At 44.4% G+C, this 72,089-nt stretch overlaps 2 protein-coding genes across 2 annotated transcripts in view; one reads left to right on the top strand and one right to left on the bottom strand.

Moving 5' to 3' along the window:
- Positions 1–5,870, bottom strand: part of RPS27L (ribosomal protein S27 like) — a 31,487-nt gene extending 25,617 nt beyond the window's left edge. Inside the window, exon 1 of the mRNA XM_069765580.1 lies at positions 5,773–5,870. Within this exon, the coding sequence (XP_069621681.1) occupies positions 5,773–5,778 (6 nt within the window). The 5' untranslated portion in view covers positions 5,779–5,870. The remainder of the gene's footprint in view (positions 1–5,772) is intronic.
- An 11,616-nt stretch (positions 5,871–17,486) lies between these two features.
- On the top strand, positions 17,487–69,817 carry RAB8B (RAB8B, member RAS oncogene family). Its single transcript, XM_069765578.1, has 8 exons — positions 17,487–17,678; positions 31,768–31,828; positions 34,809–34,869; positions 37,422–37,499; positions 42,786–42,875; positions 42,972–43,037; positions 44,860–44,910; positions 64,019–69,817. The coding sequence occupies exons 1-8, from the start codon at positions 17,555–17,557 to the stop codon at positions 64,109–64,111; spliced, it is 624 nt and encodes a 207-aa protein (XP_069621679.1). The 5' UTR covers positions 17,487–17,554; the 3' UTR covers positions 64,112–69,817.
- The last annotated feature ends 2,272 nt before the right edge of the window (positions 69,818–72,089 follow it).

The following is a 72,089-nucleotide window of genomic DNA, read 5'->3' as shown; positions in this document are numbered from 1 at the left end:
CTTTTCTTACCCGCTGGCTGCATGCTGGCCGCAATATTGAAGTTCATTCTCTGTCCTCCGTAGTACACGCCTGCGCAAGGTTCAGGGAGCACTTCAGATCTATCCGGACGGGTAAGGGTGTGCCTAGGTTGATCGAGCACATCAGAGATGCACATCTAGGTGATCTGAAGGTCCTCAGTTTTGCGGGGGTGGAGAGGGTGGTCTTACCTGCACAAGGGGGTGATTTACATAAGTTGCTGTTAAGGAAGCCAGGTGGATCATGCGCATGCGCGCGATGGGTCCAGCTGCCTTGAACAACAGGATTGACATGTTCATCTTCCTGTAGTTCCCCCCGGGAGTAGTTTCCTACTTATGCGTTGATAGACTACCACCTTTTCTGTGTGAGCACAACCCCGTGACATGAGTATGTAAGAGGTCTGTGAGAGGTCATAGATAGGTGCGTTCAGCACGCTGCGCATGGAGTGGGTGAGTTCTCCCTTAAATTGATGTATTTTTACCGGATCCTTGTGGTGTGCAGGGAGCTTGTACAAGGCGGGGTATATATTCCGGGTTTGTCCCCGGATTTTATGTATTTTAATGTATTTTATGTTTAGCACATGTGTATTTCGTCTGGAGGGGCCGGATGTAAGGGGCGTGGGCAAGGAGGGAGGGAGGTTTCTCTCCCACTCACCTATTTATATCCACGTCACTCCCCTGCACCTCAGACCCGTTGAAGCGCTGACGTAGGCGCGAAACGGCCGTCGTCGCATCCTGCTCACCCCCTTTCATGTTTCATCACCCCAGGCCGTGAACAAGACGGTTTTGTTTTAATGCTTCAATAAAGAATTTGAACCACACCTGGACCGGTGAGTGTTGCCGTATTGCTCTTCATATTTCTTGTTAGTATACTTTTTTCTTACGAGCACCTCTACCGTGGCATCAGGCTCACGTTAATAAGTGGACGGACCACAGTCAGTTTCTGATCCTGTTTAAGCAGCTGTGCGGTCGTGCTTTTTTGCTTTGGACAGGCCGTCACTAAGCCGAGACTCCTCATTGCCTCTCTTATAGAGGAAGGGTTCCCTCTGAACCGATGTATGCTCTCGATTAAGGTCACCTGTCTTTCTTCTGGCAGAAAAGTTGTTCTAGTCTGGGAATCTAATATGACCCCCCAAAATTTTATTCTGGAATATGGGACCAAGTTTGATTTCTCCCAATTCACAATCCACCCCAGCTCTTGTAGAATGGAGAGTGTGAAATTGCAATCCATCATGAGAAGTATCTCAGGAATTTCTGGTAGGAAGCGTGGATTGGGACATAGTAGTATGCACACTTTAGATCTAAGGTGCACATCACCATGTCTTTGTCTATCAGAGGTATTGTGGACTTTATAGACTATCCTGAATCTCCTGTATCTTATCCACCTGTTCAGGGGTTTGAGATTTATAATCGTCCGGGAGTCTCCCGATGTTTTTTTTTTTATTGAAAAGAGGTTTGAATAATGGCCCTTGCCTTTCTCTGGGATGGGTACTGGGACAATTGCCGCTACTTTTAATAACTCCTGGATGTCTGGCCACATAGGGGAGTTTAAGAGGGGATAGGTACGAAAGGGCTGGTATTTTTTCATATTTTCCTCAGGGAACCCTTTCTTTTTGTCTGAGGCTTTTTCTAATATGTTGTCTAGAATTGGCCTAAACACTTTACCCCCTGAGAACAGGATCCCACAAAGTTTATTCTTTGATTGCATATCCCCCGACCAAGTTTTTAGCCAGATAGCTCTTCTGGCTGCATTGGACAAAGACTGGCTTCTGGCGGCGAATCACACAGACTGAAGCGTCCGCCATGAATCCTGTTGCGAGCTTTGGTAATGGTAAGGATTTGAGGATGACATCTCTGGAGGTTTTAGCCTTGAGATGTTCCTCCAAATCGTCCATCCATAGATGCATGGACTGGGCTACATAGATGGATCTGACGGATTTTTCTGCCCATCTGAAAATCTGGTCTGCTAGGTGCTGTAGAGATGGATGTCTCGAGCCTCCCTGATGCCTTAGAAACGCCACTCCTGTCCACTGGATTAAAAGGCAAACGGACTCTAAAGTCTCTAGGACCTGGTTGATCCTGCCCTCCTCACCGCGTTCCATGCGGCTTGACCGTGCTGAAAAGTCTCTCCTGAGGTCAGCGCTGCCGCTGGGATCTGCCCACCGGCAGACATCCGATCAGTGCGCCCGTCGCGGCCGGAAGTGACGCGGCCGCTGCACACAACCCAGCAGATTGGCGCCGGGCCGAAAGCCCCCAGCACAGAGGAAGCGGACCCGACCCCAGGAGCAGCGCTACATTGGGAAGGCTGAGGGACCCCCCCATCGCAGGTATCAGCAGATGTCTTGCGGTGGGGAAGGGAAAGGCTGGGCCCCCGGATAACCACCATCTGCACAGCACCGTTGGAGGACACGCTTGCTGTTCCTATCCACAGTGGGACAGGAAAAACACTGGTGGGTGGTAAGGGGATGGTCCTTTTAACCGCTTGTTGTTCCTGTCCCACTGAAGGTAAGAAAGACGTCCTCCAATGGTGCTGTCAGGTGGTGAACTGGAAAGAGGCCTTAAAAGACAGTACTCCCACAAGAGGGGGGTGCAGAGTACACACAGCAGCTTCAAGGAAAGTACTCCCACAGGCAGGGGATGCAGAGTACACACAGCGGCTTGAGGGATAGTACTCCCACAGAGGGTAGAGTGCAGAGTACACACAGCAGCTTCATAGAAAGTACTCCCACAGGTGGGGGGTGCAAAGTACACACAGCAGCTTAAAGGACAGTACTCCCAGTGGCTTTTACCACAGAAATAGCACATATAGGGGTTGCAGAGTACACACAGCGTTGTGTTTGCAGAATGTGCAGTATGAATCTGTCCCTCACTCCAAATGTGTCCTATCCATACATTAACGAGAACATAATGGCGGCAGCACTCGTGATCCGGCCTTTATACAGGCAGGGTCACGTGCTGCGCCAGCCAATCACAGACATGACGATACTTGGTAAGGCTTTGAATGGTCCAAAAGTAACCCACAGTCTAAAAGCTTGTTGATTGGCTGTGCTGCAGCCTTTCAACAAGATTTATTAGACTGGCAAACCTAAATAGTAAACCATACATACCATAAAATGTCCATATTCTGTAGCAGACCCTAGGTGTCTGCTATGAACTTTCCGATTCGGGTTTGCTCATCCCTACTTATTTTATTTATATATACAGTTGTCTAAAGTCCATTTCCGTCTATTTGTCTGTAACGGAAATCCCACATCGCTGATTGGTCACACCCGGCCGGCCGCGACCTATCAGCGACAGGCTTTACTATTGATGCTGTCTATGCTTTACGAAATGACCCCAGATGACGTAGGATCACGCGAGACTGCTACATCATCATGGGTTATTGCCGCAAAGCATCACTGGGAACGGACCTGGCGAGAGCATTGCTAACTCCTGGGCTGGATCTGGGGGCCGCCAGAAGGTGAGTATATAACTATTTTTTATTTTAATTATTTTTTTTAACCGGGATATGGTGCCCACACTGCTATATACTACATGGGCTGGGCTATATACTACGTGGGCAGTGTTATATACTCCGTGGCTGTGCTATATACTCCGTGGCTGCTATATACTACGTGGGCTGTGCCTGTGCTATATACTACATGGCTGTGCTATATACTACGAGGATTGTACTATATACTATGTGGATTGTACTATATACTACGTGGGCTGTTGTATACTACGTGGACTGTACTATATACTACGTGGATTGTGCTATATACTACGTGGACTGTTATATGCTACGTGGGCTGTGCTATATGCTACGTGGGCTGTGCTATATGCTACGTGGGCTGTGCTATATGCTACGTGGGCTGTGCTACATGCTACGTGGCTGTTATATACTACATGGCTGTGCTATATGCTACATGGCTGTGCTGTATGCTACGTGGGCTGTGCTGTATGCTACGTTTACTGAACAAGTTCTGTCATACATATTCTAGAATACCAGAAGCGTTAGAATCGGACCACCATCTAATTAAACATAATGGAGACATTCAAAAGGAGTTGTGCAGTTGTAGACAATGCTAACTCTTTTACGCATAAAGTAAAAGGATTTTCCAAGATATTTCATCCAGAGTGACTCCTCCAATAAATATATACACACACAGCAGTACTGCCACCTAGTACACACAACAGTCCCCTCCACTGTATATTCCCACCCATCGGCTCTACACTCTTATGTAACAACATCTAGTACAGGTTCCCCCATTTCTACCCTTAAGTGTAATGACTTCTATGAGTTCTCTCAATATGCCGCTTTGGTATAGATATTGCAGTAGGTTTCCCCAATTTTCCCCTTCATATCTACAGACTTCTGCAATTCTCTTCAATATAGTGACATAAATATTCTCCCCTTTGGTATAATTACATCTACTCCATACAAAAGAGCGGCCACGCCGTGCCCTACTCCATGCAGAAGAGCGGCCACGCCGAGCCCTACTCCATGCAGAAGAGCGGCCACGCCGTGCCCTACTCCATGCAGAAGAGCGGCCACGCCGTGCCCTACTCCATGCAGAAGAGCGGCCACGCCGTGCCCTACTCCATGCAGAAGAGCGGCCACGCCGTGCCCTACTCCATGCAGAAGAGCGGCCACGCCGTGCCCTACTCCATGCAGAAGAGCGGCCACGCCGTGCCCTACTCCATGCAGAAGAGCGGCCACGCCGTGCCCTACTCCATGCAGAAGAGCGGCCACGCCGTACCTTACTCCATGCAGAAGAGCGGCCACGCCGTGCCCTACTCCATGCAGAAGAGCGGCCACGCCGTGCCCTACTCCATGCAGAAGAGCGGCCACGCCGTGCCCTACTCCATGCAGAAGAGCGGCCACGCCGTGCCCTACTCCATGCAGAAGAGCGGCCACGCCGTACCTTACTCCATGCAGAAGAGCGGCCACGCCGTGCCCTACTCCATGCAGAAGAGCGGCCACGCCGTGCCCTACTCCATGCAGAAGAGCGGCCACGCCGTGCCCTACTCCATGCAGAAGAGCGGCCACGCCGTGCCCTACTCCATGCAGAAGAGCGGCCACGCCGTACCTTACTCCATGCAGAAGAGCGGCCACGCCGTGCCCTACTCCATGCAGAAGAGCGGCCACGCCGACAGGTTCCTTTTAACTACTTGGCGTCGGCACTATAAATGTGCAGCAGATGGCACCGAGGATATAAACGCACAGCACTTCTAGAGAAGATATTGGAGGTAGATGCGAGTAAAAAAAAGTAAGACTCTGATTTTTTCTTAATGCAGCTCAAATGTATGGCGCAATCAGCTTCACTAGTCTATACAAATAAGAATAAAAAAATAAAAAAACCCGCAGACATCACGTGCAATTCTTAACACTTTGCGCCAATGGCGCAGTGAGGGTGCTCTGTAGCGCCTGTGCTGAGCGCTGCCACGTTGGTGCAGAGAGCCCGCCCCGCAGTAATAAAGGTGCCACTAGGGGGCGGTGTCACACAGCAGGACACGTGCTCCGGGTGCACGTCACGTGAGCGCACCATATGCTCATTACTGCGCCTTGTCTCGCGCCTGCTGCTGCAGCTTCTACACATATGACGCAGTCACACTGGAGCTTTGTCAGCGTAATAACGTGCGCCACATTACCAGACCATTACACAGCTCACTGTGACCGGCGGCCGCACAGGCCACTACTCGCCGCCTGCCACACGTCTCCTCACAGCAGTGCAGGACTGGCCGCCCGTATCACCGGCCCCGGTAGCTGTCACTTACAGGCATGACCGTCCCGTGTGCGCATCCACAACACACTCCACGCAGCACAGCTTCCAGTTCCAGGCAAAGGGGCGGGGCGTGCCAGCGGAAGCGCTTCACTGAAGAGCTCGGCGGCGGCCATACTGGTTTTGGGCAACTACCATTGCCTCAGCTTCAGCAGGAATGGTTGCTAGTTCCCATAGCATGGCTGCCACCAGCCAGCAGTGTTACGTCTGACCACAGACCAGACCTGAACAGCCATTACTATTAGACATAACGCATAATTTCACCATATAACAAGAAATGGTGGCGGTGCATAAGCAGGCCTGCCAGGGCGCGGGTGGGAGAGTTGGGCTACGTCTTCTGGTTGTCCATGGCAACTAATCTCCTGACTAAAGATACTTCCTGTGCTGTGTGCTATTCTGTAGCCTGAAGTCTCACACATTCGAACCAGTCACTCAATGGATCTTTTATGATTACAAGCGGTGCCCGGGTCTCATCGTCTTCTTTTAGTCTCAGCTGGGCATGGGACCTCTGCGGCCAGTCTGGTCACATTGGCGAACAATGCGTCTCCACTGAAGCCAGTGATTGGCTGCAGGGGTCTCTTGCTGGCCCGTCTTTGTAAATCCTGTTCCAGCTGTACCGACATTTTTAGACTATACTCAGTCGCTTTTAATCATACAGGCAGCGTCGGACTGGAGCACCTTGGGCCCACCAGAAAAAATCATTCTTGGGGCCCACTATACAGCTGCATAGAAATAAATACAAGACCACCAATTGTGCAGTAAATGCGCTAATATCGGGGTATTATATAAGGCAGTACACGTCTTAATATGTAGCAGGGGTTGGGGTAGACCCCTCATAGAATATACAGTAGCCCCCTTCATAGAATATAATGTAGCCCCCTCATAGAATATGATGCAGCACCCCACAAAATATAATGCAACCCCTCACAGGGTATAATGCAGCCCTCCATATAGTATAATGCAGCCCCACCACAGAATATAAGAACCCCCATCATTGCCCATTTCACCACCTCCATCATTGCCTCTCCCACAACCCCCATTGTCCTTTCTCTCTCCATCACCCACATCATTGCCAGTCTCCAATACAAACAGCACCACTGTCACACACACACAAAGCACCGCATACACACGCACGCAGACAGACACACAGCACCACTCACCTCTCCAAAGGTTCCCCGCAGCCCTTTCGTCGCCAGCAGCTTTCTGTCTGAAACAGCCGCTGGCTGAATGATGATGTCATCCAGCTGCGCTGTGTCAGACAGGAAGTGACGGGCAGGACAGCATCAGATCCCTGCAGCTCTGCTGCCAAGCTGCAGGGATCGCGCCCTGCCCGCCAATTGCCCTCAGGATTAGCCAATCTGCAGGGGCTCACCTCTGGGGCCCCGATGCAGCCGCAGCGGTTTTACATGCGGGCAGTGTTAGCCTCAGCCTGTGACTTAAGTTACTTTCACACTAGCGTCGTGTGACGGACGTTGCAATGCGTCGTTTTGGAGAAAAAACATCCTGCAAAGTTGCCTGCAGGATGCATTTTTTCTCCATAGACTTGCATTAGCGATGCATTGCCACACATCGCATCCGTCGTGCGACAGATGCATCTTGTTTTGGCGGACCATCAGCCCAAAAAAAGTTACATGTAACTTTTTTTCTGCGTCGATTCCACCATTTCCGACTGCGCATGTGTGGCCAGAACTCCGCCCCTTCCTCCCCGGACCTTACAATGGGGCAGCGGATGCGTTGTAAAACGGCATCCACTGCCCCCGTTGTTAATTTTTTTTCTCAGTTTGCGTTGGTACGTTGGGCCGACGCATGGCGACGATCCCGTACCGACGCTAGTGTGAAAGTAGCCTAACATTGCCCACTATTAAAGTGAAATTAATGTTCACTCCTCTCCACGCCCATGGGGGGCATGGGGAAGCGTGAATATTAATTTCTCTTTAGCAGCGGGGACAGGCTCCTGTCTTCAGCTGCTGCTCCGCTGGCACTGGGCGGGCACCCTTTACTTAGGGGCCCCATAGCTGCTGGGTGTGCTGCTATTAGGCTAGGTTCACATTTGCGTTGTGCGCCGCTGCGTCGGCAACGCACAACGCAAATAAAAACGCACGCAAAAACGCTGCGTTTTGCGACGCATGCGTTGTTTTTTGCCGTAATTTGGACGCAAGAAAAATGCAACTTGTTGCGTTTTCTTGGTCCGACGCTTGCGGCAAAAAAGACGCATGCATCGCACAACGCAACAAACAAAAACGCATGCGTCCCCCATGTTAAATATAGGGGCGCATGACGCATGCGTCGCCGCTGCGTCGCCCGACGCAAACCCGACGCAAACTAGAATAACGCTAGTGTGAACGTAGCCTTAGCGACATGTCACTTTATGGGGGAACCTGGAGCAGTGGGGACCCTAGGCAGCTGCTGGACAGTATGCCAGCAGGTGTTAGTGCCTGGGCCAGTCTGACCCTGCATAGAGGGACGGACAATCCTAAGAACATTCACCAGATTTTCATGTGCCATAGATGCCGGCTGCGGCGACTCCCAGGGATCGCTTTAACCATTTAAGAAAACTGAAATTCACCATCCTCTGTCTATTTCTGCAGTCTGCCTTCCATTGGAAGCATCACAACACAGCAATATCCTTGCACCATCTGCATCAGAGCATTGATGTCGCCTCGCAGGCAGCAAGCATAAGGCTATGCCCACACTCATTACTGCAGCTTTTTTGTTTAGTTTCTTTTTGCAGAAAAGCTGCATTTTACAGTACCAGCTAAAGCTATAAGATCTCAGAAATCTCGTGCACATGCTTGTGGTTTTTTTTTTCCTGACTGAATTTAGGAACTGCATCGTGTTTGAAACCTGCAGCATGTTACTTCTCATTTAAAACAATGGGAAAGTGAAAAAAAATGCAAATGTTTTTGCAGCATTTTTGGTGAATAAAAATTACTTTATTAAACATGTACTGGAGACAAATCACACATGTAATTCTTTGTTTTCTAATGGATCACCATTATGAGGATGTGTATACAGTTCTAGTGGAATCCCAGGCATGTACCCTGTATACTAGTGCTAGTAATGCCATTGGCAAGCCCAGTCAACACCCCTTGCCCGCGCCTCGAGCCTGGTTGTGTTTGCACCCCCTGCTACCATAGTCATTATGCCATTGCTTATTGGAGGGGCAGCGGTACCAATCTCACTTATGCTCTGGGGCCAGTGAGGGCTAAAATGCCCATCTGCTGATTTGAAACACACCACTTACATAGGGGATTTTCCATAGGGGACCAGGAGCATTTTTGATACAATTTCATCAAAGTGTTTCTATTCCTGCTGTCTCAGCTCTGATGTATAAGAGATGAATGACAATGTACGCTGTGTACATAATGTGCCCCCTGCTGGATTTCCAGGAATGTTCTATGAACAATGATGTTATTCACAAATACTTGTCCAGAGTTCACAATATTAACCTCTAGATTAAAGGCCTTGCCAGACTGTGGGCCAAAAATACCCCTGTGTGAACACAAGGATATGAATGCTAAACTGAATTTCCTCTGCAAGCTACAGCGTTATGTGATGATGATCGTCCTGAAGAAGCCATAATCTGAAAGGTTTCAGATGCAATAACCCTTGTACTCCCACCCATCCAGCGGCAGGCTGATGCATGAATCGGAATACATGCATCCGCACGCTCCGCTCCTCATTGCCGGGTATTGACGTGCAAGACTCATCCGAGTCTCGCGCAAGTGAGTATGAGCCCTTACAGTGATACATGGACATCTGAATGTGGCCTTAGGGTAAAGTCAAATGGTGCTGGGACATTGTGTTCGATGCTTCGCCCAGACGCAGCAGTGCAATGGCTGAACAATTGTCCCATCATGTTTAGAGAAAGATCATCTAAACCCTAGGGACGGAGAACCCCCATCCTCCCTAACTAAGATAAAGTGATATAATAAAATCACAATTCACTGGCAGCAAAGGGAGCCAGACCTCATCATATTTCCAAGCACACTTCTGCAAGTACTAGCCCTCACAGACTGGCTCTGGTAGAGCTGGATGGTCACTCTAGACCCCCAAGCACAATACAGGTGCTTCTCACAAAATTAGAATATCATCAAAAATGAAATTTTTTTTCAGTTCTTCAATACAAGAAGTGAAACTCAAATATTATATAGAGTGATCTATTTCAAGTGTTTATTTCTGTTAATGTTGATGATTATGGCTTACAGCCAATGAAAACCCAAAATTCATTATCTCAGTAAATTAGAATACTTTATAACACCAGCTTGAAAAATGATTTTAAAATCCAAAATGTTGGCCTACTGCAATGTATGTTCAGTAAATGCACTCAATACTTGGTCGGGGCTCCTTTTGCATCAATTACTGCATCAATGATGCAGTAATTGATGCAAAAGGAGCATGGACATTTATTTATTTTTCTCTGTATACAAGAAAATTAAGTGGCTGGTCATGGTCCTCCTAGATTGTAAGCTTGTGAGCACGGCCCTCGTCCTGATACTATTGAATTATGTGTTATTCTGTAATGTCTTCATTGTCAGTATAAGTCCCTGCTCAATTGTTAAAGGAAATTTGTCACCCCCTGGGACGTTTTTAAGCTATTACTATGGGCATACAGGTGATAGAATTGTTAAAATTGTCCCACCTGTATGTCTCATTGCTGGTTTGTTGCTGACATACAGTTGTAGCGCTGGAATCCTGCACCTGCACTTGCACAATTCTGTGAACCTTTTCTGCCCTTCCATGGGCTGTGTCTCCATCGTTCTGTCCAGGCGCCGGCAAGTAGCATGGCAGTGACTTGCCTACGCAGAGGAACGTTGAAGACACTGCCGATTGAGGGCCAGAAAATGTTCACAGAATTGTGCAAGTGCAAGGCACAAGTGTGATATTCCGGCACCACAACTGCATGTCACATAGCGTGCATGGGAAGGGGGTGGTACGTAAATTAACAACGGAGGCAGAGTTTTCTTCCAGGCAGTGCACATCCCAGAGCCTGGAAGACTACATAAAGGATTAAAAGATGATTTCTAAGCAACATGACAGCAGCTAGAAGGCATACAGGTAGGACATTTCTATCACCTGTATGCAGGGTCATACTGGCCCACCGGAGAACCGGAGGATTCTCCTGTGGGCCCAGGCACTGACACCTGCTGGAATATTGGCCAGCAGCTTCCCCCACTGCTCCAGGGGCCCCCCAGCCAGTGGTGTGTAGCTAGTAGCGGCACACCCAGCTGCTATAGGGCCCAAGTCAAGGTGGGCCCTCCTGGTGCCAGAGAGTAGCAGCTGGAGACAGGAGCCTGTCCCCACCGCTAAAGAGAAATGAATATTCACGCTTCCCCATGCCTCCATGGGCATGGAGAGGAGTGAATACCATTTCACTTTAATAGCGGGGCAGCGTTAGCCACAGGCTGAGACTAACACTGCCCGCCGATGCTGCTGAATGGGGCCCGGAGGTGGGCCTCTAAGGGGCGGTGAACCCTGATTGCGATCTCTGCAGCTTGGGACCGGAGCGGAGCTGTAGGGATCCGACGCCATCCTCCTTCCTGCCCTGCACTTCCTGCCTGACTCTGGCTCAGCGCGGCTGGATGACGTCATCATTCAGCGCTGCTGTTTCAGAGAGGAAGCTGCTGGGATGTGCCGCGGCTGCTGGGAACGTGCGGTGAGGTGAGCAGGTGAGTGTGTGTCTGCCTGCCTATGTGCGGCTTTGTGTGTGTGAGAGAGAGTGGTGCGGTGCTGTCTGTGTGTGGTGCTGTATGTGTGATAGTGGTGTTGTGTGTGTGTGTATTGGAGATTGGCAATGATGGGGGTGAAGGAAACAATAAAACCCAATGTAGCATCCCAGAGAAATATAATTAAAATGATATAAATATATAATAATGTAATAATAAGACAAAATATACTAAAATGATACAATAAAAATGCCTTTATTACATATTATCTGGCAAAGGGTAGCACTAGTGCAATGTGCCCGTACTTGGAAATAACAGCAAGACAATAATACCGTATTTTCCGGCGTATAAGACGACTGGGCGTATAAGACGACCCCCCAACTTTTCCAGTTAAAATATAAAATCTTCTTAAAAGTCGGGGGTGGTCTTATACGCTGTATGTCGTCTTATAGGGCCGGTGACTAATGTGCCTTTTTAGGGGGGGAGTGGTCCCGATGACGGAGGGGGAGTCTCACAGGAAAGTGTGAGTGGAGTATGCCCCATTACCTCACATTGTAGCTGCAGCCAGCGTCAGCGTGGGGTGCGGCGGCGGCTGCTCCTCTTTGTGCCGCGTGGGTGCTGTGGGGCGGCGGTTCCTCTTCGTGCAGTGTCGGGGCTCTGTGCTGTGGGGCGGCAACGGCGGCGTATCTTCCCGCAGAGTCAGTCGGGGCTCCTCCGGCATCTCCTGAAAGCCCGGAGGCGCCGGCAGCTCCATTGCTGCGATGCGGTGGCCTCCGGGAAAATGGCCGCTGGGGGCGGTGCATGCTCAGATTTAGATCTCGTCTCCCGAGATCTCGGGACGAGATCTGAATCTGAGCATGCGCCGCCCCCAGCGGCCATTTTCCCGGAGGCCACCGCATCGCAGCAATGGAGCTGCCGGCGCCTCCGGGCTTTCAGGAGATGCCGGAGGAGCCCCGACTGACTCTGCGGGAAGATACGCCGCCGTTGCCGCCCCACAGCACAGAGCCCCGACGCTGCACGAAGAGGAACCGCCGCCCCACAGCACCCACGCGGCAGAAAGAGGAGCAGCCACCGCCGCTCCCCAGCACCCCACGCTGACGCTGGCTGCAGCTACAATGTGAGGTAATGGGGCATACTCCACTCACACTTTCCTGTGAGACACCCCCTCCGTCATCGGGACCACTCCCCCCCACCATATACACCTGGCGTACAAGACGATACCCGGCGTATAAGACGACCCCCGACTTTTAAGAAAATTTTCAGGGGTTAAAAAGTCATCTTATACGCCGGAAAATACGGTAGTTTAAAAATACATGCATGTATTATAAAAAATACACATGGAAATAAAAACAAAAGGGTGGGCCAAAAAGGTACAAAAATAAATTTTAAGATCATATGAGGTATTATACAACCATCAAACAAAATGAGGCTATAGTGTGCGTATATTATTTGCCTGAAAAAAAAAAAAAAATATATATATATATATATAATAATACAGTGCTTTGCAAAAGTATTCGGCCCCCTGGAACTTTTCAACCTTTTCTCACATATCATGCTTCAAACATAAAGATACCAAATGTAAATTTTTGATGAAGAATCAACAACAAGTGGAACACAATTGTGAAGTTGAACGAAGTGTTTTGGTTATTTAAATTTTTGTGGAAATTCAAAAACTGAAGAGTGGCGCGTGCAAAATTATTCTGCCCCTTTACTTTCAGTGCAGCAAACTCACTCCAGAAGTTCATTGAGGATCTCTGAATGATCCAGTGTTGTCCTAAATGCCTAATGATGATAAATATAATCCACCTGTGTGTAATCAAGTCTCTGTATAAATGCACCAGCTCTGTGATAGTCTCAGGGTTCTGTTTGAAGCACAGAGCGCATCATGAAGACCAATGAACACGACAGGCAGGTCCGTGATACTGTTCTGGAGAGGTTTAAAGCCGGATTTGGATACAAAATGATTTCCAAAACTTTAAACATCTCAAGGAGCACTGTGCAAGCGATCATATTGAAATGGAAGGAGTATCATACCACTGCAAATCTACCAAGACCCGGCCGTCCCTCTAAACTTTCATCTCAAACAAGGAGAAGACTGATCAGAGATACAGCCAAGAGGCTCATGATCACTCTGGATGAACTGCAGAGATCTACAGCTGAGGGAGGACAGTCTGTCCATAGGACAACTATCAGTCTAACACTGCACAAATCTGGCCTTTATGGAAAAGTGGCAAGAAGAAAGCCATTTCTCAAAGATATCCATAAAAAGTGTTGTTTAAAGTTTGCAACAAGCCACCTGGGAGACACACCAAGCATGTGGAAGAAGGTGCTCTGGTCAGATGAAACCAAAATCGAACTTTTTGGCAACAATGCCAAATGGTATGCTTGGCGTCAATGCAACACAGCTCATCACCCTGAACACACCATCCCCACTGTCAATCATGGTGGTGGCAGCATCATGGTTTGGGCCTGCTTTTCTTCAGCAGGGACAGGGAAGATGGTTAAAATTGATGGGAAGATGGATGGAGCCAAATAAAGGACCATTCTTGAAGAAAACCTGTTGGAGTCTGCAAAAGACTTGAGACTGGGATGGAGATTTGTCTTCCAACAAGACAATGATCCCAAACATAAAGCAAAATCTACAATGGAATGGTTCACAAATAAATGTATCCAGGTGTTAGAATGGCCAAGACAAAGTCCAGACCTCAATCCAATCGAGAATCTGTGGAAAGAGCTGAAAACTGCTGTTCACAAACGATCTCCATCAAACCTCACTGAGCTCGAGCTGTTTGCCAAGGAAGAATGGGCAAGAATTTCAGTCTCTCGATGTACAAAACTGATAGAGACATACCCCAAGTAGCTGTAATCGCAGCAAAAGGTGGCGCAACAATGTATTAAGTTAAATGGACCGAATAATATTGCACGCCCCACTTTTCAGTTTTGGAATTTCCACAAAAAATTTAAATACCCTATATACTCGAGTATAAGCCGAGATTTTCAGCCCAAATTTTGGGGCTGAAAGTGCCCCTCTCGGCTTATACTCGAGTCACGGTCGGCGGGTGAGGGGGAGAGGGCGCTGAGGCAGACTCACCTAGTCCCGGCGGTCCTGGCGCTCCCCCTGCCTGTCACACTGTCTCCGGGTGCGGCAGCTCTTCCCCTGTTCAGCGGTCACGTGGGACCACTCATTAGAGAAATGAATATGGACTCCACTCCCATAGGGGTGGAGCCGCATATTCATTTCTCTAATGAGCGGTAACGGTGACCGCTGATAGAGGAAGAGGCTGCGGCACCCAGAGACCAGCTGTCCGGGAGAAGGAGCGGGACGCCGGGAGAAGGTAAGTATGTCATATTTACCTGTCCACGTTCCACACGCCGGGCACCGCTCTGTCTTCCCGGCGTCTCTCCGCACTGACTGTGCAGGTCAGAGGGCACGATGACGCATATAGTGTGCGCGGCGCCCTCTGCCTGAACAGTCAGTGCGCAGAGATGCTGAGACGGGATGCCGGGAGCTGCAAGCAAGAGAGGTGAGTATGGCTTTTTTCTTTATTATTGCAGCAGCAGCAGCAATGGCAGAGCTTTATAAGGAACATATATGGGGCAATAATGAACGGTGCAGAGCACTATATGGCACAGCTATGGGGCAATAATGAACGGTGTAGAGCACTATATGGCACAGCTATGGGGCAATAATGAACGGTGCAGAGCACTATATGACACAGCTTTCTATGGTACATCTATGGAGCAATAATGAACGGTGCAGAGCATTATATGTGGCACAGCTTTCTATGGTACATCTATGGAGCAATAATGAACGGTGCAGAGCACTATATGGCACAGCTTTCTATGGTACATCTATGGGGCAATAATGAACGGTGCAGAGCACTATATGGCACAGCTTTCTATGGTACATCTATGGGGCAATAATGAACGGTGCAGAGCACTATATGGCACAGCTAGGGGCCATAATGAACGGTATGGAGCATCTATTTTTATTTTTGAAATTCACCGGTAGCTGCTGCATTTTCCACCCTAGGCTTATACTCGAGTCAATAAGTTTTCCCAGTTTTTTGTGGCAAAATTAGGGGGGTCGGCTTATACTCGGGTCGGCGTATATACGGGTAACTAATAAATTTCGTTCAACTTCACAATTGTGTTCCACTTGTTGTTGATTCTTCACCAAAAATTTACATTTGGTATCTTTATGTTTGAATCATGATATGTGGGAAAAGATTGAAAAGTTCCAGGGAGCCGAATACTTTTGCAAAGCACTGTATATATACAGTATATGTGCAGTGAACACCAATTAATATTTGCTGAGTTCAATATAAAAAAGTGCATTGTGCAATATAAAAATATATACAACAAAAATAATAAGTACAGAAAAAATATGATGACACTATAGTCAAGAAAGGTTCAAGAAAACAAAAGTGAGGGTAATATATACTGTACATATATTTACTGCATATTTATAAAGTGCACACACTAAGACCAAAAGGTTGTGCATAAGATAAAGGCTATGTGCACACGCTGCAGATTTTGCTGCGGATCCGCAGCGTTTCCGCAGATGCGGGTGCGCAGTAGTTTCCCATGCGTTTACAGTACAATGTAAACCTATGGGAAACGCAATCCACAGTGCACATGCTGAGGAAAAAAACGCGCGGAAATGCAGCGGTTTACATTCCGCAGCATGTCAATTCTTTGTGTGGAATCCCCAGCAGTTTTACACCTGCTGCATAATAGAAAATCGCAGGTGTAAAACCACAGTGGAATCCGCACAAAAACTGCGGTAATTCCGCAGGTAAAACCCAGTGCCTTTTACCTAAACAACTTATGTCCTTCAATATTTTAAGGGCACTTCATCAAAATGCAAAAAAAACAAAATCCGACATTATTAAATTTGTGGCCTTAATAATAAATAAAAATATTGTTTTTAATATAGTATGTGGGATCTCTTCTTTGTCCCTAGCATTTAATAATGTGGGATTTTGTTGTTTTTTTTAGTGCCTTTTACCTGCAGTTTTCACAAATCCGCAGACCTCAAGAATACGTGTGCACATACCCTAAAGGATGGTATATACCTTTAAAGGGACACTGTCACCTGAATTTGGAGGGAACAATCTTCAGCCATGGAGGCGGGGTTTTGGGGTTTTTGATTCACCCTTTCCTTACCCGCTGGCTGCATGCTGGCTGCAATATTGGATTGAAGTTCATTCTCTGTCCTCCATAGTACACGCCTGCGCAAGGCAATCTTGCCGTCATTTGACAAGGTTTCGGTGCGTCTGCTGTTCATGATGTGTTTATGTAGGTAGTGGGCCCCGAGAATGATTTTCTCTGGTGGGCCCAAGGTGCTCCAGTGTGGCGCTGCCTGTATGCCCATAGTAACAGCCCTGTATGCCCATAGTAACAGCCCTGTATGCCCATAGTAACAGGTTACACTGCCCCGGGGTGACAGATTCCCTAGAAAAGGCTGCGGAATATGTTGGCGCCATAGAAATACACATGATCATCATTGTGACCCTCTGGTTCTGATGACACCGCTCACTCCCCGCAGCTTTCACTGTGACCTCAGCCCCTGTGCCGCCAGACCCCGAGACATTACCTGCTGAATGGCGGCCTATGGAAATGTCAGTCCTCAACTATCCCCACTGTGAAGGCAGACCAATGCGAGTCCGCACATAGAAACAATCCTGTTTCCACGCACAACGTCACGGGCTAGGACGGCAGCACTTTCGGTCTAGGGTTCACGACCTATGACTACAAGAACTGCACAGTCCGCCATGTGAACACACAGAAAACTACAAATCCCATGAAGCTGCTCGCTATTGCTTCACTATAGCCGGAGGGGGCGTAGCCCCGCCCTCCTACAGGCTCAGACTACATGTCCCATGATCCTTTTCGAACGACTTAAGTACAGAGGCGAGGATAGTATGGGCGCGTCACCCGTCTCCGGGGTGACAAGGCTTGTGGAGTCCGGCCCCTACGCTGTTATTGGTCGTCAGGTGGAAGGAAAGGTGACGTCACAGACAGGGTGCCCAGTCTTCGCATCCGATTGGTGTAAGCCGTCCCCGCGGGCCGGCGGTGGCTCCTGTTCTCTGGGAGGAAAGTGTGAAGATGGCGAAGACGTACGACTACCTGTTCAAACTGCTGCTGATCGGGGACAGCGGGGTCGGGAAGACATGCCTGCTCTTCAGGTTCAGCGAGGACGCCTTCAACACCACCTTTATCTCCACCATCGGTCAGTGCTCTCACCACACCCACTGCATAGAGGCAGACTGGCACCTTGTGCCACTGCGGAGCCATGGCCAGCCCCGGTGCCCTCACCCCATCTACAGCTGACTGTACACAGATCTTACCCTGCATGCCCTCGGCTGTGGCACCTGTCAGTCTGGGCTACTGGGGCTGGATGGGAACTTCCCAGTAACTCCCCCCAGAGCCTGTATGGAGCTCAGTACCACCTAGACCAGCTGGTGCCCGGGGAGATGGGCAGCTGACCTGCAGAGGGTATAAGACATGTCCATGCCGCCAGCTACAGTGCTACACCAGCGTATAGGAAGGCATTACTGCTGGCACGTGGAAAGGGCTCTGGCAATAGCGCACACTGCTACTCCCAGACCCCATCTGCCCGTGGGCCGCAGCGTCCGTCTGCCCGTGGGTCGCTGGGCCGCGGCGTCCGTCTGCCCGTGGGCCGCTGCGTCCGTCTGCCCGTGGGCCGCTGCGTCCGTCTGCCCGTGGGCCGCTGCGTCCGTCTGCCCGTGGGCCGCTGCGTCCGTCTGCCCGTGGGCCGCGGCGTCCGTCTGCCCGTGAGTCGCTGGGACACGTGGTGCGTCTTCTGAGCAACAATGGTCAGTAGGGCTTATTTGGCTGCTTACATTGATGCTGGTAGTTTCTCCGTCTTGCCCCGGGCCACCATTAGTTACATGCTGGTATCAAACAAGACGATTGTGCCCCCGTGTGACCCATCTCTGCTCATCCGCCTGGTGGAGATGGGAGGCCCTAATCTTACGTTACCGGAGACTGCAGAGGTAGGAGGAGGCCTCGCGGGTCTACCCCATCTCCCCCAGCGCTGTGTATTCCCTGCTCCTCATTGTTACTGCCGCTTTTCTCTTCACTTGTCCTACAGTTTTCCCAGCCGCAGCACACGTTAGTGTTGGTACTTATGTTTGTGGTTTGTTTGTTTGTTTTTCCTCCCAGAGACCGGCATTGTCTGTTTCTATCCAGAGAAAAACAAACAAATCTTGGATAGTTGTATAACTGCACATCACGTGATTTGTAGTGCGCAAAAGTTCCCAAAATACCACCAGATCACCCGCGAGTGATCGCGGTGTAAGAGCTGAGCGCGCCGGCTATGTGGCTGGAGACCCTACATGTGAGCCCCCTGACAGTCACTGGGCCGGCTGCGTTCACACTGCTGGGTGCGTGGGCAGCTGAGCGCACTGATCTGCAGGTGGCGCCTCGGTGTGTCCCAGACTCGCACATTCCTCGGTGGCTTGTGGCATCCGTGCTGTGGGGTTTTGCAGGTAGAAGACATTTCGGGAAAATATCGGGAGTTTTTTTTTTTTTTTGTATAAAATAGTGAGTGGCTTCCAATTGGGGGAATGGTCAGGCCACTTCTTCTACTGCTTTCCGGCTCTCAAAGCCTGACGCAATTACACGAAGTTCAAAAAGACGGAGCATGTCAGCAGCACGCGGTTTTCCTGTGCGTCGTGATCAGTTTTTTTGCATTGCTTTATTTAAAAAATAAATAATAATAATGCAAATTATGAGCACTTTTTCTGGTGTAATGCGCCTGAAATAGTTATCTTGTGCACATACCCTAAGGCTGTGCTCCCACATTGCTTTGTTTGTTTGTTTTTTACTGCACCTTTTCAGCTGCATTTTACAGTACCAGCAAAGTCTGAGATTTCAGAAATCTCATGCACACACTTTGGTCTTATTTTCCTGACTGATTTGGAAAACTGCTGCGTCTTTGAAACCTGCAGCATGCCACTTCTTTCAGTGTTTCTCACCTCTTAGGCTGCCATCACACGAGCAGTATTTATAAGCCAAAACCAGGAGTGGGTGATAATACAGAAGTGGTGCATATGTTCCTATTATACTTTTCCTCTATTTGTTCCACTCCTGGTTTTGTCTTACAAATACTGATGTAAAATACTGACCCAATGCTGAATGTGTGGCGGCAGCCATAGTCAGCAAAGGGTGAGTGCAAAAAAACACAGGAACTAGTTTTTGGTGCAAAAACCTAAGGAAGTTATATTGGGCTTTTTTGAGCCAATAAACTTTTATCAACACGCCCAAGAGACCACAAGAACACAGCAGAAGCTCAGTAAAACCTGCTTTTTGTTAGCAGCTTAAAATTTTGCATAAAAAACACAACGTGTGGACATAGCCTAAAGCCGGTTTTGCACATTATTTTTGTTTTTGTCTTCTCTTAATTATAAAATGTTCAAGATATGTTTTTTCCAGTGTCCTGGACCCATTTTCAGCGTCAGTTTCTACAATCCTTGTTTCCTCAGATTTCTTGTATGAAATTAAAACAAAAAAACAAAACCCTGGGCGTCTCCAGGCCGTTAAATGGTAAAATACCTGCAGCAAGCGATGACTGCGTTATCCGTTGTCTATATATTTTTTTACACAGTCATTGACTTGGATCAAAGTAGGGCATGTCTCTGTTTGTTGGTGTTTGTTTTTTGCCCCCCTCCCAAACAGTCATTTCACCTATAAAAAAAAAAAAAATAAAACCTAAACCGAGATGTCATTGATTTGGTTCCAGGTAGAACTATTCTGAAGGGAGAAAAAAATGGTAACGGGTCTAGTGATCTGTCTGTGGAAATGGCAGATGGCACGTGTAGCCTTACTGCAGACTCGTGCGTGGCTGTCGGACGCATGCGGCAGCAGCATCGTGAGGACAAGTAAAACCAGCACTGATCAGCTTCCTATAATGTTGATTTGTGCTTGTCGCAGTAATTAGTCGGCTTGTACATCTTGAATTAATGTTTTGGGGTTTTTTTTTTCTTTAATCAGGAGTTGTACAAATCTAAAGTGCTGTGGAATATGTTGGCCCTATAGGAATAAAAGTAATTATAAATATTCAAATACAAATTTGGGAAGGAAATTGTGTCTAGCTCAGATTGTCCAAAAAAAGTTGTTTCAGACATTTTTGGGTCCCACATGACCATTTTGGAAAGTGTCTAGGAGATATTGGCCAACTAAGAGGAGTCGTAGAATGTGCCAGATTTATTATTGGTGCGACAATAATTTAGGTGTAAAATATTGATCTAAGATAAGCCCACCATAAGAGAGAGCGACGTGTGCCGTGTATATCGTCCAGCGTGCCCCCGCTGTGATGTCTGCTGCTGGCTTACATATTCCTGCTAGCTATTGAATGAGCCTAATGGTTATGTCAGGCCACTGCTCGGCACTTGGAGCCGGAGTTGTGGCCTCTTTCACACTTCCGTCCAAATCTGTCATTTTTCTTTAAAAAAAAACGGATCCAGCTAATTTTTTCTGCTGGATCTGTTTTTTTTTCCCATAGACTTGTATTAGCGACGGATTGGGAAAGATGGCCATCCATTTCATCTGTCGTGCGCAGGATCCGTCGTAAAATCGCTGTCCGGGCGGAGACAACGCACATAGAAACGTTCTTTTTGTACATCGGAAAATCGTCCAGCGACGGATCCTACTCTGCCCATCGTTGGCTATAATGGAAGCCTATGCGTATCGTCTGCAACCGCAAACGCATGCAAACGTCTGGTAGCAGCGTTTATTATCCGCATTAGCTTACACATGATGGTAAAAAAAAGCAGCGTTTGCATGCGTTTTACATGTTTGCGCTTTTTATGCGCATGCGTTTGGTATTTCCAGGAGGGTGAGTCTTTAATGGGCATGTCTAAAAATCAGTTCCTGGACATGCGCAGTCCGAAGTACGCAAGCGCATCAAACGCATGCGTACGCAAAGACATGTGTGCACATGCGTTCCCATAGACAGTAATGCGTTTTTTTGCCGCATTCCTTGTGCTAACAACCGCATACGTTTCTAGGCAGCAAACTGACGCCTCTAAAATTACTAGATGCTGCGTTTACCGCGCCAAACCACAGATGACTAAACGACGCATACGTCGTCAAACGCGGCAAAACGCAACCGATCGCGACACGTGCGTCCCTAATGTTAAATATAGGAATACACAACGCATGCGGATAATTGCGGAAGAAACGCTGCGGACACAACCGCAAATGTGAAACCGGCCTTAGTCTTCCGATTGAGCAGACTGTTCGCGACTTTTTATTTTCTGGTTGTGATATATTATTTTTTTCACTTTGTAGTGTTGTCTGTACATTATAGTTGATGATTTTGGAAAATCACAAAGGTCTATAAAGTCCTTCAGTGTTGATCCAGAAGAGGGCAAAAATCCCATAGAAGGCATTTCAGTTACTTCATATTAGCGGTAAAATCCCATCACAAATATGACATCCATAATAAATCTCTGAACTGTCATCTGCAGAAATCTCGTCCTACTGTGTTATGTTTCTATGTAATCATTGTATAAGGGCTCATACTCGCATGAAATACGGCAAAGTCTTGCATGGTAACACCCGGCTCTGCTGCCGGCACTTGGGAGCAGAGCGTGCAGCTCCATGTATTGCTATACGGCCGCACGCTCCGCCCTGGAGTGCCGGCGGCAGAGCCGAGTTTTAACATGCGAGAATCGGCCGAATTTCACGCAAGTGAGTATGAGCCCTAAGACTTAGTCTCTTTTATTATTAAAGACGTTATCCACTTTTAGGGTAGTAGACACAACACTGTGAAATATGTACTCTCCCTTCCTGGATCTAGCATTCGATCTCTGCCGTCTCTCCGGGATCAATGTTTTGGCTGCAACAGTGACATCATGTCAAAAGCACAACTCACCGCTGCCACCGATCGCTGAGTTCATCGGTATGTGCCTGCTGCCTCGGCAGTGACTTCATGGCTGCTGCTAAAACATTGATGAAGCAGCAGCCGAGATCCGTCTCGGGACTCAGGAAGGGTAGGGTAGGATGTTTGGTGTCCACTTTCCTGAATTATTACCATAATTATTATTGCCAAATCTTAGTGTATGTAAACTTTAGACTTTGCAGTAATTAATAAAAATGCCTTAAAACATTTTCTCTCATTATTGTTGCATTTGGCAAATATTAATAATTATGGTAATCCTAATTGACCGAAAAGGATTATTCTGATTTCATCTCAGATATTGAGAAAAACATGTATACAGTGCCTTGCGAAAGTATTCGGCTCCCTGTTACTTTTCAACCTTTTCCCACATATCATGCTTCAAACATAAAGATACCAAATGTAAATTTTTGGTGAAGAATCAACAAGTGGAACACAATTGTGAAGTTGAATGAAATTTATTGAATATTTTCGATTTTTTTTGTGGAAATTCAAAAACTGAAAAGTGGGGCGTGAAATATTATTCGTCCCCTTTAACTTAATTCTTTGTTGCACCACCTTATGCTGCGATTACAGCTGCAAGTCGCTTGGGGTAGGTCTCTATCAGTTTTGTACATCAAGAGACTAAAATTCTTGCCCATTCTTCCTTGGCAAACAGCTCGAGCTCAGTGAGGTTTGATGGAGATCGTTTGTGAACAGCAGTTTTCAGCTCTTTCCACAGATTCTCGATTGGATTGAGGTCTGGACTTTGACTTGGCCATTCTAACACCTGGAAACATTTATTTGTGAACCATTCCATTGTAGATTTTGCTTTATGTTTGGGATCATTGTCTTGTTGGAAGACACATCTCCATCCCAGTCTCAGGTCTTTTGCAGACTCCAACAGGTTTTCTTCAAGAATGGTCCTGTATTTGGCTCCATCCATCTTCCCATCAATTTTAACCATCTTCCCTGTCCCTGCTGAAGAATTGCCACCACCATGTTTGACAGTGGGGATGGTGTGTTCAGGGTGAGGAGCTCTGTTGCCTTTATGCCAAACATATAGTTCGATTTTTGTTTCATCTGACCAGAGCACCTTCTTCCACATGTTTGGTGTGTCTCCCAGGTGGCTTGTTGCAAACTTTAAACAACACTTTTATGGATATCTTTGAGAAATTGCTTTCTTCTTGCCATTTTTCCATAAAAGCCAGATTTGTGCAGTGTACGACTGATTGTTGTCCTATGGACAGACTGTCCCACCTCAGCTGTAGATCTCTGCAGTTCATCCAGAGTGATCATGGGCCTCTTGGCTGCATCTCTGTTCAGTCTTCTTCTTGTTTGAGATGAAAGTTTAGAGGGACGGCCGGGTCTTGGTAGATTTGCAGTGGCATGATACTCCTTCCATTTCAATATAATGGCTTGCACAGTGCTCCTTGGGATGTTTAAAGTTTTGGAAATCATTTTGTATCCAAATCCGGCTTTAATCTTCTCCACAACAGTATCACGGACCTGCCTGTCGTGTTCCTTGGTCTTCATGATGCTCTCTGTGCTTCAAACAGAACCCTGAGACTATCACAGAGCAGGTGCATTTATACGGAGACTTGATTACACACAGGTGGATTATATTTATCATCATTAGGCATTTAGGACAACATTGGATCATTCCGAGATCCACAATGAACTTCTGGAGTGAGTTTGCTGCACTGAAAATAAAGGGGCCGAATAATATTGCACGCCCCACTTTTCAGTTTTTGAATTTCCAAAAAAATTTAAAATACCCAATAAATTTCATTCAACTTCACAATTGTGTTCCACTTTTTGTTGATTCTTCATCAAAAATTTACATTTGGTATCTTTGTTTGAAGCATGATATGTGGAAAATAGTTTAAAAGTTCCAAGGGGCCGAATACTTTTGCAAGGCACTGTATGTGTTTTTATATATATGGTGTATGTAAACTTCTGGTTTCAACTGTAGATCTGACGGAGACTCTTGCTTTAAAGCTTATTTTAAATGAAAGGGGGCGTTACCACTGTGAAACATGTAATGGCTGACAGTTCAATTCACACTCCGCACGACTAATCTTTGTGAAATTACAAACACATCTGAAGTTGTCATCTAAAAGTGCTGTTAGCTCTGCTGCAGAGCTGTGCCTAGTTATAACTAACACTTCTGCAGCTTCCATCTTACAGGCAGTCAGTGTAGGGGGGAGGGGCAGGACAGATTTCCTATGGTGTTGAGCTTCAATTTGTGATAGATGCAGATGCTTCTGAATGAGTTGGACTTTCTGTTGCGAGTCGCCCCACTTGCCATAGACTTCAATGCACTTCACATGGGACTTGTTGCAAATTGGCTGTGTTATCTTAAAACCTAATCAGAGCTCTAACGTTGCTCGACAGCAATTCGCAGATAAGTTTTCTGCCAAATACTGCCAGGTAGCCCTAGCCTAAATGTATCTCGACTTGTACTGAACTCCATCATAAGTGTGCAAATGGCCTGTGCGTATAATGCAGCCAGTCTGAGCACCAAGGATGAACGGAGCGGCGCACAGAACCCCGATGAGACTGGAGGTGTGTATCTGAACCCACCTGGCTTACTCTATGGCTATGAGAATCCACCTGGCTTACTCTATGGCTATGAGAATCCACCTGGCTTACCGTACGGCTATGAGAATCCACCTGGCTTACCCTACGGCTATGAGAATCCACCTGGCTTACCGTACGGCTATGAGAATCCACCTGGCTTACCGTACGGCTATGAGAATCCACCTGGCTTACCGTACGGCTATGAGAATCCACCTGGCTTACCGTACGGCTATGAGAATCCATCTGGCTTACCGTACGGCTAAGCTGCAGTCTGATCAGTGTGCCCTAAGACAGCAGATAAAGGGGTATTCTCGTTGTGATAAGAGAAGGAATATTGCTAAGTGTTTCCATCACTGAGCGGTGGGGTTAGGACCAGTAAGACGTCTATGGACCAGGAAGAGGACGCTGGGCTTGTTCGATGCCAGTTATTTGCTTATCCAGGTGGCTCTTCTTTGTAACTGGCTACTGTGGCTTGTATGGCATCACTATTCATGTTTTGGGAGTCGTGCTGGGTGTGAGAAAAGCCGCATACAAGGTTGTGTCTTCTAAGATGCAGCACATCGTACAGTTAAACCATCAATGTCTATAGTCTGACTCCTTCATTACTTGTTTGGTCAGACTGTGCCAAATCTGCTGCAATGCTTGCACTGTGTGAGGCCGGTGGTTCTGCCGTAGATGCGGTCAGCCCAGGACTTCTTTGCTATACACCACAGCTTATTTCCTCTACGACCTTTGAGTTTCTTCCCCTTCGCTGCACTACTGCCAGGCAGAACTTGTTTCTTCATGTCTACATGGATCACAGATGTCCTTGTGTGTGTGTAGATTCTCAATAATTGTGACTGCCTCCTTTTCCGAGCTCACTGACACCAGCGTGGTCCTGTAATAGGACACCATCATTGTGAGTCTAAGAAATGTCTTGTCTTCTAAATATTCGACGATCACTTGAGACTGTTAATGGTTACTATTAAAATGTGGAGGCGTATAAGAACCACAACATCTGTGACATTAAGTGGAGACCATGTAAAGTTAGAGATCAGGGTCACCAAGTGCTGAGGTGCATAGTGTATATGTCACCAACGTCCTGCTGTCTCAATAACTGCCCAACTCCAATACTCCTCTGCCATTAACATCAGAAGCTTCGTGGCATGGGTTTCCATGGCTGAGCAGCTACTTGCAAACCTTAGATCACCAAGCACAATGCCAAGTGTCGGATGTAGTGGTGTAAAACTTCTGGATGAGTCTGGTTTTGACGAATGCTAAGATGTTTTATTCCTGTACCAGCTGTGAAGTTTGGTGGAGGAGGGATGATACTATGAGGTTGGTTTTCAGGGGTTGGTCTAGGCCCCTCAGTTACAGTGAAGGGAAATCTTTATACTTCAGCAAGAGATTTTGGAGAATTGTGTTCTCTCAGCTTTTTTAGAAGCTTGGAAATCCCTTTTCTGTTCCCCATTGCAGAAAGCAAGGTCCATAAAAGGCATGCCAGGGTGATTTTTGGGGTGGAAGAACTTGACTCCCTCCACAGAGCATTGACGTCAACCCCACCAAGCATTTTAATGATGAACTAGAACGAAGATTTCTAGCCTGTCCCTCTAATCATTGTCGGGCCTCATAAATGTCCTTCTAGATGAAAGGGCTAAAACTCCCACTGATGCCCACTAAAAACTTGTGGAATTGGTTATAGTTGTAAAATGGGGACAAATTCCATATTTATACCTAAAAACTCTTGTAGGGGTAATGTGCAGGTGTCCAATTTCTTTCAACCATCTAGTGTATTTCACGCCTATAAAACGTGCATTGTATTTAATCTAAAATATGTCAAAACATGAGATCTTTCACTTTGCTCTGTGACCTATAAGTAATAAGGGTCCAGATGAGCTGTACTGGGTGTTGTGCTCTGACGGGTGGGCGTCCAACAATCCCACATCCCTGCTGCGTGAGACATTGGGTAGCTTCTTAGACCTTTAGGCTATGGGCGCACGTTAAGGGTATGTGCACACTTTGCGGATTCTCTGCGGATCCGCAGCGTTTTTTGAGGTGCAGAAACGCTGCAGATCCGCAATTGATTTACAGTACAATGTAAATCAATGAGAGAAAAAAAATGCTGTGCACACTTTGCGGAAAATCCGCTGCGGAAACGCTGCGGTTTAAAAGAAGTAGCATGTCACTTCTTTTTTTGTGAATCTACAGCGTTTTTGTACCCATTCCATCATAGAAAACCGTAAGGGTAAAAAAACGCAGCAAAAACGCACAAAAAATGCTGCGGAACCGCACAGAAAACGCGACAAATCCGCCGGTGCGTTTTCTGCCAGGAGAGACAGAATCCGCACCAGAAATTCCTAAGCCTAATCCGCAACGTGTGAACATAGCCTTATGGATATCTTTGAGAAATGGCTTGCTTCTTGCCACTCTTCCATAAAGGCCAGATTTGTGCAGCAAAAACGCACAAAAAATGCTGCGGAACTGCACAGAAAATGTGACAAATCCGCAGGTGCATTTTCTGCCAGGAGAGGCAGAATCCGTACCAGAAATTCCTAAGCCTAATCCGCAATGTGTGCACATAGTCTTATTTGCTTGTAGAAATGTCAAGGTTTCTGCATCTCTTGGCAGCAAAGCCGAACATTTTTGTATGCGTTTTCTTGTATAGCACTGACTGCTTTTTTTTTTTTTTTTTTTTTTTTTTTTTAGCTACTTTCACACTAGCGTCGTTCGACGCATGTCACAATGCGTCGTTTTGAAGAAAAAACGCATCCTGCAAAGTTGCCTGCAGGATTTGTTTTTTCTCCATAGACTTTCATTAGCGACGCAATGCGACACGTTGCATCCGTCATGCGACGTGTTTTTGCAGTCCGTCGGGACAAAAAAACATTGCTCGCATGCGTGGCCGGAACTCCGCCCCCTCCTCCCCGGACCTTACAATGGGGCAGCGGATGCGTTGTAAAACTGCATCCGCCGCCCCGTTGTGATTTTACTTCACAGCATGTGTCGGTACGTCGGCCCGACGCACTGCGACGGGCCCGTACCAACGCTAGTGTGAAAGTAGCCTAAATGAAGATTACATTAAAAAAATAAAAAAGTTTTGCGATTGTAATTTCCTGGTTCAACTCCCTTCTTTTTCATTTTGATGCAGTGTGACATCAGAGTAATGGGATTAGGGCTTGGTGTCAGCAGCTGTAGTGGACATCAAGCCCAAGGTTTAGTAATGAAGAGGTGTCAGCCAGACACCGTCATTACTGTACTGGTAAGTAAAGAGTTAAATACTCGCTCACTCACACTGTCACCAGCCTATGTAGCAGTGTTAACAAAATGAACCTATATAGGCTGTAACCAAACAGCAACTGGCAGAAATCAGTGTGTACTGTGACTCCTGTTAATTTTTTGCAAAAAAATGAAAAAATAAATTGTGTGGGCTCCCGCGTAATTTTCATAACCAACAGAGGGAAAGCAGATAGCTGAGGGATCACGCTAACATTTGACCGCGTGACCCCACAGCATTCTGACCGTCAGTAAAGATCTTACCGGTGCTAATGTTACCACCGATCAGAACCACTGGTGTTTCTTGCACTGTCGCACAGATGACAGTGTGGGAAACGCCATAGGAAGTCCATAAAAACTCAGCCAATCCGCAAACATTTTTATACCTACAAAGAATTGACATGCTGCCGAAAAAAATGCACTGCAAATACTGAAGGAAAATTACTGATCATGTGCACAACGCTTCAGCATTGCCATTGAATTAGCTTACATAAGGATTCCCTAGCGATTTTGCACCATTTCCGCTTGGAAAAATGCCTTGAGAATGCACCGTGTGCACACAGCCTTAGTTATTGCACCCACAGTAGTACTGAGTTGTTAGGCGGTACTGGTGCCAGTGTACGTACATTTGTGCACATTTGCAGGTAATATGTTGACTCTCGCCTACCATCGAAACCTTCAAAAAGAACCTGAAGACCCACCTCTTCCGACAAGCCTACAACCTGCAGTAACCACCGATTGACCAAACCGCTGCACGGCCAGCTCTACCCTCACCTACTGTATCCTCACCCATCCCTTGTAGATTGTGAGCCCTCGCGGGCAGGGTCCTCTCTCCTCCTGTACCAGTTGTGACTTGTATTTTTCAAGATTATTGTACTTGTTTTATTATGTATACCCCTCCTCACATGTAAAGCGCCATGGAATAAATGGCTCTATAATAATAAATAATAATAATAATAATAATAATAATATGTTTATTTTCTGCACTCGTTCCATTAATCATGAAGTGGTAAACCTTCATGTGTGTCTTCTGCTAACCTTGCTCTGATTTCCACGCGTGGCGCAGGGGTGCAAGTCTGAGAGCGGTGATGACTCACGGTGGCTGGATTTTAGCTCTTCCTCCATGGTAACACTTCATTTCCACCCACTCTTCTGCCGTACACAGGAGCTGCCAAGCTGCTCTCCTGAGCTAGCGATCTATTTTAGATGTACGCAGAGCACATTAGAAATACTAATATTAATAATGAGTATATTCTGAGATTTCTGAAAGGCGAGCTATCTCGGGTGCCTGTACTCCAGAAGATTGATGTGCTGCTGGTTTCTACATAATGTCTGTGTGTTAGTGCTTGTTCTTCGCACTACACTGTATCTCTGGGGACTTCCACCGAGGCCTACTAGAGCCATGTTATTTTCCTCTGACACTGTCACCTTCCTCTCCCCTCACTTCCACCTCCACAAGCCTTCAAGATTTCCCTCATTCCAGGATTTCTTGTGAATACTTCAATTAACTCCTTTCTGGCCGCAGAAAAGACATTCCTCCTGTAGGCACACTGCAGTGGACTAGCGCTGCTTACCGTAAAGGCCATTGATGTGATGTAGTCACAGATTATCTCTAGTAACGTTCTTCTGTGGAGTCCAAAGTCACTGGACTTTGACATTTAGAGCCACATAACGATGTAGCACGAGGTGTGCGAAGAGACCTTTTTGTTATCGTATTTTATTTTTTTAATTTTTTTTCAGCATCCCGGATCTACATGACAAAAAGAGAGATTAAAAAAAAATAAAAACTTCCATGCTGCTGTAGTTACCTGACAGATGGCATTTATTTTCATTTTTTACTATGTCGGGTACTGTTGCAGACTGATATGTGAGGTGACCCCAAAACAATTGTTTTTTTTTTTTTCCCCCTCTTACGGTAGAGGGTAATTTTATTATATTTTGATAGGTCGTAGGAGCAGCCAATCAAATCCAATCGCAGGCCTCTGCTCTCAGGTGGCCAAAGATCAGGACTTCATTGCTAGTTGAAGAAGTCAGAAAACCCCTTTATCTACGTGCCACTATGGACCATACACATCAGATAGGCTTCGGCCATACAATGGTTCAGCTGACGCCAACCTCTCCTGACTTCCCCCATACACAGGAACGCTCGCCCCGGCCGGGTGTGCGCGTGTTCTGTATGAGAATCCATTATCTGACGTGTATGGAGGCTTCAGCCTACACTCTCCAGCAGGTCCATTGTTGTCTGATGTATGAGCAGATGTAAATTAGGATTATTTCAGTCAGGTTTCCATCAGTGAAAGCCATTGTGTAATGTGGAAACTACCCGCGCTGCTGACCATGAGTGACCTTAGAAGGTTCATAACTGGAGAGCGCAGGACTTCCTGACTAAGGCGGCTGTAACCGTTCCCAGCCGGTCATGACAAGTAATAAAGTCAAATTGGTGCCGAAATGATAATTTCCAGCAAGGGCCGATATTCTCCAGTTCGGTTCCTCTGCGTTTGCTACCTGCGCAGTGGAAATGACTGATCTCTGGCATTATAAGGTCTTTGTGTTGTTCGTTCTGCACTTAGTTTCGTAATGAATCCGAGCCTTGTGGGAGTTGGATGAGATCGGGGCTGTGCTGTGCAGGAACTGCGGGAAGTGGTCTCTTGACTTTCTGTAAAAACCATGACGCACACAGGCCACTTCCTGCCTCATATAAAGAAGCTGCTGGCTCGTGGGCACATATGATATGTGATATACAGCCAGATATATGAGAGAGATGTATGTGTGCATATGTCTGTCTATCCAATAGATCTGACTCTCATCTAGCTACTAACAAAAGGATCTCCGGAACACGGATATTTCGATAATGACATTTCTATTTACCTATGGGAATAACATGATCTCCAACCAGATTTAAATATAATGGATACATTTATAGAAGAAACTCCAGTATACACGATAGCTATGCTTTATTAATTATACATAAATTGAATACATACATAAAAAGAGGTAAAACAAGGTGAACTAAAAAGAATGCAAAGTCGCACTGGGAATCAAAGGACTAGGTACAGAGAGTTATCAGTGACAGTGCAGAAATCAAAATGTAATACCCTTGTTGAAAAAGCTAACGCGAAACGCGCGTCGGGGCTGTCGCCTGGTTACCCTATACTTGCATTTTACTATGAGTGAGTGTTATCTATCATGACTTATGTATGCATCTTATCGGTATTTCTTTCCACTTTGTTATCCCAGTCAATTGAATACCATTAAGAGAGAAAAGGCGTGAGCCATGATTTTGGCACAATCACTTTATTACTGTTTTATGATACAAATGTACAGTCAGGGGGTTCATATGGGTGGTGTATTTGATTTATGCACTGTCACTGATAACTCTCTGTACCTAGACCCTTGATTCCCAGGGTGACTTTGCATTCTTTTTAGTTCACCTTGTTTTTTACCTATTTTTATGTATAATTAATAGTTATTGTGCAAACTTATGAAGTCAGCACTTCAATTTTATTCCTTTTTTTTATTCTCATCTAGTTACTGCCTGTGTAATAAATGTGGTTATTATTTCTGTCTTTGTCTTTTTCAGGCATCGATTTTAAAATTCGCACAATAGAATTAGATGGAAAAAAGATCAAGCTTCAGATATGGTACGTTACTTATCACCTTTCTTCTTTACGTTACCTGCTATGTTTGTTTGGCATTTTCTTTTTTTTTTTTTTTTTTTATCTGGGATTCCAAAAAATGAAATTTTACTTGCACATAATTGCTAGCAAGAAGAGTCTGGGCCATACACAGGTGAGACCTGTGTATGGGATGGATATTTATTGGAATAGGATCTTGGAGATGGGAATACCCCTTTAAGCCATTGTCATACGCTTCAAGTGGTGGCTTATCTTACTTGAGAACATAAAGATCATTGGTTGAAATTAAATGGAATCTGTTACCATTATTTTTTTACCTAATCTTAAGAGCAGCATAATATTGGGACAGAGACATTGGTTCTAGTGATGTGTCACTTATTGGGCTGCTTGCTGTAGTCTTTGTAAAATCACTGTTTTATCAGCAGGAGATTATCACTAGAGGACTACTTGGTCTTCTACCAGGTAGTCCAGCCACGCCTCCACCAGTGATTGGCCGCTTTCTTTGGCAGCTTTCTGTGTACATTTGAAAAGCAATCAGTGATGTGGGCGGGGTTATACAGAGCTCAGCATTCAGAGAACTGGTAGATCTACAGCAGAGAAAACAGTTTTTAATTAAAACTACATCACCCAGTAAAGCAAGCGATACATTACTGCAATCAGGGTCTCTGCCCCTACAACATGCTGCTCTTAGATAGGTTAGCAAAAATCTGGCACAGACAGATTCTCTTTAAAGGGGATGTTCTTAGAATAGGTAATCAATATCAGATCTGTAGTTGTCCGATATTTGACACCCCTGCTGCCGATCATCTGTTATTAGCAAAACAGATCTTTATAGCAGCGATGTATTCAATATGTAGCAGCCGCTACTGAGAAGTGTACATCCGCTTCTGTCCTAGTGGTTAGGTGAGCAATATTGGGTGCCCAGACCGGCCCTGTGAACATGTCGGGAGAGAGACTGAAGGCCTCCGCAAATATAACATACACTGCTGACCCCTCCAAAATCAGGGGCTTGATCCAATTTGCTCTATTGTGTATCGGGCCTTCTAACGACAAGCATGTGCTACACACAATTCGTTTCTAGTCCGATAGAGAAGACGCACAGGTCTAAGAAGCTGTAGACACAAAATGATTGTATTTATTATGTATTTTTAACATTTCTTCTTTCTTGGATGTACTGGAAAAATTAAAAAATGTTGCAAGGGGCAGAAAAATAAGGTGTGTGTTTTTTTTGTTTTTTTTCCTTCGAGTTCACAATTATTTATCCTAAAATGAGTGATGACGAACCTCCACAACTTGACACCCCTTGTAAAATTATAAATATGTACTCTCCTCCCTCGCAAGCCCCATTCCGGCAATGTCGGCCCCGGGTCTCCAGGGCTTGCATAGCGCTATTATGTCACGAGAGCCTGGCAGCCAGTCAGTGGCCAGCATTGAACTATTGCACTGTCTAACACTTCGTCTAAAGAAAGTGTTAGTGCAGCAGCCCAGTAACAACCACTGATTGGCTGCAGGGTTCACGTGGCATTGTTACGAGACCTGGCGTTGACATCGCTGTAATGCCACCAGTGCAGGAGGAGAGTACCTGTTTTTATTTTACTTGATTTGTCATCCAAAACCCCCAAACTGCCTGCACAAGTGGCAAAGCGGATTTTAGCTGGGTCAGTTGGTTAAATCATGATGTGGATGGATCAATTTTAACGGCATTGAGTTTTTCTTCAGTTTGAACCTGCTGATTGCTGGACATGTGGACGCTGCCCCAGACATTCTCACCAGTGGAAAAGCCACTGCTCACCCCCTCACCATGTGCACAGTGGGCAGGACCTGTCCGACTGAACATAATTGTACATTTACTTGCACATCAAAGCTGTGACCTTCCTCTTTCTGCCTTCTAGATCCTATTATTTAGCCTCTCAATGATCGCTTAGGAACCTTGTGCATTGTAATTTTATTTTCCTGGCAATCACTAGTGTGATTCTGTTTTCCTGTCTTAAGACTGGCTAGGTAGATGCTTGAAACAAAATTACGTTTTTTAGTTGTTAGTTGTTTTATTAGGCAAAATTGTTTGGTCTGCTGTTTAAAGAAAACTTTTAACAGCTTGGAAGTGTGCCTTATTATAAGAAGTTGGATAGCCCAGGATTCTTGGAACTTGTGCATCCTTAAAAAAAAAAAAAAAAAGTTTAGGACTATTTTAGAGATTTGCCAGACCTTTGGAGATCAATTTGATAAATCTTTTATAGGGCATAAGCATCATAATGGGGTGTTTCCATCTCCAGCATCCTATCCCAATATTTAGATTGAGTAGGTATAATAATATTACCAAATGAGTCCAATTTAGAAATGTAGTATAGTTCTTCTGATAAGCTAGGTTGCTTACCCCATGTGCAGGGCATTGCAGTAGCATAGGTATCCATGCTTACGACCATGAACAATTAACTGAGGATATTTATATACTGCGATACCCTGCCCATGGGGTAAGCGACATAGCAAATCAGAAGAACTATACAAAATTTCTTATTGGATGTTGTTGTTAATAATAATATTTTGGAGATCATCTGTTAGAGCATCAAATCCCCTTTATAGCTATAGCATTATAACTAAAATCTACCATATGTGTCCAGATATGGGCCTATGTGCTTATGGCTAATTATTATAGTCTTTGGCAAGCGGGTGGTGCTCCTAGGTTAATTATGCAAAGCAGCTAGAAACACCCCTGATGGAGAACCCTGTAAGACATCCCCCCCTTAGCTAAACAATATAAATTTGTACCAAATATAAAGGTAGGTTGTATGTGGTTTTTTTTTTTTTTTTTCTTCTTCCCCCCCCATTTCTGAGTTCCCAAAAAATCTAACATGTTAAAAGGTGCACATGTGACGATTCGTTCATAAGCTCTACTATAATACAGTTTGATTTCCCGTGAATGTATGAGTCAAGTATAGAGTATTGTAAGGTCTCATGATAAAGCATCTTCATTTTTTTGTATGTTCAGGGACACAGCGGGGCAGGAGAGGTTTCGTACCATTACTACAGCATATTACAGAGGAGCTATGGTAAGTATCTGGTTTCCTACTGTATAAGCTTTCCTAAATCAGCATCACCCTCTTTTATGCACACACAGTTGGGTAAATGTGTTAGCCCCATTCTTGATTTCCTATTCTTTTGCATGTTTGTCACACTTAAATAATTCAGATCACCAAACAAATTTTAAATATTAGACAAAGATAACCAAAGTAAACACAAAATTCAGGTTTTAAATGAAGATCTTTATTATTAAGGGAAAAAGAAATCCAAACCTACAGGGCCCTGTGTGAAGAAAGGATTGTCCCTACCCTGCATAGTTAATGTTTTAACTGGCTTATCATAGCTTTGGGAAGCTGAGTTCATATTCCCTAGACCAGTGGTCCCCAACTCCAGGCCTCGATGGCCGCCAACAGTTCAGGTTTTCAGGATTTCCTTAGTATTGCACAGGGGTTGGAATCATCACCTGTGCAGATGATCACATTACCACCGATGCAATACTAAGGAAATCCTGAAAACCTGCACTGTTGGCGGCCCTCGAGGCTTGGAGTTGGGGACCACTGCCCTAGACAAACCCAAGACCGATTACTGCCACACGTGTTCTCAATCAAGAAATCACTTAAATAGGACCTGCCTGACAAAGTGAAGTAGATCAAAAGCTTCCTCAAAAGCTAGACATCATACCACAATCCAAAGAAATTCTGGAACCAATGAGAAACAAAGTAATTAAGATCTATCAGTCTGGAAAAGATGTTAAAGCCGTTTCTAAAGCTTTGGGACTTCAGCGAACCACAGTGAGAACCATTATCCACAAATTGCGAAAATATGGAACAGTGGTGAACCTTCCCAGGGGTGGCCGGCTGACCAAAATTACCCCAAGAGCACAGCGACAACTCATCCAAAAGGTCACAAAAGACCCCACAACAACATCCAAAGAACTGCAAGCCTCACTTGCCTCAGTTAAGATCAGTGTTCATGACTCCAACATAAGAAAGAGACTGGGCAAAAATGCCCTTCATGGTAGAGTTCCAAGACGAAAACCACTGCTGAGGAAAAAGATAAGTTTGTCTCAGTTTTGCCAGAAAACATCTTGATGATCCCCAAGACTTTTGGGAGAATACTCTCTGGACTGGTGAGACAAAAGTTGAACTTTTTGGAAGTTGTGTGTTCCATTTCATCTGGCGTAGAAGAAACGGCATTTCAGGAAAATAAAAATCATACCAACAGTAAAATATGGTGGTGGTAGTGTGATGGTCTGGGGCTGTTTTGCTGCTTCAGTACCTGGAAGACTTGCTGTGGTAAATGGAACCATGCATTCTGCTGTCTACCAAAAAAATGTTCGGACATCTGTTCATGACCTCAAGCTGAAGCGCACTTGTGTTATGCAGCAGGACATTGAACCAAAACACACCAGCAAGTCCACCTCTGAATTACCTAAAGACTTAAGAAAAACAAAATGAAGACTTTGGAGTGGCCTGATTGAGATGCTGTGGCATGACCGTAAAAAGGCGGTTCATGCTCAGAAACCTTCCAATGTGGCTGAATTACAACAATTCTGCAAAGATGAGTGGCCAAAATTCCTCCAGAGTGTTGTAAAAGACTCCTTTCCAGTTATCACAAATACTTGATTGCAGGTGTTGCTGATAAGGGTTGCCCAACCAGTTATTAGATTTAGGGGACAATCACTTTTCCACACAGGGTCCTGTAGGTTTGGATTTCTTTTTCCCTTAATAATAACCTTCATTTAAAAACTGCATTTTGTGGTTACTTGTGTTATATTTGTCTAATATTTACATTTGTTTCGTGATCTGAAACATTTTAAGTATAACAAACATGCAAAAGAATAGAAAATCAGGACGGGGAAAACACTTTTTTTTACACAACTGTACACTATTTATCGGGACTGGGCATATCTCAAGCTATATAGCTGCTGTGCCTTTAAATTTGTCACTGGTGACTTTTTGGTTATATTCTACGAACACATAAAGAAGTTCACTTTCAGCCGTAAAATGGCTCCTGATATTGCCAGGGCTTTGACCACCCTGATTTTTGACACTTTTAATATGCGTTCTCAATGGGGTTCTCCAGGATTAGAGACAAATGGTTTTGCTCTTTCTCACAGACGATTCCTCATATGGCTACAGGATGTGTCTAGTACGGCAGGTCAGCCCTTTTGACTTAAGTTGGGGAAGAGCTGCAATACCAGACACATCCTATAGGCAGATGTGGCGCTGTGAGGGAAACAAAAAGCAATTTTTTGTTTGTTTATTTTAGCCCTTTTCTGTCAGCTTGTCAGTTGATGGAAAAAGAATGAATTAACACTTTTGTGATCATATTGATATGTTGTGCACGTCAACGTTTACGCATAAAATAGTAGCAGTATTCTTAAGGGAAGAAAAAAAATGTCCACATCTTGGTGATACGTTGGACAACAGACCAGGAAGAGAGTGGGTTGGGGAGCCCTTTAAAGTAGGTTGGGTCCTAGAGCTGCGACCCCCATGTATCACACATCTCCAAACACCGAGCTAATAAATCACGATTGGCTTCTCACCAGCAGTGACTGCATGTCTTGTCTTTCTTCCAGGGCATCATGCTGGTGTATGATATCACCAATGAGAAGTCATTTGACAATATAAAAAACTGGATAAGAAATATTGAAGAAGTAAGTGACGTGTTCCCTTTTCTCCGTTCAGGCCATATCGTGACTTTTTAGAAATCTTGTTCGTGCAGTTACTCAGGTTCCCCGCAGTGTATAACTTGTATTGATGATGTGTCATGGGAGCGCCTCAGCTGAAAGCAAGAAAAATCTTTAAGATAGTCACTTAAAATTTAAGTTTTGGGACAGTAAAATCTGCTTTTGTGATTATTATTTAATATATATATATATACACACACACACACACACACACACACACACACACACACACACACACACACACACACACACACACACACACACACATATATAGATATTATATATATAGATAATATATATATATATATATATATATATATATATATATATATATATATATATATATATATATATATATATATATATATATATATATATATATATATATATATATATATATATATACACACAGTGGGGCAAAAAAGTATTTAGTCAGTCAGCAATAGTGCAAGTTTCACCACTTAAAAAGATGAGAGGCGTCTGTAATTTACATCATAGGTAGACCTCAACTATGGGAGACAAACTGAGAAAAAAAAATCCAGAAAATCATTGTCTGTTTTTTTAACAATTTATTTGCATATTATGGTGGAAAATAAGTATTTGGTCAGAAACAAAATTTCATCTCAATACTTTGTAATATATCCTTTGTTGGCAATGACAGAGGTCAAACGTTTTCTGTAAGTCTTCACAAGGTTGCCACACACTGTTGTTGGTATGTTGGCCCATTCCTCCATGCAGATTTCCTCTAGAGCAGTGATGTTTTTGGCTTTTCGCTTGGCAACACGGACTTTCAACTCCCTCCAAAGGTTTTCTATAGGGTTGAGATCTGGAGACTGGCTAGGCCACTCCAGGACCTTGAAATGCTTCTTCCGAAGCCACTCCTTCGTTGCCCTGGCGGTGTGCTTTGGATCATTGTCATGTTGAAAGACCCAGCCACGTTTCATCTTCAATGCCCTTGCTGATGGAAGGAGGTTTGCACTCAAAATCTCATGATACATGGCCCCATTCATTCTTTCATGTACCCGGATCAGTCGTCCTGGCCCCTTTGCAGAGAAACAGCCCCAAAGCATGATGTTTCCACCACCATGCTTTACAGTAGGTATGGTGTTTGATGGATGCAACTCAGTATTCTTTTTCCTCCAAACACGACAAGTTGTGTTTCTACCAAACAGTTCCAGTTTGGTTTCATCAGACCATAGGACATTCTCCCAAAACTCCTCTGGATCATCCAAATGCTCTCTAGCAAACTTCAGACGGGCCCGGACATGTACTGGCTTAAGCAGTGGGACACGTCTGGCACTGCAGGATCTGAGTCCATGGTGGCGTAGTGTGTTACTTATGGTAGGCCTTGTTACATTGGTCCCAGCTCTCTGCAGTTCATTCACTAGGTCCCCCCACGTAGTTCTGGGATTTTTGCTCACCGTTCTTGTGATCATTCTGACCCCACGGGGTGGGATTTTGCGTGGAGCCCCAGATCGAGGGAGATTATCAGTGGTCTTGTATGTCTTCCATTTTGTAATTGTTGCTCCCACTGTTGATTTCTTCACTCCAAGCTGGTTGGCTATTGCAGATTCAGTCTTCCCAGCCTGGTGCAGGGCTACAATTTTGTTTCTGGTGTCCTTTGACAGCTCTTTGGTCATCACCATAGTGGAGTTTGGAGTCAGACTGTTTGAGGGTGTGCACAGGTGTCTTTTTATACTGATAACAAGTTTAAACAGGTGCCATTACTACAGGTAATGAGTGGAGGAAAGAGGAGACTCTTAAAGAAGAAGTTACAGGTCTGTGAGAGCCAGAAATCTTGATTGTTTGTTTCTGACCAAATACTTATTTTCCACCATAATATGCAGATAAATTGTTAAAAAAACAGACAATGTGATTTTCTGGATTTTTTTTTCTCAGTTTGTCTCCCATAGTTGAGGTCTACCTATGATGTAAATTACAGACGCCTCTCATCTTTTTAAGTGGTGGAACTTGCACTATTGCTGACTGACTAAATACTTTTTTGCCCCACTGTATATATATATATATAGATATTATATATATATATATATATATATATATATATATATATATATATATATATATATATATATATATATATATATATATTATTTATATATATATATATATATATATATATCTATATCTAATATATAATTGCCTAGAATACTACTTCCTGCAATTTGTGCCAACTTCCTGTCCGGAGCTAATGTCCGGAGCTAATGTCCGGAGATAAGTGACGTCAACAGTGTCCAGTGTCTGATTGGTTGCCGCCTGCTGCGAGCGACCAATCAGAAACGTGCCGTACTGTGACACACTCCGCCCGCCATTTTGGTGTGATTTTTGAATTTTTACCTCACAGCAAGTTTCTACTGCGTGGAGGCGGGCCCAGTGACGTTGCTCTTCAAGCTCCTGCCGAATTTCGTCAAAAAAATGATAATACCATTTACCAAAACTATATATATTTAGTTGTGAAGTGGTTCAGTGACATTTTCACACCAATTTTGAACTTTTGTTTGGTGTTTTCTCCATATACTGCCTATTATTCACTGACTGTTATACTGAGAGACTGCCGTTTATTAACCTCTTCTTTGCCACATTGGGTATATTGCTCTATTATTTGCCACATAAGGACATTGTCCATTATTGCCCAGCAATTTCTTAAATAACAAGAATTGTCAAGAGCTGGTGAGTGCAGCCATTTTTTGTTCTTTCTTACTATTATTTATTAATTGTATTATTCTTACATTTGAATAAATAAAGTATATATGGATTCTAGACTTCCGATTCTTTAGAATCGGGCTGCCATCTAGTATATATATAATCTATCACACAACTTTTCTAACCTATTTGTGCTATCTGTAGAGCCAAGGATTACCTAGTGGAAAGGGGTTAAAAATAGTAATATTGTGCATAACAATGCCCACAATTTCCTTCCCTTTCCTGCCAGTTTCTGTACTTGCATTTCCATTTGTATGAACATGTGACCACTGCAACCAATCACTGCCCCATCCAGACAGGACAATAAATCCAGAAACTGGCTGGGCACCTGGGAAGGGCTGGTACATGGGTGGCGAGGGATCGGTGAGGTTAAGAATTACTACTACTACTACTACTACCCCCCTTTTTTTTTTAAATAGTCCTCCCCCTGTTTGCTATTCAAGGGAATGTCACAATTTTTGTTTGAATTTTATATATTTTTAAAACAAAATAAAATTTACTGTTTTGACATTTTAATTTTTTTTTCTGTGGGTGCTGGGGGTTGATGTGTGAATATCGGAGCATGACACTTAAACACCACAAATATGGCAGCCCCAGGGCATAGGAGACTGTGGTCGGTGTCTTGCTGCATCTCCTGTTTTGTGGCTGCCTCAGATGTGCCCAATTCGCAGTTGTGAGCGGAGCCAGCTGCCATTTTATTGTGGCCCATCTCTGACCTACAATTTGCTCCTGTCACCGCTCACACAGTGTTCAGCAGTAACAGCAGGTATGGGCATCAGTTTAGCGGCAGTCAGACACTGTACAACTAATACCAGGCTGCCGAGCTGTCCTTGCCATTGGAAGAAGTTACCTCCAGTCCTGCTCTGACTGATGATAGCAGGGCTACGACAGTGACTTCTTAGAGCGGTGAAAACAGGTCAGTAGCCTGTTATTAGTAGTACAATGTCAGGCAGCCCAACCTGTGCTCCCCACCACTGTCACCGATTGTGTTCAGTAGTGAAATCGTTTCACGACTGTACTGTGAGCAGAGTCGGAGTACAGTCAGTGTAAAGCGTTATTTTGACGTCAATGATGCGGGGACATCTGAATGAGGCTTTAGTGCTGCATCTGCAAAGCTCCATCAGATCTAGACACTAAGACTGTGGCAGTGACTTCAACCAGCAGTAAATTCACGTCACTGAATGTGATCACCTCCATTGCGCTGATACCCCAATCTGTGCTCATGGGAATCTACTGTCATCTGAGTGCAGCAGTTTCAATGACATGACTGCTCTGCTCAGATCACAGTAATTCACATCAGATATGTGCACATAATCCTATTATGAGATACAGTTTGCACAGCTACAGTACGTATATACTATCCTCTGTGATGCAGTCCGCAGAGCCGTGTATGTAATCCTATGAAGTGTGAGCCTAACTGCTGAACTATGATTACTGTGATGTGAGTGCTGCGGCCACCACACTGATATAACTGCTCCCCCAGAACTCTGTATAGCCCAGTGAGCAGTGCAGCACAAACTAACAGAACTGATGCTGCCAGCGGTCCTCAGTGGCGCTGACCACTTCTGTATCAGTCATCAATAAAATGGTGCAGTACTGTGATACACTTCACACTAAACTTCATTGTGCTTTATCCCCAGAAGGGGAAGTGAGTAGTGACATCAGACACATGGAGCAGTCCCGCCTGCATTCACTGCAGTCCTAATGCGAGCAAGCATTACAGCAGGCTTTCATGGCAAATGTCAGCAGCTGCTCCCCCTAGTGTTTAAAAGTTGAAAATGTCTCCAGGGTCCTGGGTTCTAATCCCACCCAGGACAACATCTGCAAAGAGTTTGTATGTTCTCTCCGTGTTTGCGTGGGTTTCCTCCGGGTACTCCGGTTTCCTCCCACATTCCAAAGACATACTGATAGGGATTCTAGATTGTGAGCCCCATCGGGGACAGTGATGATAATGTGTGCAAACTGTAAAGCGCTGCGGAATATGTTAGCGCTATATAAAAATAAAGATTAAAATATATATATATATATATATATATATATATATATATTATTTTATTTTATTTATTCGTTAAACCTTGGCTAACCAATCTTTGACGCAGGACAGTCGCACGTTGCGGATTGCGTAGCTATGGCAGTGAATGTAGTTAAAACCATTTTTTTTAATTGCTGTATCTTTTTGGCACTACCCTAAGTGTTACAATTTTCACATCTGGCTATTGTAAAGGAATAATCGCGTGCGGTGTGTTTGCCCCTTCAGCGTCTCTGTGGTCAGTTGAGGTATCTGGATTACATATGCTTAATATCTGTGATCAGAATGACCGACAGTAATTGCCTAGCTCAGATTTAACAATCGGCACCCACAGGTCCACTTCCATGAAGAACGGTTCCACAGCATGTTCAAATCTCATCGGCAAAGCTGGTTTTGTAAAATACAACATTTCCCTCAAAGGGGTTATTGCAGCCAGCAAGTTTATTGGCCAGAACCAGCCCCCTTCTCCTCACTTCCTTACTGTCTGTCCAATTCTTTCCCAGCATGCCTCATCTGATGTGGAGCGAATGATCCTGGGCAATAAATGTGACATGAATGATAAGAGACAAGTATCCCGGGAGAGAGGCGAGAAGGTACGGAATTTGTTGACCTTTTCTCGGACCATAGTTTGGTACTGCTTTTTGTGTTTTGTTCCTTAATCCTTTTGTTTTTTTTCTCTCCAAACCCAGCTTGCTATTGATTATGGAATCAAGTTTCTTGAAACCAGTGCGAAATCCAGCATCAATGTGGAAGAGGTAAAAACTGATCCCATGTAAAAAGCTTTGGTTTACTAAAGGGGAAACCTAAGTTTGCTAATGAATGTTTGGTAATCCCTTGCGCACCCGTTCCCTCACAAACTTTGAAACCTCAGAGCCGCTGAGCATAGGTAGGCACAGAAGCCATACGAGGTATCAAATCATCACATTTCCCATGGCTTCCATGTAGCTTTTTTTTTTTTTTTTCCTTTTTCACATATATAGCATTTATAGGGTGTGGGATAGCCATTATGGGTAATCCTCGATGCTGCATTCCCAGCTCTCGCATTGGATTACTTTTATACTTGGGCACTGTGTGGTGCTACATTTGTCAGATAAGGTAGTGTAGCGGGGGAGAAAAGCATCCAAACTGTAGGAAATGCAGCGTATTGGCTATGCTACAGTAGAGGTTATACAGCAAGGAGAGCACCCGAGGAGAATGGGAGGGTGAGTGACACCCTGTGTATGATCTAAGCAGACAGAGGAGAGAACTCTGCAGAATACATGTGTAGGGGGGAAAGTGCAAAATCCTCAGCATCACTGTCAGCTAAGACTAGACAGAAGGAGGAATCTCTCCAGGAATGAAGCTGTGCTGTTATATAGGCTATGATATCTTGGGCTTGCTGACCTCTCATCCAGCATGTATTACTGGGAGGGACACAATCAATGAGAGAAGTCTGAAACTAAGGGTACCTGTAGACAAGCATATGAAAAATTGTCCAAGTCTCATCTATAAAACTCAACTCTGGCTTTCTTTTTTTTTTTTTTTTTTTAATTTCCCAGACCCATTGACTTGAATGTGTTAGTCTCATATGATACTGGTTGAAAGTAGTGCATGCTGTGCAGAGGAGCATTGCGGCTTTATGTCTCCTCACCTCGACATGCTTATCATGTCACTCTCTGCAAGGAGAAACGATACTTCTTGGATCCCGATTGAAAATGGCATGAAGGCTTTGCTAAAATGAATGAAAGAATAGAGATTACATAATAAAACTGACTGCAATGTTAACCACTAAAGATGGCCATAGCTTTTGGTGAACTATAAATCCCACCTTACCGTCACACAGCCAGGAGAGAGGGGCCATAGTGGGAACCAAAGTGCAGACCAGGTAAGGTTGTTTCCAGGCAGTGGTCTCCGTGCGCCCTGCAGGATGTATCTCCCCGGGCACCTGCTGCTCTTCTTGGCCTCCGTGGGTGACCCATCCTCCTTGGAGGTACTGTTCCCCTGCCCGCAGTGACCCTCGGAGGTTTTGGCTGTCTGCCCCAGAGCCTCCTGCACCGCCTGTGTGGATCTGGTGCGGGCTCCGAGCTTTGGCTGCTGCTCCATGTGAGACCGGCTGTAGGGGGAATCATGCTGGGTGAACACTGAGCACTGCCGAACTGCTCTTCTACCCCAACCCTGACGCAGAACTCCCCTGCAGCGCTAGTGCTGAGGCGATCACATGCGTGCCCCCTCTAGAACATGTCACAGGTTCGTCATCCCTGCCATATACAGTAAGGTTTCTCTAGTGGCTGCTGCCGGCAGCCCGGCCCAGTGCCATGAATGGCGAGGTCGGAGCACTATATTATACAAATACAGGTTTGACACCTTTATAATAATTTTTATAACCGTAAACTGTGTGAAAACGGATGGTAAAAACCATGATGTTCATATTTGGGGTTACTCATTTGCTTTTCATGAAGAAAACCTACCATTTCAATTTTTTTATTTTTTTTTGGGGGGGAAGGGGGATTAGTGGTTTCTATTATTACAATTTGTCATTTATTCTACAAATGATACTGATATACATTTATTTAAAAAAAATATATATTTTATTTGCAGGCATTTTTCACCCTTGGTCGCGACATCATGACAAAACTCAACAGAAAAATGGTTTGTATTAAAATAAATATTTTTGTCAAGATGCCCCCAGACTAGCAGAGCAAAGCTCCATCGCTGGGCTCTTTTTAGTGTCTGTTACAAACTGTCTAGGTTTTTAGTAATGAGTAGTGTTGGGCCCAAGTGCTCGCTACCTGAGTATGTAGCAAGCACTTCACTTCGAGGCAATCCCCGCATATTTTTTTTTTGTCCCTATGAAGCATGCGGGATGGCGACTCGAGCACCCGCGATACTCTGTGCATTCCTGAGCACCCGATGCAAACTCGAGAAGCGAGCTCTTGCGCTCAACACTACACATAAGGCAATCAGACTAACTTCCTGGATCTAAAGTCCACAACCTAGCGCCCAATGTGCTATTACAATTTTCCAGAAAGGCATCCAGGCCTCCTTGAACCTTTTCTAGTGATTCAGCCATTGCAACATCGTGTCAGAGAGTTCTAGTCTCACTGCTCTTACAGTAAAGAATTGCCATCTGTAATTATGATGACTTTATTTTCCCTAGATATAGAGGATGCCTAATTGGCAAGGTTGCAGACCTAAGGCCACGCGCACAAATTCAGTATTTGGTCAATATTTTACCTCAGTATTTGCAAGCCAAAGCAAGCAGTGGGTGGTAAATGCGGAAGTGATGCCCATGTTTTTATTACATTTTTCCTTAGATTGTTCCACTCCTGGTTTTGGCTTAACCCCTTTCTGATGTGGTCCGTAATAATAATACGTCCCTGGGCTCTGGCAATTATTGACGCCGGACAGATTATTACGTCCACGATAAAGTGCGCGCACACAGGCTGTGCACGAGCGATCACAAAACTCGAACTTGATCACAGCCTTTTGGGAATCAGCAGAGGGCTGATAACCCCTCTGCCCTTGGTTCGGAGACCCCACATCATAACACCGGGTCCCAGTCGTTGCCATGGTGACCCGATTGTCGTCATGACGACATCCAGGTCACCGGCACTAGGAAAGTTACTTGATCATGCGCAGTGCATGATCAGCAACTTTCTCTCAGGGCAGAGCTGACCGTTTGCATAGCACATGGATGCTGCTTCATCCACATACTATACAAGTGATCAGCCTGCAAAAAATGTGGAAAAGTAAAAAATAATTGTGAAAACATTTAAAAAAAAGTATCAAATAATAATAAAAAAAATCAAAAACTATTGTTCCCATAAATAAATATTTTTATGAAAACAAAAATATACAAACAATATAAGTGCACATATTTTGTATTTCCGTGTTCGGAACAACCTGACTTATAAAACTGTCCCACTGGTTAACCCTTTTAGTGAACGCATTAAAATTAAAAAAAAAATAAAAAAGGGGGGCGCAAAACCATTGTTTTACCATCATGCCACTGAACAAAAAGTGGAATAAAACGCGATAAAAAAGATGGATATAAATAAACATCTTGTCCCACAAAAAGGCAAGCCGCCATACAGCTCTGAGTGAAGCGATGCAAAAATAATTTTTTGCTATACAATAGTCTTTATTGTGCCAAAACCTTAAAAAAAAATCGTATTTTTTGGACCATAAGACGCACTTTTTTCCCCAAACATTTTTTGGGGAAAATGGTGTGTCTCATGGTCGCAATGTACTTAAAGTTTGCGGTGATCTCGATCCCATTCAGCGGTGCTCGGTGCTGTGCGTCAGTTTCGGTGGTCCTCGGTTCTGTGCGGAACTTCGGGGACATGGTGCGGCAGTCCTTGGGGCTGCAGGGGGGGCTCCGGTGATATTATGTGAAAGCACGAAGCCCCGCAGTTCTATTCCCTTTCCTTAATGCTGTGGCGTCCAGCAACATGGCCGCCTGAGGCGGTGCATGTACAAATTCAGATCTCGGATTAGATCTCAATCTGCGCATGCGCCAACTCCGGCGGCCATTTTCCCAGATGCCACAGCATTAAGGCAAGGGAATAGAACAGCGGGGCTTTGGGCTTTCACATAATGTCGCCGGAGCCCCCCCTCAGCACCGAGGACCGCTGAAACTGCCGCGCCATGTCCCCGAAGCCCCGTACAACACCTAGTACTGCTGAAACTGCCAGACCATGTCTCCGGAGCCTCATACAGCACGGAGCAGCCCTGAAACTGTGTCTCTGGAGCCTCGCCTGACTCCTGCTGCCAATTTAAGCCCCCCGGTAAGATGATTTCAGGACTGTAAGACGGGCCCCCATTTGACACATTTTTTTTTTTTTTTTTTCCCCCATTTTCTTTTTTTAAATTTGGGGTGCGTCTTATGGTCTGGTGCATCTTATAGTCTGAAAAATACGGTATATTAATGAGGTATGGCTGTAATAGTACTGACCTGAAGAATAATGCTGCCTTATCAATTTTACCATACTAGGAATGACATACCCCCCCCCCCAAACAAAAATTCCTAAATTGCTGTTTTTTTTGTTCATTTTGCCAGAGGCCAGACTGAGTCCAGAATAAATCTGCTGCCTCATTATAGTGAATGGATCCCTCAGGGTTTCATCTGAATCACATCACTCAAATATTTAGATGGAAACCCCAAAGTAAGGGCTCAGTGTAGAGCGGCTGATAAATGTGATCCTAAACGTTATGTAAAATGTTCCCAATAAAAGCTGCAACTCAATCCAGAAAAAAAGAAACTCCCTACTCGGAGCTGTCATCGGTTAACCCCTTCGCGCCATGCGCCGTACTAGTACTGCACTGCCGGCACTGCATTTGTGCCAGCAGCAGTACTAGTACGGCGCACCGATCACCGCGGACTCGCGCTGAGCGCCGCGGTGATCGGGTGCGGGTGTCAGCTGTATATGACAGCTGACACCCCGCAGCAATGCCCACGATCGGCGCTATCGCCGATCGCGGGCATTTAACCCCTCTGATGCCGCTGTCAGTAGTGACAGCGGCATAGAGGGGGATCGCGCAGGGACGGGGGCTCCCTGCGCTCTCCCACCGGAGCAACGCAATGAGATCGCGTTGCTCCGGTGACCCGGAAGGAGTCCCCGGATCCAAGATGGCCGCCGGACTCCTTCCGGGTCATGAAGTGACCTGGCTAGCCGGCGCGAAAGCCAGCTAGACTGCCTGTCAGATCGTTGATCACAGTGTCAGATCAACGATCTGATCTAATACAGTGATGGCCCACCCTGGGACAATGTTAGAAAGTAAAAAAAAAAAAAAAAAAATAGAATGTGTAAAAAAAAAAAAAAAAAAAAAAATTTCCCAATAAATCCATTTATGTATGTAAACTAAAAAAAAAAACAATAAATGTACACATATTTGGTATCGCCGCGTCCGTAACGACCCGCTCTATGAAACTATCCCACTAGTTAACCCCTTCAGTGAACACCGCAAAAAATAAAAATAAAAAACAAGGCAAAAAACATTGCTTTATTATCATACAGGCGAACAAAAAGTGGAATAACACGCGATCAAAACGACGGATATAAATAACCATGGTACCGCTGAAAACGTCATCTTGTCCCGCAAAAAAAAAGCCGCCATACAGCATCATCAGCAGAAAAATAAAAAGTTATAGCTCTCAGAATAATGCGATGCAAAAACAATTATTTTTTTATATAAAATAGTTTTTATTGTGTAAAAGCGCCAAAACATAAAAAAAATTACATAAATGAGGTATCGCTGTAATCGTACTGACCTGAAGAATAAAACTGCTTTATCCATTTTACCACACGTGGAACGGTATAAACGCCCCCCCTAAAAGAAATTCAAGAATTGCTGGTTTTTGTTCATTCCGCCTCCCAAAAATCTATTCCGATTTTTGGGAGGCGGAATGAACAAAAACCAGCAAAAAGCGATCAAAAAATGTCATCTGCCCGAAAATGTTACCAATAAAAACGTCAACTCGTCCTGCAAAAAACAAGATCTCACATGACTCTGTGGGCCAAAATATGGATAAATTATAGCTCTCAAAATGTGGTGATGCAAAAACTATTTTTTGCAATAAAAAGCGTCTTTTAGTGTGTGACGGCTGCCAATCATAAAAATCCGCCAAAAAAACGCTATAAAAGTAAATCAAACCCCCCTTCATCACCCCCTTACTTACGGAAAAATAATAAAATGTAAAAAAAATGTATTTATTTCCATTTTCCCGTTAGGGCTAGGGTTGGGGTTAGGGTTGGGGGTGTGTTTGGATTAGGGTTTCAGTTATAATTGGGGGTTTCCACTGTTTAGGCACATCAGGGGCTCTCCAAACGTGACATGGCGTCCGATCTCAATTCCAGCCAATTCTGCTTTGAAAAAGTAAAAAAGTGCTACTTCCCTTCCGAGTTCTCCTGTGTGCCCAAACAGTGGTTCCCCCCAACATATGGGGTATCAGCGTTCTCAGGACAAGTTGGACAACAACTTTTGTGGTCCAATTTCTCCTGTTACCCTTGGGGGAAAAAAAATTGCGGGCTAAAACATCATTTTGTGGAAAGAAAAAATGATTTTTTAATTTTCACAATGCTACATTCTAAACTTTAGTGAAACAATTGGGGGTTAAAAGTGCTCACCACACATCTAGATAAGTTCCTTAGGGGGTCTTCTTTCCAAAATGGGGTCACTTGTGGGGGGTTTCCACTGTTAAGGCACGTCAGGGGCTCTCCAAATGCGACATGGCGTCCGATCTCAATTCCAGCCAATTTTGCATTGAAAAGTCAAATGGCACTCCTTCCCTTCCGAGCTCTGCCATGCGCTCAAACAGTGGTTTATCCCCATATATGAAGTATCGGCGTACTCAGGACAAATTGCACAACAACTTTTGGGGTCCAATTTATCCTGTTACCCTTGGGAAAATAAAAAATTTGGGGCAAAAAGATCATTTTTTGTGAAAATTAATATAAATTTTTTTTTTACGGCTCTACATTATAAACTTCTGTGAAGCACTTGGAGGTTCAAAGTGCTCACCACACATCTAGATTAGTTCCTTAGGTGGTCTATTTCCAAAATGGTGTCACTTGTGGGGGTTTCCACTGTTTAGGCACATCAGGGGCTCTCTAAACGTGACATGGGCTCCGATCTCAATTCCAGCAAATCTTGCATTGAAAAGTCAAATGGTGCTCCTTCCCTTCCGAGCTCTGCCATGTGCCTAAACAGTGGTTTACCCCCACATATGGGGTATCGGCGTACTCAGGACAAATTGTACAATGACTTTTGTGGTCCAATTTCTCCTGTTAGCCTTGGTAAAATGAAACAAATTGGACCTGAAGTAAAAATTTTGTGAAAAAAAAGTTAAATGTTCAATTTTTTTAAACATTCAAAAAATTCCTGTGAAGCACATGAAGGGTTAATAAACTTTTTGAATGTGGTTTTGAGTACCTTGAGGGGTGCAGTTTTTAGAATGGTGTCAGTTTTGGGCATTTTCTGTCATATAGACCCCTCAAAGTCACTTCAAGTGTGAGGTGGTCCGTAAAAAAATGGTTTTGCAAATTTTGTTGCAAAAATGAGAAATCGCTGGTCAACTTTTAACCCTTATAACGTCCTAACAAAAAAAAAAATATGTTTCCAAAATTGTGCTGATGTAAAGCAGACATGTGGGAAATGTTGTTTATTAACTATATTATGTGATATAACTCTCTAATTTAAGGGCATAAAAACTAAGAGTTTGAAAATTGCTAAATTTTCATAATTTCCGACAAATGTTTGTTTTTTTCACAAATAAATGCAATTCATATCGAAGAAGTTTTACCACTATCATGAAGTACAATATGTCACGAGAAAACAATGTCAGAATCACCATGATCCGTTGAAGCGTTTCAGAGTTATGACCTCATAAAGTGACAGTGGTCAGAATTGTAAAAATTGGCCCTGTCACTTAGGTGAAAACAGGCTTTGGGGTGAAGGGGTTAATGGAAATATAGGGGGCTTCCACAAAGGCTCTGGAAAAGCAAAAATTACTCCTCGCTCTCCAAAAGAAATTCAGCAAATTCTCCGCTCCAAAATCCTAATGCCCCCTCCCTTCTGAACCCCACAGTATAGCTAAACCACATATTGCGTCCACATTTGGCATTTCTGAAGTGATGAGAGTCCGCCTAACTTATGGGTGCATGCCTCCCGAAGCAACGGGCTGGGCATAACGTACTGGTGACTGCAACGTACTGGACACTGCAACAGCAGTTTGCAATTTTCATGCGGCAACATGCATTGCTGCTTGTTTCTGGAAAATACCCATGGAGGTCAAAATCGTCACTACACCTGTAGATAAATTCCCAAAGGGATATCCTTTCCAAAATGGGGTCACTTGAGGGGGGATACATCTCTTCTAGCAATTAGGGGCTCTGTATATGGAGTCCGCAAACTATTCTAGGAAAATCTGCGCTCCAGGAGGCAAATAGAGCCCCGTTCCTCCAGAATCTCTCCATATGGCTAATAGTACTGTACAGCCACATATGGGGTATTGCCACACTCGGTAGACATTGTGGGACAAATTTTGGTGTCATTTTTTTACCCACTTCTTGTGTGAAAATGTAAAACCTGGGGCTAAAACCAAATTTTGGTGGTAAAAATGTAATTATTTTTTCTTCGCTGCCAAATGGTATAAAATTCTGTGACACACCAGAGTTGTCAATATGATCACTGCACCCCTAGATGAATTAATTGGGGAAGTGTAGTTTATAAAATGAGTTAACCTATAAGGCTATGTGCACACGTCAGGATTATTTGCAGAAATTTCCTGAAAAAAAAAACTGACTTTTTATGCAGGAAATCCGCATGCGTTTTTTGCGCGTTTTTCTTAAGTTTTTGTGCGGATTTTTCGCGTTTTTTTTTCCGGAGCTTCCCAATGCATGAAATCTGCGAAAAACCCGCAAAATTAATGAACATGCTGCATTTTTTTACGCGATGCGTTTTTTTTTTTTTTGCGGAAAAAAAACACAACATATGCACAAAAATTGCAGATTGCATTCTATTAATAGGATGCTTAATGGATGCTTTTTTTGCGGTTTTTATCATGTTTTTATAGTGAAAAAAATGCGAAAAATCAGATCAGGAACGTGTGCACACAGGGATTCTGTTGTTCTGGCACCTCAGGGGCTCTGCCAATATGACAGGCACCCTCAAACCATTCTAGCAAAATCTGAACTCCAATATGGCTCCTCTTCCCTTCTGAGCTTTGCACTGTGCCTCAAAAGTAGTATTCCTTACATATGGGGTATAGGCGTATTCAGAAGAAATTGCACAACAAATTGTATGGTGCAATTTCTCATGTTACTCTCATGACAATGCAAAATTTGGGGCCAAAATAACATTTTTGTGGGAAAAAATGTGATTTTCCCCTCCCCCCCCCCCATGGCTCAAGGTTATAAACTTCTGTGAAGCACCTGTGGGTTCAAGGTGCTCACCACACATCTAAATACATTCCTTTAGGGGTCTAGTTTCCAAAATGCTGCCACTTGTGGGGGATTTTTATTGTTCAGGCACATCAAAGTCTCTTCAAACGTGCCATGGAATCCGCCATTTGTTCCAGGAAATTTAACATCCAAAATATCAAATGACGTTCCTTCCCTTCCGAGCTCTGCCGTGCCCCCAAACAGTGGTTTTCTTCCTCATATGGAGTATTGGCATTCCAGGAGAAATTACACAACAAATGTTGGGGTCCATTTTTTCCTGTTGCCCTTGTCAAACTAAAAAAATTTAGTCTGAAGAATGTTTAAGTTTAAAAAAAAAAAAAAAAAAAAATTTTTTTGTTTTGCCACATTCCAAAAATTCCTGTGAAACACCTGAAGGGTTAATAAACTTCTTGAATGTGGTTTTGAGCACCTTGAGGGGTGCCGTTGTTAGAATGGTGTCACTTTTGGATATCTTCTATCATATAGGCCCATCAAAGTGGCTTCACATGTGATGTGATCCCTAAAAAAATAAAAAAAATAATGGTTTTGTAAATTTTGTTGGAAAAATGATGTGAATAGTTTTCTGCCCAATGATGTCCAAAGTATTCTCGGAGTGATACCTTTATTGGCTAACCAGAAAATTACATTGGAAAAATGTAAAATGGCTGGTGAACTTTTAACCCTTATAACTTCCTAACAAATACATTTTTGGTTCCAAATTTGTCCTGATGTAAAGTAGACATGTGGGAAATGTTATTTATTAAGTATTTTGTGACATATTTCAGTGATTTAATGGCATGAAAATTCAAAGTTTGAAATTGCAAAATTTTTGTCAAATTTCCATTTATTTATTTTTTCACAAATAAACGCAAGTCATATAAAAAAAATTTAACCAGTAACATGAAGTACAATATTTCATCAGAAAACGATGTCTGAATCGCCGGGATCTGTTGAAGTGTTTCAGAGTTATTAGCTCCTAAAGGGACAGTGGTCAGAATTGTAAAAATTGGCCCGGTCAGTAACATGCAAACCACCCTTGGGGGTAAAGGGTTTAAAAATACTGAGGTAAAATATTGAACATGTGCACGTGACCTTAGTGTAAAAAGATCATAGTACCGATCTCTGTGTTGTCCCTTCATATATTTGACGGTGATTCATCCTATTACCTTTAAATCTATTTAGCTAGTGTTCTTTTTGTTTTTCCTCCCCTTTCTAGACAAATAATTTAATTGTTTAGGGGCAACTAAATTGGGTAGACTGGAACAATATTGTTAGGGTGAACTGAATTTTGATGGGGTGTGTTTAAGGTTATGTTCACACATTGCTTTTATACTGTTTTTTTGCTTTGTTTTCCCCCCAGCATGTTTTTATGAAAACTTTCAGCTGCGTTTCACAATACTAGTAGAATCAATGAAATTTCAGAAATCTCATACACACCTTTTTTTTTCTTTTTCTTTTTTTTTTTTTCTCCTGACTGGTATGCATGGCTCCCCATCCCTGTCTGCATGCCTCCCCTGTCATTGTATGTATGCCTCCCCCTTACTGTTATGAATGCCTCCCCCGTTCCGTCCCTGTGTGCATGCCTCCTTATCCCTGTGTGCATGTTTCCTATTGGAAAAAAAACAAACCATCATACTCACATACCTGCGCCCCCTCGGTGCTGGCGGCACTCCATCTTGTGCCGGCGCCTGCCTGCAGCTCTTCCTGTGCTCAGTAGTCACGTGGTACCGCTCATTAAGATGATGAATATGCGCTCCACGCCTATGGGAGTGGAGACGCATCCATATTCATCACCTTAGTGAGCGATACCATGTGACCACTGAGCACTGGAAGAGCTGCAGGCAGGCGCCGGCAGCTGGAATGAGATGGAGTGCCAGCACCGAGGGGGCGCAGGTAGGTGAGTATGAGGTGTGCGCTGGCACCCACTGCCCCCTGTCGGCTTTCTGTACCGTGACTCATGTATAAGCCGAGGGGGGGTTCTTTACAGCACAAAAAAGTGCTGAAAAACTCAGCTTATACTCGAGTATATACGGTACATTTTGTAAGCAGCTTAACCCCTTCCCGACCTTTGACGCCACGTAGGCGTCATGAAAGTCAGTGCCAATCCGACCTGTGACACCTATGTGGCATCATGGAGGGATCGCGTCCCTGCAGATCGGGTGAAAGGGTTAACTCCAATTTCACCCGATCTGCAGGGACAGGGGAGTGGTACTTCAGCCCAGGGGGTGGTGGCTTCACCCCCCCATCCCCTGCCTTGGCTACGATCACTCTGATTGGCAGTTTCACTTTCAACAGCCAATCAGAGCAATTTGTAATATTTCACCTATAAAAACTGGTGAAATATAACAATCCAGCCATGAAACCCTGATGTGCCCACCGCCACTGATCTCCTCCCCAGTCCTCCATCCTGTGCTCCGCACCCCTCCGTCGTCCTGTCTGCTCCCCCGTCCTCCTGCCCCCCCACCCATGCTCCGATCTCCCTCCCCCATGCTCTGATCTCGCCCCTCACCCCATGCTCCGATCTCCCCGAATGCTCCGATCTCCCCCCCCACCCATGCTCCGATCTCCCTCCCCCATGCTCCGATCTCGCCCCTCACCCCATGCTCCGATCTCCCCGAATGCTCCGATCTCCCCGAATGCTCCGATCTCCCCACCCCCCCACCCATGCTCCGATCTCAATGCTCCGATCTCCCCACCCCCTCCACCCATGCTCCGATCTCAATGCTCCGATCTCGAAACCCCCCCACCCATGCTCCGATCTCAATGCTCCGATCTCTAATGCTCCGATCTCCACCCCCCCCCCACACACACACTGTTATCACCTGGTGGTCAGGACAATAATGGACCTGGTGGTTAAGAGCACACGGAATGACCTGATAGTTACTGATAATATAGGACGAGCTCTGGGACGTGGGAACTCTGCTGACCGCAATCCCTAATCCTATCACACACACTAGAAATAGCCGTGGATTGCTCCTAACGCTCCCTATACAACTCGGCACAGCCTAAGGAACTAGCTAGCCCTGAAGATAGAAAAATAAAGCATACCTTGCCTCAGAGAAATTCCCCAAAGGAAAAGGCAGCCCCCCACATATGACTGTGAGTAAAGAAGAAAATACAAACACAGAGATGAAATAGATTTAGCAAAGTGAGGCCCGACTTACTGAACAGACCGAGGATAGGAAAGGTAGCTTTGCGGTCAGCACAAAAACCTACAAAAAGACCACGCAGAGGGCGCAAAAAGACCCTCCGCACCGACTCACGGTGCGGAGGCGCTCCCTCTGCGTCCCAGAGCTTCCAGCAAGCAAGACAACAAACAAAATAGCAAGCTGGACAGTAAAATAGCAAACCAGAGAAAAACAAGCAGGCACTTAGCTTTTGCTGGGAAGACAGGTCACAAGAACGATCCAGGAGTGAACAAGACCAATACTGGAACATTGACAGGTGGCATGGAGCAAAGATCTAAGTGGAGTTAAATAGAGCAGCCAGCTAACGAATTAACTTCGTCACCTGTGGAAGGAAACTCAGAAACACCCACAGCCACCAGAGGAATTCCATGGATAGAACCAGCCGAAGTACCATTCATGACCACAGGAGGGAGCCCGACAACAGAATTCACAACAGTACCCCCCCTTGAGGAGGGGTCACCGAACCCTCACCAGAGCCCCCAGGCCGACCAGGATGAGCCAAATGAAAGGCACGAACCAGATCGGCAGCATGAACATCAGAGGCAAAAACCCAGGAATTATCTTCCTGACCATAACCCTTCCACTTGACCAGGTACTGGAGTTTCCGTCTCGAAATACGAGAATCCAAAATCTTCTCCACCACATACTCCAACTCCCCCTCAACCAACACCGGGGCAGGAGGATCAACGGATGGAACCACAGGCGCCACGTAACTCCGAAATAACGACCTATGGAACACATTATGGATGGCAAAAGAAGCAGAGGAAGGGCCAAACGAAATGACACAGGATTGATAACCTCAGAAATCTTATACGGACCAATGAAACGAGGCTTAAACTTAGGAGAGGAAACCTTCATAGGAACATAACGAGACGAAAAACCAAACCAAATCCCCAACACGAAGTCGGGGACCCACACAGCGCCGGCGGTTAGCGAAACGTTGAGCCTTCTCCTGGGACAATGTCAAATTGTCCACCACATGAGTCCAAATCTGCTGCAACCTATCCACCACAGTATCTACACCAGGACAGTCCGAAGACTCAACCTGCCCTGAAGAGAAACGCGGATGGAAACCAGAATTGCAGAAAAACGGCGAAACCAAAGTAGCCGAACTGGCCCGATTGTTAAGGGCGAACTCAGCCAACGGCAAAAAGGACACCCAATCATCCTGATCAGCAGAAACAAAGCATCTCAGATATGTTTCCAAAGTCTGATTAGTTCGTTCGGTTTGGCCATTTGTCTGAGGATGGAAAGCCGAGGAAAAAGACAAATCAATGCCCATCCTAGCACAAAAAGATCGCCAAAACCTCGAAACAAACTGGGAACCTCTGTCAGAAACGATGTTCTCCGGGATACCATGTAAACGAACCACATGCTGGAAAAATAATGGCACCAAATCAGAGGAGGAAGGCAATTTAGACAAGGGTACCAAATGGACCATCTTAGAAAAGCGATCACAAACCACCCAAATGACCGACATCTTTTGAGAGACGGGAAGATACGAAATAAAATCCATAGAAATATGCGTCCAGGGCCTCTTCGGGACCGGCAAGGGCAAAAGCAACCCACTGGCACGAGAACAGCAGGGCTTAGCCCGAGCACAAGTCCCACAGGACTGCACAAAAGAACGCACATCCCGTGACAAAGACGGCCACCAAAAGGATCTAGCCACCAAATCTCTGGTACCAAAGATTCCAGGATGCCCAGCCAACACTGAACAATGAATCTCAGAGATAACTCTACTAGTCCATCTATCAGGGACAAACAGTTTCTCCGCTGGGCAACGGTCAGGTCTATCAGCCTGAAATTTTTGCAGCACCCGCCGCAAATCAGGGGAGATGGCAGACAAAATTACCCCCTCTTTGAGAATACCCGCCGGCTCAGGAACACCCGAAGAGTCAGGCACAAAACTCCTTGACAGGGCATCAGCCTTCACATTCTTAGAGCCCGGAAGGTACGAAACCACAAAATCAAAACGGGAGAAAAATAACGACCATCGAGCCTGTCTCGGATTCAACCGTTTGGCAGACTCAAGATAAGTCAAATTCTTGTGATCTGTCAAGACCACCACGCGATACTTGGCTCCTTCAAGCCAATGACGCCACTCCTCGAATGCCCACTTCATGGCCAACAACTCTCGATTACCAACATCATAATTGCGCTCAGCAGGCGAAAACTTTCTAGAAAAGAAAGCACATGGCTTCATCACTGAGCCATCAGAACTTCTTTGCGACAAAACAGCCCCAGCTCCAATCTCAGAAGCATCAACCTCAACCTGAAACGGGAGCGAAACATCTGGCTGGCACAACACAGGGGCAGAAGAAAAACGACGCTTCAACTCCTGAAAAGCCTCTACAGCTGCAGAAGACCAATTGACCACATCAGCACCATTCTTGGTCAAATCAGTCAACGGTTTAGCAACACTAGAAAAATTTGCGATGAAGCGCCGATAAAAATTAGCAAAGCCCAGGAACTTTTGCAGGCTCTTCACAGATGTCGGCTGAGTCCAATCGTAAATGGCCTGGACTTTAACAGGGTCCATCTCGATAGTAGAAGGGGAAAAAATGAACCCCAAAAATGAAACCTTCTGAACTCCAAAGAGACACTTTGACCCCTTCACAAACAAGGAATTCGCACGAAGGACCTGGAACACCATTCTGACCTGCTTCACATGAGACTCCCAATCATCCGAAAAGCCCAAAATATCATCCAAATACACAATCAGGAATTTATCCAGGTACTCTCGGAAGATGTCATGCATAAAGGACTGAAATACTGATGGAGCATTGGAAAGCCCGAATGGCATAACCAGGTACTCAAAATGGCCCTCGGGCGTATTAAATGCTGTTTTCCATTCATCGCCTTGTTTAATACGCACAAGATTATACGCCCCTCGAAGATCTATCTTGGTGAACCAACTAGCCCCTTTAATACGAGCAAACAAATCAGACAGCAACGGCAAAGGGTACTGAAATTTGACTGTAATTTTATTGAGAAGGCGGTAATCAATACAAGGTCTCAAAGAACCATCCTTCTTGGCCACAAAAAAGAACCCTGCTCCTAACGGTGATGACGACGGGCGAATATGGCCTTTCTCCAAGGATTCCTTTATATAACTCCGCATAGCGGCGTGTTCTGGCACAGATAAATTGAACAATCGGCCCTTAGGAAACTTACTACCAGGAATCAAATTAATTGCACAATCGCAATCCCTATGAGGAGGTAGGGCACTGGCTTTGGGCTCATCAAATACATCCCGATAATCCGACAAAAACTCTGGAACTTCAGAAGGAGTGGAAGACGAAATAGACAAAAATGGAACATCACCATGTACCCCCTGGCAACCCCAGCTGGACATAGACATAGATTTCCAGTCCAATACTGGATTATGGACCTGTAGCCATGGCAACCCCAAAACGACCACATCATGCAGATTATGCAACACCAGAAAGCGGATATCCTCCTGATGTGCAGGAGCCATGCACATGGTCAATTGGGTCCAGTACTGAGGCTTATTCTTGGCCAAGGCGTAGCATCAATTCCTCTCAATGGAATAGGATACTGCAAGGGCTCCAAGAAAAAACCACAGCGCCTAGCATACTCCAAGTCCATCAAATTTAGGGCAGCGCCTGAATCCACAAATGCCATAACAGAATAGGATGACAAAGAGCAAATCAGAGTAACGGACAATAGAAATTTAGACTGTACCGTACCAATGGTGGCAGACCTAGCGAACCGCTTAGTGCGCTTAGAACAATCAGAGATAGCATGAGTGGAATCACCACAGTAAAAACATAGCCCATTCCGACGTCTGTGTTCTTGCCGTTCAGCTCTGGTCAAAGTCCTATCACATTGCATAGGCTCAGGCCCATGCTCAGATAGTACCGCCAAATGGTGCACAGCTTTACGCTCACGCAAGCGTCGATCGATCTGAATGGCCAAGAACAGACTCATTCAGACCAGCAGGCATGGGAAACCCCACCATGACATCCTTAAGGGCTTCAGAGAGACCCTTTCTGAAGATTGCTGCCAGGGCACATTCATTCCACTGAGTGAGCACAGACCACTTTCTAAACTTCTGACAATATATCTCCGCTTCATCCTGACCCTGACACAGAGCCAGCAAGATTTTCTCTGCCTGATCCACTGAATTAGGTTCGTCATAAAGCAATCCAAGCGCCAGGAAAAACGCATCAACATCACGCAATGCCGGATCTCCTGGCGCAAGGGAAAATGCCCAGTCTTGAGGGTCACCACGTAACAAAGAAATAATGATTTTTACTTGTTTAACAGGGTCACCTGAGGAGCGAGGTTTCAAGGCAAGAAACAATTTACAATTATTTTTGAAATTCAAGAACTTAGATCTATCACCAAAAAACAAATCAGGAATTGGAATCCTAGGCTCTGACATCGGATTCTGAACCACAAAATCTTGAATGTTTTGTACACTTATAGTGAGATTATCCATCAAAGAGGACAGACCTTGAATGTCCATGTCTACACCTGTGTTCTGAACCACCCAGATGTAAAGGGGAAAAGAGAGAAAAAACACACTGCAAAGAAAAAAAAATGGTCTCAGAACTTCTCTTATCCCTCTATTGAGATGCATTAGTACTTTGGGCCACCTGTACTGTTATGACCTGGTGGTCAGGACAATAATGGACCTGGTGGTTAAGAGCACACGGAATGACCTGATAGTTACTGATAATATAGGACGAGCTCTGGGACGTGGGAACTCTGCTGACCGCAATCCCTAATCCTATCACACACACTAGAAATAGCCGTGGATTGCTCCTAACGCTCCCTATTCAACTCGGCACAGCCTAAGGAACTAGCTATCCCTGAAGATAGAAAAATAAAGCCTACCTTGCCTCAGAGAAATTCACCAAAGGAAAAGGCAGCCCCCCACATATAATGACTGTGAGTAAAGATGAAAATACAAACACAGAGATGAAATAGATTTAGCAAAGTGAGGCCCGACTTACTGACCAGACCGAGGATAGGAAAGGTAGCTTTGCGGTCAGCACAAAAACCTACAAAAAGACCACGCAGAGGGCGCATAAAGACCCTCCGCACCGACTCACGGTGCGGAGGCGCTCCCTCTGCGTCCCAGAGCTTCCAGCAAGCAAGACAACAAACAAAATAGCAAGCTGGACAGAAAAATAGCAAACCAGAGAAAAACAAGCAGGCACTTGGCTTCTGCTGGGAAGACAGGTCACAAGAACGATCCAGGAGTGAACAAGACCAATACTGGAACATTGACAGGTGGCACGGAGCAAAGATCTAAGTGGAGTTAAATAGAGCAGCCAGCTAACGAATTAACTTCGTCACCTGTGGAAGGAAACTCAGAAACACCCACAGCCACCAGAGGAATTCCATGGATAGAACCAGCCGAAGTACCATTCATGACCACAGGAGGGAGCCCGACAACAGAATTCACAACACCCCACCCATGCTCCGATCTCAATGCTCCGATCTCCCCACCCCCCCACCCATGCTCCGATCTCGATGCACCAATCTTCCCCACCCCATCCCCCAACCATGCTCCGATCTCCCCCCCACCACCACCACCCATGATCCGATCTCCCCCCACCTCATACTTGCCGAGCCTCCCGGTGTCCGTCCGTCTTCTCCATGGGCGCTGCCATTTTCCAAAATGGCGGGCGCAGTGCGCCCGCCGAATCTGCTGGCCGGCAGATTCGTTCCAGGTATATTTTGATCACTGTGATAGGTTTTATCACAGTGATCAAAATAAAAAAAAATAGTAAATGACCCCCCCATTCCTTTATCACCCCCATAGGTAGGGACAATAACAAAGAAAATGTGTATGTATATATTTTTTTTACACTAGGGTTAGGGCTAGGGTTAGGGTATGTGCACACGGTGCTGGTTTGGCTGCGGATCCGCAACGGATTGGCTGCGGATCCACAGCGGATTGGCCGCTGCGAATTCATAGCAGTTTTCCATCAGGTTTACAGTACCATGTAAACCTATGGAAAACCAAATCCGCTGTGCCCATGGTGCGGAAAATACTGTGCGGAAACGCTGCGTTGTATTTTCCGCAGCATGTCAATTTTGTGCGGATTCCGCAGCATTTTACACCTGTTCCTCCAATAGGAATCCGCAGGTGAAATCCGCACAAAAAAAAACTGTAAATCCGCAGGTAAAACACACTGCCTTTTATCTGCGGATTTTTCAAAAATCGTGCGGAAAAATCTCACACGAATCCGCAACGTGGGCATATAGCCTTAGGGTTAGGGTTGGAAATAGGGTTAAGATTAGGCTTGTGGTTAGGGTTATGGATAGGGTTAGGGGTGTGTTGGGGATAGGGTTATGATTAGGGTTATGGCTACAGTTGGGATAAGGGTTAGGGGTGTGTTGGGGTTAGTGTTGAAGTTAGAATTGAGGGGTTTCCACTGTTTAGGCACATCAGGGGTCTGCAAACGCAACATGGTGCCACCATTGATTCTAGCCAATCTTGCGTTCAAAAAGTCAAATGGTGCTTCCTCCCTTCCGAGCCCCGACGTGCGCCCAAACAGTGGTTTACCCCCACATATGGGTTATCAGTGTACTCAGGACAAACTGGGCAACAACTATTGGGGTCTAATTTCTTTTGTTACCCTTGTGAAAATAAAAAATTGCTTGCTAAAACATAATTTTTGAGGAAAGAAAAAATTTTTTTTATTTTCACGGCTCTGCGTTATAAACTTCTGTGAAGCACTTGGGGGTTTAAAGTGGTCACCGCACATCTAGATTAGTTCCACGGGAGGTCTAGTTTCCAAAATGGGGTCACATGTGGGGGAGCTCCAATGTTTAGGCACACAGGGGCTCTCCAAACACGACATGGTGTCCGCTAACGATTTGGAGCTAACTTTTCATTCAGTCAAATAGCGCCCCTTCCCTTCCGAGCCCTGCCGCGTGCCCAAACAATGGTTTACCCCCACATGTGAAGTATCAGTGTACTTAGGAGAAATTGCCCAATAAATTTTAGGATCCATTTTAGCCTGTTGACCATGTGGAAATGAACAAATTGAGGCTAAATTAAATTTTTTGTGAAAAAAAAAAAAAGTATTTTTTCGGATCAATTTGTGAAGCACCTGAGGGTTTAAAGTGCTCACTATGCATCTAGATAAGTTCCATGGAGAGTCTAGTTTTGAAAATGGGGTCACATGTGGGCGAGCTCCAATGTTTAGGCACACTGGGGCTCTCCAAACGCGAAATGGTGTCCGCTAACAATTGGAGCTAATTTTTCATTCAAAAGTCAAATGGCTTTCTTTCTCTTCAGAGCCCTGTCGTGCACCCAGACAGTGGTTCCCTCCCATATATGAGCTATCGGCGTACTCGGGAGAAATTGTACAATAACGTTTGGGGTCCAGTTTCACTTTTTACCCTTGGGAAAATAAAAAAATTGTTGCTAAAACATCATTTTTGTGACTAAAAAGTTAAATGTTCATTTTTTCCTTCCATGTTGCTTCTGCTGCTGTGAAGCACCTGAAGGGTTAATAAACTTCTTGAATGTGGTTTTGAGTACCTTGAGGGGTGCAGTTTTTAGAATGGTGTCACTTTTGGGTATTTTCATCCATGTAGACCCCTCAAACTGACTTCAAATGTGAGGTGGTCCCTAAAAAAAAAATGGTTTTGTAAATTTCGTTGTAAAAATGAGAAATCGCTGGTCAAATTTTAACCCTTATAACTTCCTAGCAAAAAAAAAAAAAATTTTGTTTCCAAAATTGGGCTGATGTAAAGTATACATGTGGGAAATGTTATTTATTAACTATTTTGTGTCACATAACTCTCTGGTTTAACAGAATATAAATTCAAAATTTGAAAATTGCAAAATTTTCAAAATTTTAGCCAAGTTTCCATTTTTTTCACAAATAAACGCAAAAATTATTGACCTAAATTTATGACTAACGTGAAGCCCAATATGTCACGAAAAAACAGCCTCAGAACCGTTAAGATCCGTTGAAGCGCTCCCGAGTTATTACCTCATAAAGGGACACTGGTCAGAATTGCAAAAAACAGCCATGTCATTAAGGTCAAAATAGGCTGGGTCATGAAGGGGTTAAACTTGGCATTAAAAAACACAGCACACTACATGTGAACATAGCCGAAGCCTTGTAGTTTATTTAATTTGAAATAAGGTCCTGTATTTTTATTTATTTCTCATATTAAACTGGTAATTTGTAATGTTTTGGCTTATTGGACAACTTAGAGCAGATTGGATCTTTCTGCTCACTGAGAACATGGGGTCTGGGGATGAGCCTATGTGATTGCAGTTATGCATGGCCATGTTTTTAAGGCTGTTGTCGCACTGGATAAAAGTTGATGAAGATAAGTTTAAAAGTAATAGTTATATGCTCATTATCAAACTTCTGCTGATGTTAGCGGGGGTCCTGGCAGCTTCACTTATAACATTTGCATCTCATATCATCGAGCTAGACGGTTCTTTCTAATTGTTCGGGTCACTACTTCGCTACGTAGCAGCTTCCGCATTGGATGTGTGGCTGGACATCTGTGTATAAATGTGACTTGATGGAAGCTTGATCAATGGTCTACATTCTTCTGCGATGTATGAAAGTACATTCATTAATGTCACACTTCAGCTTTTGTACTTTCTTTTCCCAGAATGAAAGCAGCACTCCAGGAAGTGGAGGTCCGGTAAAAATTACAGAAAAATCGGCGAAGAAAAGCAGTTTCTTTCGTTGCGTGTTACTTTGATGAACTGAAGCACGCCAATGAGAGGAAGAGATGGACTGTGGCACACCTGATTGAATGGCATCTTGCCACCCTAGGGTGCCGCAAAAGGTCTCTGGGGAAAAATAAACCTGCTGTTTGCTGAAAACGCCCGATCTGAGACAGTTGCCGACATGGATTTCTGGAGTGGAAGACTACAATGGGGAGCTTTTTCCTACCTTTGCAACGAACACACAGGAACGAAAAGGCTAATATCAAAATCTGAATTTTCCTCTTTTTATTTAGCTCCATTTTGGCTAAAGGTCATAGTCTTTCTCAAAACCAATTTTATTCTGCCCCCTGTACAGTAGTCACTGATCAAGGCTTCGATGCAATCAATTTATTACAGATTTTGGCAACTGGAAGAAGCATGGTGGCCTTACTCATGTAACCATTTTCGATCTGCTGTTTGGTGCCTGTGGCCGCTGTAATGTATTGGAACCAAATGTTGGAAGTAACGATGGTGCAGTTTACAATTTTTGTCCAGGGCAAATCTAGCTGCAAATATAACTGTGATGTAGGGTAACTGGCAGATCCCACACATCCGCATTGAGATTTTCTTTAAACTGTTACATGTCTGAAATTTAGCCATAAATATGATGCACATGAATAGTAATGCAGATAGGAAATGTACATTTAATTGATATGAATGTGGATAACCCATCCGGACACTCCCTTGGACCATGCATTTAGCTCTCATAAGGGGTTAATTATACCTTTCTGGCCATTATCAGATGTGACCCCTGGCATTTCCGCTTCCTCACTTAACCCATTATCCATAATTCCACTCCATGAATTGACTTGCAAACTACCTTCCCAGATGCTAGACTTTAGCTGCCATCCATCATGTCACCCTGCGTGAATGTGAACTGTCATTGTAGTTCTTTCGTCTTCCTTTGGGCAGGTGCTTTCTCCTTGCTTTATTTCCTTTGAGTAACTCAGAAAATATCAGTATTTGGTATATAGAATAAATTACCAAAATTCATAGAGGAAATATACCTTATAAAAATATACTTTAACAATATCAGCAACAAAAAAAAGAATTTTTAAATAAAAAATGTGAAATAATGCTCTCCTGGCTGAAAAAGTCTACCAACCAATTTCAACACGCTTCAATGGAGATCCTCAAACAGCAAAATGACAAATGGCTGAACGGCTAATGATTCAGTGGGGCATGAAAATTGATAATATATCTACCTCTAAGAGGCCTTAATATGAGCATTCCAGACCTAAAAAAAAAACGTTTAGGACCAGGTGGGACAGACATGAGTGAAAAAACTGTACCTCAGTGTGGAACAATTTAAAGTCAATGAAGGTTGTATCGGGTTTCCTATCACCTATACCTTTCCTCCCCATCCTCAGGATCCTCATTTCCTTCTTCCTTCTCTTTTTTAGAGAAAAGACCTGGATGTTATTTTTGGAAGTAACCCTTCATAATGATAATAAAATGATAACTCAGTTGCAGATAGAGGATGTGACAATAGATTTAAGAGTCCTTTTTATAAAGGGTTTTCTTACATCCCCACAAATTTATGATGACTTTTAATGGATGAAAAATATCAACCTGTCCCCAGGGAAATTTAAAAATAAACTTTTTTTAAAAAAAAAACCATGACCGATTTAAAATTTATGGCACGAGGAGGATCTTCTTAGTGTCCGATTACTGGCGGGTTATTGAATGGAGTACCAGTCCTGGAATCCCCTTATGGATCAATACTGGGACTCCTCCAGGATCAGATCACAAGCATGGATATCTTTACTAGGCTAGTAAAGGAAGACCTAAGAAATCTAGGACAGGATGTGAGGTGTTCCATCTTCCAATCTGTCATTTGCAGAGAGAAGCCTTGATAACCCTGCAAATAATGGTGACTTGATGTATTAAGTGTCAGATAAAGGGGTTAGTCTGGTGATTCTTCATCATCCCCTAAGGATGTGTCTGGGTATCCTGTAGGACAGATCGATATACGACTGGACCCCACTGACCATTTTGGAAAACTAACTTGAGAGAGTGCTTATTGAGGCACTAGATGTTGGACTCCTCTTTAAAAAAAATTAGATGTTTTCTATGTATCCTAAGTACCCTATGAGACCTGTTTTTCATTCTCTTCCTAAATTACGTTTAAAAGAAATCCTTTAGTGGTTTTAAACTTTTAACTCAAAATAGAAGTGTGTGTATTGATAGTGCTAGGAAAATTTGTTACTGCATTACCATCTTGCAAAAGGGATACTTCTGAGTTCTAGTTAAAGTTAGAAGGGAATATCCACCTCACTTGCAAAGTCAATATATTCAAGATACTTTGATTGGTACACATCAAAGAAGCACTGCAATGGCATGGGATGTGCCTGCGTTTCGCTCTTCTATTCCCCAGTACTCTTCTAAGATATACTGCGACCCAGGACGGGTCTTACTTATTTTGTCGCTAATTGGTTTTCAACTGGTTCATGCTTCTTTGATGTGTACCAGTCAATAAAGTATCTTGAATATATCGACTTAGAAGGTAATATCCACCGTACTCTCCATCTACGGGGACTACAACCAACTCCTCCAGCACCTCCATTTTATTTTGAGTGCAGACCAATTATTAACTTTTATAGTTGAAATTAGACAATATCGTGATTGTTTGATGTACAGCTAGTATCTACTGCTGTAGAGGCACTTTACTGCAGTATTCCACATGAATTTGGACTAAAGGCAGTTGAGCACTTTCTCAGTTCTAGAGATATTCAATACCTGACCTCCCACCATGTTTGTCCAGAAACGTTTGAATTTCCTATTAACACACAATTATTTTAGTTTTGATGCCAGATTCTACCACCAGTTCATGGGCATTGCAATGGGGAGGCCATATGCCCCCACTTATGCTAATTGGTTTTTGGGCTGTTGGGAGGATTCCATTGTCTTTGAGGAGGATGAAATACCATTTTATTCTGGGAGGCGCTATATTGACAATGTTCTCATCCTTTGGACTAATGATAAGGTATCCTTTGACAGGTTTGTCAAGGACATTAATGAAAATACACTGGGTCTGAGATTTGCGTTGGAATTAGATTGATAGTTTTTAAAAAAAAAATTTTTTAGATATTACCATTGAAAGAGGTATTGATCTGTCAGATATCAACTAAGACTTTTCAAAAACCAACATCACAAACGATCTGCTACACTGGGAAAATCCCCAGAGCCTTAAGAAGGGGATATCAAAGGAACAATATTGTCGTATGCGTAAAAACTGCTCCTCGACTAGGACTTTTTACCAACAAGTGCAGCAACTCAGGGATAGTTTCCTAGAAAGAGGATATTTCCTTAACACGCTCAATTTAGCATTTAAGGAGGCCAGGCCACTGCTATTTAGACCTCAAAAGAAAGATGAGAATGGACAACTGGTCAGAGCATAAATGGAAGGTATGATGATTGCTCACGGGAGGTACGGGATATTCCGAAAAAGCACTGAGGTAACTTTTAAAAGCAGATTTGGACATCAGTGAGATATTACTTTTAGAAGGAGTAGGTCCATTTGAGATCAACTGGTATACGCCCCTTAAACACCCATGTACATGGCTGGACAGTAAGAATTTGGGGACTTTTAGGTGTAGTAAGTGTAGGTTTTGCAGATACATCAACTGTGGTGTTTCACAATTATAAATCTTTTTGTTATTTAAATTTTAAAAGCAGGGTTTTTTATGAGGTATATTTCCTCTGTGAATATTTCCTTTCAGCCAGTATATGGTATACAAGTGAATAACTTTGTACTAATTATTTTTTTAACTATTAAAATAATACTTGGAAATGTTCTTTTAATTGTGTTTTCAACATGTCTTCATAGGAGCAGTAGCTGAACAATTATCCAGAGAGTCCTGAGGCTAGTGTCAGGAGGAAGAACTTTCTAAATAACTTTATATGGTCATGGTGCTTTAAAACAAATTTTGGTGTCATTGTTCCTTTGTTTTTAAATCGATCTGATCAGATTAGTTTTCACATGTCGTTGCTTCACTGTGGACCTATTCACATTTCATTGGAGCGAAAGTCCCTGTTTTTATCAATGCAAGAACAGATGACTATATAGAAGACTCTGTGGGTTACCGAAACATTAGGCATCCTATAATGGGTAACTATAGAAGGCCTGATTCTGTAATGGACTATGTTTCAAGAGCAATCAGACGTACTGTAGTTCTTGGAATTTATTTTTTTTTTTTACTTACAGTAATTTGTGTGTTTCAGAAATTCTAATATCATGTTAATATTCTTTTATATATATCTTTTAACGATGTTGGGCAAAGATTCTTTGTAGAGTGAAGTGATAAATTCGTGCCCAGGCACCGTAATACTTTGCTACCTGCATGATTGATCAGCTCCTGTTCTTATGAGGACATCTATGCACTGACTTAAAGCGTAACTTTATCTTCAGAAAGCATTTGACATGTCATAGACACGATAGAAGCTGTGATCAATGGGTACTCCACCTATAAGTTAAAGAGGGGGCTCTTATAAGCGCTGCTCTCATTTGACACTGAAAAGACTCCATGGACTCGGTGTGGAACCCACCTCTAGCCTCTGAGGACATCAGTGCTGCACTGCGCACTTTTGTTCCTCCCATGTCAAAAGTTTTCTAAAAACTGCAATTATATTATTTTTTATTTTTTTTGTTGCCAGGAGAAACCATATTGTGCTTTTGAAGAACAAATGATTAGCTTACCTTATTATACAACGTAAAACTGATTTATGAAAGTAACAGTATGATTGCTTTGACGTTAAAGGGTTTTACCAATCCCAGAAAAAAATTCTTACAAATCACTTATATTAATAACAAAAGAAGTAGTATTCACTATCTTACCAATCACAAGACGTTCCCATGCTCCCGTGTCTCCTGCTGACCTTCGCTTACCGGGCTTCAGTGATCACCTCTGGAGTCGGGTGAAGATATTGATAAAGCGAGTATTCGGGCCCCAACTGGACTAAAGTTGTCCCACCTGCCAAAGGATCTGCCACGTTTGATTTCTGTTGGATGATCCTTTTGTATTCGTGGAGATAAGCCAGTGCCAGAGAATTATGGCGGTGGCTTTTTCATAAAGAACATTCAAGTGCTCATCCTAGCATTCCTGTGTATGGAGAACTCGGGACACATAACTGTTGGCCGAACCATTGTTTGCCGACAGCTGTGAAATGATGGGGAGGGTGGTCATTACTCCTTCTGTTAGTTTTAACAATTGTAAACTGTGTGTAAGAAATTCATGGGGTTGGAAAACTTCTTTAAGCTTTCCACTGTGGAAACTTTTATTCTTGGCACAAGCCATTGTTAATCTGTAGATTCTTTCTTGTATGAATATGTGAGATCGATATATCTCTATATGCTTTGTATTCCTTGTGAGCCAACAAAGCCTGACACATCCGCACACCCAAACACAGAAGGCTGTATACTGCCATTTCTCTCCATTCTCCATAACTGAGCTTATTTGGGCTGATATCGTGGCTGACGTCAGTCTCTGTTGTAAATCTGAAGCTGCTGATTTTTTTTTTTTTGTCTTAATTTTGTTTTGCACATTGTTTTTAGTGAAAAACAAATAATGGCAAAACTTGGCTTGAAAGTATTAATGTACTGATATACCCCTGCTCCCGAGCCTGTGTTCAGAATTCATACTTTGCTTTTCCTATTTTGTGCATTTTCAGTATTTAAAGTTTATTTCTTAAATTATCAACTTATCTGTGGAATTGTGCATAATTTTCCATTTCTTGTTTTTCTTCAAAGGAATACACTATTTTACAGAAATGCATGTCTTATTTTGCCTAAGATGGTGGTCAGAGCACGTCCTATTACAGTGCCATTAGTTCTTTCTGATCAGCTTTTATGATCCATGCATTTGACACGATCTCAGATCTACAAGTTACAAAAAACACATGTTTAATTCTGTTTTATGATTGAATGTGTTGGAAATTGACTTGCCATCCTCCACAAAGTGAAGCAAGTGATCACCTGTCCACAAGATAACGTGCTGATTGCTGAAGTTCTTGACTATGGGAGCGCCAAGAGCCCAAGAGATCAATACGTGAATGGAGTGATGATGGTGCATGCATTTTCCCTTAAAGGGAACCTGTTAGCAGGAGTTATCACTATAAAGTAAAGGTATGATCGTAGTTGTGCTATTACACTGATTAAATTGATACCTTTTATTGAAGGAATCCGATAAGTGGTTCTTTTTTTTTTTAATCGTGCTTTAAAGTTTTCTTCTGTGCATCAGTGTGGTTCTGAGGCATTGGATCCTCTTCTGCTCTGGCCCATCCTCCTGTGTTCCTACAGGAGGAAGGTATGCATTTAATCAGTGTAAGGCGAGTGTCACACTTGCGAGTTCAATGCGAGAAACTCGTGCATCAAGTTCCAGCACTGCTGCCAGCACTCGAGACCGGAGCGTGCAGCTTTATAGAGATACATGCAGCCGCACACTCCGGTCCCGAGAGCGAAGTATTGATGCGAGAGACTCGTGTGAGTTTCTCGCATTAAGCTCGCAAGTGTGACCCCGGCGTAATAGTACCAGCATGGCCATACCTTTATAGTGATGATCATTTCTTCTCAATGGCTTCTTTTTAATATATATACAGCACTCTGCACAAGTTTTAGGCAGGTGTGGGAAAAAAATCTGCAAAGTAGGAATTCTTTCAAAAATAGAAGTGGTAATTGCATTTGTTAATAGTTGTTTTTTGTGTGAGCAAAAAAAAATCTAAATCAAATCAATATTTGGTGTGACCTTTTGCCTTCAAAACAATTCTTCTCGATAGCACTGCACACATTTTTTTTTTTTTTTAAAGGAATTGTAAAGGGAGGTTAGTCCAAACACCTTTGAGAATGAACTATAGATCTTCTGTTTCTCTATCGCCTCATTGGGGGACCCAGGAACCATGGGGGGTGTATGCTGCTGCTACTAGGAGGCTGACACTATGCACAAAAAAAGTTAGCTCCTCCCCTGCAGTGTACACCCCACCGACTGGCATTATGAACTCCAGTTTAGCTTAGTGTCAGTAGGAGGTGGACACTGGTCTTTCATTAGACCCTTTAACTCGATGTGCGTCGTTTTTCTTCCAGGTTTTCCGGAGGGATACAGTGTGAACAGTCACAACTGTAATCCCACAATATGGACTAGGAGTACGGTGTGTACTGCCACCCCGTATCCTCATAGATCCGATAGTAGAACCAAGACCCTAGCACACAAGCATGCTTAGAAGTCCTGTCCTAGCTCCGTCCCCCACCCACTCGCCCACCAGAGCCTGTCGTTTGCGGAGACGAGGACGTCCATCACCAGCTCCCTGGATGTCTGATACCTTCCCCGGTTTGAGGTTGGTAACGGACGGCGATGGATGTTTTAGGCGAGTATTTAATCTACCCCTACCCTCAGGTACCTTTTAGTCCCTCCTTAAATCCGGGGCATTCAATGGGGGGTCCCTTGTGATTCCTATTTCGCAGGGGTGCGCAAACTTTTTACAGGCTTCCTTTTGGCCTGGTCGGCGTTTTCCATCCTTTTTAACCGCAGGCAGGAGTGCGGTCTACAGACAATAGGCGGACACATGGGGAGGGGGTCATTGCTCCATTCACGTGGCGGCCTTTCTAGCAGCTGTGCTATCTCTTTTCTGGCGGCCTTATAGGCAGCCGCGCTGCTTTTCCTGCGGCCACACTGTTTCTGTCACAGGGCGGCAGCACTGCAGTCAGCCACGCCGCCTTTCCCGACGGCCGCACGCTTTCCGGCGCTGTAGCCCTCTCCGGCGGTCGCTGGCTTCTAATTTAGGCCCAAGCTTCTGCCGGGGCCTACTTCTGGTGCCGCAACTCCGCCCACTTCCTTGTTCCTCGGGTGGGTTTTTCTCCCGCCCGACTATCTCCTCGGCGAGCTCTGCCCACCAGCGCCATATTGGTGTTCCTGCCTGGCGGTTAGCTCCGCCCATCTGCTATGCCGCTGTAGGATTTCTGCGCAAATCCTGGCATCC

This window comes from Ranitomeya imitator, chromosome 4 (genome assembly GCF_032444005.1).
Source record: "Ranitomeya imitator isolate aRanImi1 chromosome 4, aRanImi1.pri, whole genome shotgun sequence".
NCBI lineage: Eukaryota > Metazoa > Chordata > Amphibia > Anura > Dendrobatidae > Ranitomeya > Ranitomeya imitator.
This window is presented reverse-complemented; position numbering and strand designations above follow the sequence as displayed.

Coding starts and splice junctions, on each gene's coding strand:
- RAB8B (XM_069765578.1), top strand. CDS start 17,555: ATGGCGAAGACGTACGACTACCTGTTCAAACTGCTGCTGATCGGGGAC. Junction 42,876..42,971: donor CCCGGGAGAGAGGCGAGAAG/GTACGGAATTTG, acceptor CTCCAAACCCAG/CTTGCTATTGATTATGGAAT. Junction 44,911..64,018: donor CAAAACTCAACAGAAAAATG/GTTTGTATTAAA, acceptor TTCTTTTCCCAG/AATGAAAGCAGCACTCCAGG.